We start from the raw sequence: 62,199 nt of genomic DNA on the forward strand, positions 1-62,199 counted from the left end.
GTTGGAGCTAGGTAGGATTACTGTGCCTGGAGGAGGAAATAGTGACACAGCCTGTAAGCCGAAGCTTTATTTTATAGTCAGATCACACAAAGCAAAACAAGGGGCGTGGTCAACATGTTTATAATGTTCTTATGAGTTTCAAATCTATTTCCTTACTCAAGCCTTGTTTTGGCAGCACTTGCTGCACCTCCACAGCCCATTAGCTACCTAGGAGCAAGGGAGGACTATAAGGTCAAGCTTAATTGCTCTAGAGGGCTCTGCCCGCCAAGCTGGGGCTTGTATGTGGCTCTGCCACAGGTCAGTCCGAGGCTTGACCCTATAGCCACTCCCTACTGCTACCAGCTCCAAGTGAGTTCAGGTAAGTTTGCCTTGATGCTGAGAACAGTTGAAGGAAAGTCTAAGATCAGGGTGTTCGCAGGTTTGGTTTCTTTTGAGGCCTCTCTCCTTCACTTTCAGATGGCTAAGTTCTCACCATGTCCTCACATTATTGTTCCTCAGTTGACTTTGCCAAATCTCTTTTTATAAGGACAGCAGTCATTGGATTAGGGCCCACCTATATGGCCTCATTTAATATTAATTGTCTCTTTAAGGGTCCTATCACCAAATATGGTCACTTCTGAAGTACTAAGATATCAACATATAGGATGTCAACCTATGAATTCTGGGGGACACTAGTCAGCTCATAATAACCATCTTGCTCTGCTGCCTCCTACCAATACCAACAAATCTAACAAGCTGTCAGGGCCCAGCATTATTTTGTATGTCCTTTCTCTCCCTTGCAACTGGAGTCTGGTTTAAGCTGCTCATGATTTCTCCTGTCCCCACAGGGAAGTTAACTTTTGGGGGGTAGCTGGAGCACTCATTATGGAGGGGGACACTGGAAGTTTCTTAAATGTTCCCTCCTACCTGTTTGGCTCTATGCCTGTAATTACAACATTATTTACTACAAGAGTCTCTAAACTGTGATTGGATTAGGTTCAGTGCCAACCAGCTGGCCCTGAGGGAATGGGACATGGAACTGATAGGTTTTGGTAGAGGAAGAGATGGAGGTAAGGAGTCAAAAGTTTGAAGCAGGGGAAGCCTGCCTGGAGAACCTGCTGGAGAACCTCCCTGTAAGCTCCTTAGGTTGTTCCACCAGCCAGGGAGTCAGTCAACAAGCATATTTCCCAGGTTACCTCTGTGCCAGGACCTGAGTTCTAACCAGAATGAATGAAGGACCTCCCCTGCTCAGAGGGCCCCCTATTGAGGGGGTAGAGAAAATACAAACTTCCAAAGGCTAAAGATTATCACATGACAGGGGATCTCATCCAGGGAAACCAGGGAGAGCTTCTTAGAGGAGGCAAGAAGACAAGCTTCTAATGTTCCAAGGGTGGAAGATGACATTTTAACAAGAGAGAACAGCAAGTGCAAAGGCCTGAAGAGCAGATAAAAATCAACTATTTGTATATGCACCTGGATATATAAAAATATGTGGAAAGCTGCCAAGGCTTGTGTTGGTAGGACTGCTGTCTGCTGTCCAGTGCCTCCCAATGGCCCTGTTCATCTCTCCTTCCTCCTTCCCCTGTACCCATACCTCACTTATTACCCTATTACTCCTTTTACAGTCCTTGGACTCCTTTCATTTTGACCTTAGGGCTTTTGTACTTGCCCAAGAGGCCTCTCTGTTCTTTTGAGGCCTCTCTGTTCCCTTTTCTCTGTCTGACTCCATCTCATTTCTCAGGTCCACCTCCTAACAGAGGCCAATCCTAACCACCTTTTCTAAAGGAGGCTCCCCTCCCCCCCCCAAAAAAATTATCTGAAGTCATGTCACTTTTCTCTTTTTTTTTTCTTATTTACAGCCCATCTTGCCTGCTGAACTATGACACCATGAAGGCAAATATTTTTATCTTCTTGTTCATGGATGTGTCCCTCCTAGCATACAATAGGCACCTGTTAAATATTTTTAATTAAATGAATATGACTGTACTAATATGTTACTTGAATAATTTAAAAAATATATTTTATTGATTTTTTACAGAGAGGAAGGGAGAGAGACAGAGAGCTAGAAACATCGATGAGAGAGAAACATCGATCAGCTGCCTCCTGCACATCTCCCACTGGGGATATGCCCACAACCCAGGTACACGCCCTTGACCGGAATCGAACCTGGGACCCTTCAGTCTGCAGGCCGACGCTCTATCCACTGAGCCAAACCGGTTTCGGCTTGAATAATTTTTTTTAAAGAACAGTTATATTGAGAAATTCTTGCAGAGGAGAGAGAATGAGAATCTGAAGCCATTGGATCAATGGGGATGTTAAAGGAAAGATAGGAAGGAGGGAACACTGGCCTTATTCCTGCCAGAGAGACAATGAGAAGGGGGGTTTAGGGCATGAGGTGGGGCCTAGGTCTGCAAGGTTCCCAAAAAAGAGAGTGGGGCATGGAGGCTGGTAGGAGGGTGGGTTCTCTGTGAGGGACATTTGCTCAGGGCTCACTGTGCAAAGGGGAGACTAGAAGGGGAAGGAGGTAGCAGTGTGGGGTACAGGGATAATGTTCAGGGCAGGATGGGGAGTTTACTGGCAGAAATAAGCCTTGAGGCATGTGTAAGTGTAACCAGACAACCAAGGGGTCCGGGCTGCTTATCACTACTTCAGCCAATTAAACAGAGACAGGGTGGAATCATATATGAGCATTTATTCCAGTATTTCCGGCAGTATTGGAGAGCAGCAGGTCATCCACAAAAATCTGCTCTGCACCCCACCATAAGCCAGCTGCTTATATTGGGCGGAAGGACAAAGATTACGTGGGGAAGTAGGAATTATAGGCATGGTAAAGTACAAGTCATGCAGGCTGGGTGGGTGGGTGGGGAGGTTGTGGGTGTTTGCAACCGGTGGGCACCTCTGGGTGCCCAGACCAGATTACAGGCAATAGGGGTTGGGGGTTATAAAGAGCGGGTGCTTCCAGAACTAGATTTCAGCCACGAGGTTGTAAATCTTTCCATAATGATAGCAGTTCTCAGGAAAGGAGGATGGACTGCATTCTGATATTAGCTCCCATATCCCAGGGTGTACAGCTCTCAGCCAGGTTAGAATGTACTTCCTCTAATCAGAACAGAACCATCATGGTTAACAGAGCATGCCTAATATTTATTATAATTATAGCTGGTCTCCAATACTCATTTCTGCCGCTAACATAAGCAGAGGGTCTGTAAGGCAATTTAACAGGAACAGGGGCTGGTGGTGTTCTAGGACAAATATATATATATTACTTTTAGGAGTTATACATTTACTTAGTAAATATAAGAAAATAAAAATTGTGATTTTTATGATTGCTTTGGATGAGGCTAAAATATAATGAAAATATTTAAAGACAAATCTACGGTAGCCCAGTTGGAGGCTTTGGCTCATGAGAGACATCACAATTGATGGCACCTCCCTGGTTCCCTCTCCCCCCACCCCATACACACCCCAACTCTTTCTTTTCGTCCAAGTGTACTTCTTTGAAACCACGATCACACCTTGTAATTAAATAACTTTAAAGACCTCATGCTTGTCTGCTCCTCCCACCCCTAACTCCATGGGCATGCACCGATGTGTCCTGGGGATACTGCTGTGTAAGACCCAGGTAGAGAAGCCAGCCCTCGGCAGCGGCCGTGAAGGGTCTAAGGGTCGGAGGAAGGGGCAGGAGGATCCTGTGAGATCTGCACGGGCTTTCTATGAGGCGGGGCTGGAGGTGGCGAAGCGGGTATTGGGGTTTACTGACAGAAATGGGGTCCCTGAGAGGCAGGGATGGAGGGAGGTCTGTGTGAAGAGGAAGTGGAGATGCTAAAAGGTGTGGATGGGGAGCGGGTTAGGCAATAGCCGCTGGTGAACCTCTTGAGATGACGGGGGTTAAAGGGGCTGAGATGGGAGCCACAGTGGCTTCCACTGGGCCGACAGGGCTCCCTGTGGGAGGGGATGGGAGTCTAGGACAGCGGTTCTCAACCTGTGGGTCGCCTAAGACCATCGGAAAACACATATATAATTACATATTGTCTTTGTGATTAATCACTATGCTTTAATTATGTTCAACCTGTAACAATGAAAATACATCCTGCATATCAGATATTTACATTACGATTCATAACAGTAGCAGAATTAGAGTTATGAAGTAGCAACGAAAATAATTTTATGGTTGGGGGGTCACCACAACATGAGGAACTGTATTAAAGGGTCCGGCATTAGGAAGGTTGAGAACCACTGGTCTAGGACGAGGGACGGGCTCTGTCGCACATTGGGGAGGGGTCCTGTGTTCATCGGAGGTCCCGATGACAGAACTGGGTGGCCCGGGTGAGGTGGGAAGGGGGTGCAACAGTGGGGGATACCGTGTGCAGTGGGAATAAGGTCCGTGTGGCGGAGTGGGGGGGTCTCACAAGCCACATGCCGTGGAGACGTGTATGCGACAGACTTGCAGTCAGGTCCAGTGTGGCGGCGATGGGACGGTGTGCAAAGTTGGGGGATTCAAATAAGGCGGGGATGGGGGTCCCCATGCGCCGGTGACTGGATCATCCAGGCGGAGCTGGGGCGCCCCGGAGGCTGGGGTTCCCGCGGGCCATGGCCAGGTTCCAGGACTCGGGGTTCGGCGGCGGCTCCCGGGCGCCCCCTGGCGGCCCCGACCTCGCCGCCGCCGCCGCCGCCGCGGCTCCCACAATGCTCGCGTGGCCCCGCTTGGGTTCCCGTGGCGGCGGCGGCTCCAAGATGGCGCAGACGATCTTCGAGGCCCTGGAGGGTGAGCGGCGGCGGCGGCGGCGGCGGCGTGGGAAGCGGCTGTTCCGCGGTGCGCCCCCTCCCGCCGCGCCCTCGCAGCGCGGGGCCCAGGGCGCGCGGCGGCCGCGGGGCGGAGGGCGCCGGGGCCGGAACAGCCGGGGGGAGGGGCGCGGGCGGGAAGAGCCGCGGGAGCCGGGGCCTGGGTGGGAGCCCGGACCCCGAACGGCGGCGGAGAGGAGGCTCCGTGGCGGGCGGGCGGGCCTCGGGACCGGAACAGCCGGGCAGAGAACGCCCTGGGAGGGAGCGCTGGGGCCGGAACAGCCGGGGAAGGCTGGCCCGGCGGGGAGGGGGCCTCGGGCCGGAACGGCACCTGCTGCCGCGGCCGCGGGAGGGCTCCCGGAGGGAACAGCCGGGAGGGTGGGGCCGTCCGGGCCTGGCACCGCGGGCGAGGGCGGCAGCCTCCTGCGGTCCGTGGTGTGGGAGCTTTTATGGGGCCGGAGCCGCCAAGCCGGGCGTTTGACCACGAACTAGTATTGAGCCTGGTGCTGTGACATGGTCTCCAGGAAAGGACAGCGGCCTCCTGCGTGCAAGGCCAGGACTTGGTGCTCGCAAAGCCGGCACACACCAGGCGCCTATTTTATGCACCGTCTCGGGATGCAGAGTTTTACAAATGAAGACCAAGAAAGGATGGGTGCCAGGGTTGTGCTTGGCTGGGACGTGGTGTCCCAGGCCCACACCAGCAGACACTGGGCACACACTGGTGGGCTCGTTCTCTGCAAGATCCTAACGTGGGAGTGGGCCTCGGGCACAGGGAACTGTGGGCTTTGGGGACAGCAACGCTCAGAGCCCCTGGCAATCGTGGAGGAGGCCTCAGCGCCTTCAGGGTCCCGTCATAGGGTTGATGTTGGGGGGCGGGGGGGATGCAGACCCACAAGTGTTCTTGGAGGGTGTGATAGGATGAGTACACACATAATTAGGGTGCAGACTGAAGGAAGGCCGGACTAATGGTATGTGGCTGAGGCTTTGAGTGCTGCAACTCCCCCGGAGATCTCAGCCATGTGCCTTCACTTCTTGGAGGATTGGAGTTCTCACCATGATATGGGGTGTAACCCCCCCCCTCCCCCCCATCTACTCATTGAACCAGACCGTCCCGGTCCCATAGTCCAGTGGAGAACAGATAGAAATGATACAAGGAGCAATTATAGGATTACCATACAAAAAAGACAAACAGTAAAGGAAAGTAACCTCAGCTGGCATCACTGCTATGATGGTGATGGATGTGGAGGGCCAGGGTCAGCGGTGGTTCTCTCTGGGGAGGCAGGGGGGGGGGAGGGGAATAGGATGGGGTGAGGCCTGCTTTCTCTTAGGTTCCATGGGACTTATCAGTGTTTGAATTTTTACTGCAAGAATGTGTTCATGTATTGAGTGGTGAATAAATTAAAGAAAAAATCAGTTCTTAGGACAGCGTGATGCATGCTGGGCTAGGGGGAGAGCAGCAGAGCTGTGGGCATCTAGAGATGACCTGGGCAGGGGAACTGCATTTGCAAAGCCCTGAGGCGAGAGAGGTCTTTTAGGGATTCACAGAAGTTCACATGGGTGAGCAGCTAGAGATGAGGCTTGTGAACTTTATCTTGGATTCAGAGTGGAGCTAAGAAAGGATTTTCAGCAGGGGAGCACACAATGTGATACATGTTTTATAAAGTTCACCCCGGCTGCTCTGAGAACAGACTGGAGGGGGCCAGAATAGCAGCAGGAAGGTGAATGAAATGACTGCGGTTGTCCTGCTGAGAACTGATGGTGGTGTGGGCCAAGGGACTGCTGTGGGGTTGGAGAGAAAGTGAATGTGAATGATATTTAGGAGGCAGAGTAGGCTAGATTTGCTGAAGGAATAGAAATGGGGGAAGGGGGAGGAGACAGGCTGAGGGGAAAATCAAGGGGCGCCCCGGAGGCAGTGGCTGGGTGGACAGTGGTACCCTGTTCTTGATGAAAATTACTGGAAGAGGAACAAACTGGGGGGTGGTGATGACATTTAGTTTGAGTTCAGTTTATTTTTATTTATTGACTAGAGGCCTGATGCATGAAATTCGTGCAAGGGCCTTGGCCCCAGCCCCTGCCCCTGCCAGGGGCCTCTGCTGCGGCCCCCCCACCCGCTGTGGCTTTGTCCGGAAGGAAGGACATTGATCTAATTAGCATATTACCCTTTTTTTTATAGATTTTAGAGAGAGAGCAATGAGCAAGAGAAACATCGATTTGTATTTCCACTTATTTATGCATTCATTGCTTGATTATTGTATGTGCCTTGACCAGGGATTGAGCCTGCAACCTTAACATAACAGGATGACTCTAACCAACTGCCTCTCCCTGGCCAGAGAAGTTTGAGTTTAGTTTAGATAGGCACCACTTTTTGAAAAAAGATTTTATTATTATTACTTGTTGTTGTTAATCCTTACCTGAGGATATTTTTTTTTATTGATTTTTAGAGAGAGTGGAAGGGAGGAAGGGATGGGGGGTAGAGAGAGAAACACCGATGTGAGAGAGACACATCGATTGGTTGCCTCCCACATGCGCCCTGACGGACCAGGATGGATAACTGCAACACTGGTGCGTGCCCTTGACTGGGAATCGAACCTGCGACCCTTCGGTCTTTGGGCCAATGCTCTAACCACTGAGCAAAATGGCCAGAGCTATTTTGAAATAATTTTTTTCTGAAGATTCACATGCAGTTGTAAGAAATAATACAGAGAGCCCTAGTTGGTTTTGCTCAGTGGTTAGAGCATTGGCCCGAGGACTGAAGGGTCTCGGGTTCAATTCCAGTCAAGGGCACACTCCTCGCTTGCAGGCTCGATCCCTGGCCCTAGTCAGGGCACATGTGGGAGGCAACCAATCAATGTGTTTCTCTCATGTTGCTGTTTCTCTCTCTTTCTTTCCCCCTCCTTTCTACTCTCTCTAAAAATCGATGGGGAAAAAAATATCCTCTGGTGGCGATTAACAAAAAAAAAAGGAAAAAAGAAATAATACAGAGAGAGCCCATGTACACTTTACCTAGTTTTCCCCCAATGTAATATCTTGCAAAACTATCCTATCATATACAACCAGTCAACAGCACACAGAACAGTTCCATCACTACAAGGTGTTGTCCTTTTATAGCCACACCCACCTCCTCCCCCGGCCCCCTGTCCCTGATGCCCAGCAACCACTAGTCTGTTCTCCATTTCGAAAGTGTTTTCATTTCAAGAATGTCATGAAATGGAATCACACAGTATATAGTCTTTGAGATTGGCCTTTTTTCATTTATCATAATTCCATGGAGATTTGTATACTGTTGTGTATATCAAAAGTTTTGTTCCCTTTTATTGCTGGATATACCACAGTTTTTGGTTTTTGTTTTCCCCCCAATATATTTTTATTGATTTCAGAGAGGAAGGAAGAGGGAGAGATAGAAACATCAGTGATGAGGAGAATCATTGATCAGCTGCCTCCTGCACGCAAACCGGCATGGACCCTGACTGGGAATTGAAATGTGACTTCCTGGTTCATAGGTTGATACTCAGCCACTGAGCCACACCAGCTGGGCTGTTTTGTTTGTTTGTTTTGAGTCTTTTTTTTTTTTTTAAAGCTGGGGCAGTGAAACAAGGAAGGGCTTAGGATAGAAGAAGCAGGAGAGAGACCAGGTGGGGCTGCTTTGGTTCTCTAGAAACATTATGGGAAAGAAGTGAGCCAAGGCGGGGCTGCTGTCAGCTCACTGGAGAGTCAGAGAAAGGGGGGCCTGGAGACAGGTTCAAGGGGTTAGCCCCGGAGAGCTGCCGCTGCCCATTGCTGCCCTGGTTGCAAGTCACCTGGGGACCCTTAGGGTTTCGGAGATGCATGCCTGTGTGGAAAGAGGGGAGAGGGGAAGGGAGAGCGAGCCTGGATATATCACGATTTAAACATTCACTTGTTGAAGGACATTTGAGTTTGTTCCAGTTTTTTTACTATTATAAATAAAGCTGCTATGAATGTTCATGTACAGATTTGACACAAATGCTAACATACAATTTTGCATAAAGCCGTAGAAGATTTACTGAAGCTCATTCAGGGAAGCATGACCTGTGATATTAGGGAGAAGGAGTCCGGGGGTGAGTGAGGCTGCCCAGGGGGAGTATAAGAGGGGAAGGAGAGTCCAGACAGAAGGAGCCCTTCAAAATAGAAACATTTAGGGGACAGGCGGGAGAAGCAGAGAGTAAAGGAGGCTGGGTAGGAGCGAACAGAACAGAAAGGTGGGAGGAGACCCAGGAAGGTGATGTCCTGAAGCCAAAGAAGGGAGTGCTTCAGGAGGAAATGTCTGATGCCGCCAGATGGTCTCCGGTGGTATTGGGGGGATAGTGGGTGAAGGAGGATTGGGAGGTGGAGGATGTTAGACGGCTCTCATCGGATGCTTGATGTTGAAGAAAAGAGGAGAGATGGGAACATGGGTTCGAGGAGGGGCATTCTAGAGAGACCTGTGTCCTGGCTCGTGGGAAGGAGAGGGGCTCGTTGGTAGCGAGTGGTTTCTGAGGGAGCAGGAGGGGATGGATGTAAGGGCTGGCCTCAGGAGGGACACGGCCTGCGTGGTAACAGGGGAAAGTGTGGATTCACTTTGGCTGTGGGAGCTAATGGTTATAATTGGTGTTGCAGTTAGAAGCTAGGGCAGGTGTCCAGGTAAGAGCTGAGAAGTTGGGGACAGAGCATTGGCTGTGGGGACAGAGAGAAGGAGGCACCCTCTGGGTTATTCGGGAGGAAGCGCTGTAGGTGTGACGAGGCCTGTCTTCCAGCTAGTGACATGGCTGGACAAGTTTACTACTGTGAACCTCAGCAGTGACAACTAACTGGAAAGCATGGAGATAGTCTGCTTCTCAAGAGTCCCCTGACTACAAATTAAGATTATGCTGTTTACTGAGGAACAAAAAAAGACAAGCATGCATTGGAAAACAGGGGAAGCAAGGATACCCAAGTGCAAACAGATTTGTGGGGCTTGTGGGGTGTGAATGGGGGAGACTTGGTGGTTTTCAGAGGAGCTGTATTATTTAGGATTAGATTCAGCCATGATTAAGAGAGCAGCTCAACCTGTCAGTGGCTTAAATAGGCTAGAAGTTCATTTCTCTCATATGGGAGTTAGGAGGAAGGCAGTCCTGGGCTATGAGGGTGACTGTGTTCTGCAAGATTCTCAGAGGCCCAGGATTTTCCCACTTTTTTGCCTTGCCCTGGGGCATGGCCCTTGTCCTCCTGATCTGGGATTCTTATTTTAGGAAGCAGATGGAGGGTAGGACAAATAAGGGGGTCGAATACCAGGCAGCTTTTAAGAAATTTTCCCAGAAACTGCCCTATGCATCCCATTAGCCAGAACTTAAACATTCCTTGGCTGCAGGAGTGGCTGGGCAGTGTAATCTTTATTCAGGAACCATGTTTTTTGGCCAAAGTCTTGGGTTCTATTGAAGTGGAAGTAGGAGAGCATGTATACCAGGGCACAGTCAGCTGTCTTTGCAGTGGGGGCTTTGCAGTGGGTCTGGCTTGTAAAGGTGACGTCAGAGCAGGATCCTGGGCCCACCTTCCAAAGAGGTTGCATTTACTCTTTCAGGAATGGACAATCAGACCGTCCTGGCTGTCCAGTCGTTATTGGATGGTCAAGGAGCAGTCCCTGATCCAACAGGCCAGAGTGTCAGTGCACCCCCTACTATCCAGCCACTAGGTGAGTATCTGCTCAGGTTCACCAGTGGGAAGGGTCAGTGGCTCCCCATGAAAATCAAGTGGTCCTCATGAGAGGATGTGGGAGTGGACTGCCCCTGTGGTCCCCAGGATGTGCTCTGGTGTCGAACCTTCTCCCCTTCCTCCCAGGCTGGATGCTCAGGCTAATGCCTTTTTTTGCTCAGCTCTAAGAACACCCTCTCTCAATCACTTAGTGAATGCGGGGATCATGACACCAGGAATGGCTAGGAGTCCTGATGCTTGGCAATGTTTGTCCCTTTGACCCAGAAGCTGTTTCTCAGCCTCCCCTCTGTGGAAAGAACAGAGTGCTCACGACTATCTCCAATTTACAGGCCATGCCCCGAAGACAGGGAAGTTCTTTTTCTTTTTTCAAATATGTTTTTATTGATTTTAGAGCGAGAACAAGGGAGAGGGAGAAAGAGAGAGAGAGAAACATGGATAGGCTGCCTCCTAGAGATTGAGCCCGCAACCAGGGTATGTGCTCTGACCAGGAACTGAACCAGCGACCTTTTGGTGCATGGGATGACACTCAACCAACTGAGCCACACTGGGCAGAGCAAAGAACTTTTAGAGCCCTTTGTGAGTTTGTGTGTTCAGTTATTTATTCCACAAACATATTTGGGAACCATGTTGGGAACAGAGAGATACACACCTGGGTTTGAATCCTTGTTCTTGGCTCTGTGTCTTGGGGCAAGTGAATTAACCTCTCTGTGTCCGAGTTTTCACATCTGTGAAATGGGGGTAATAGTTCTACCTCATAGGAATCTTGTGAGGATACTTGGGATACTTTTGTAGCTGTTATAAATAAGAAATGCAAGTTTCTTGTTGTTTTGTTATCTAGGAGTTTGTGTTCTTACTTCCTGATATAAAAGAATTTAGAGCAGGAACACTGATAAAAGCAAGGACAGATTTACTGAGGCTCTGCAGAACGTAAGAACATTGAGATAGGGTCCCAGGTTCTGCACACTAAATGTGGGGCGTCAGAAGTTGCAGGGGTTAACCAACCAAAGTGTAGGTTGGCTGGCTTTTTCCTTTGTAGGAATGCTGCGGTCCCACTGTAGTCAATAAAGCAAGACATTCTGGGATTGTGCAAGACTTATTATAGGATGCAGGAAGGAACTTTCCCAACCAGGTATTGAGTTTGTCTCTAGGGTTTGTGGCTTGGCTTTAAATCTGAAAAACAACTTAAAAGAAGTCACGTTAGCCCTGGCCGATGTTGCTCAGTGGTTGGAGCATTGGCACATGCACTGAAGGGTTGTAGGTTTGATTCCTGGTTGAGGACACATACCTGGGTTGCAGGTCCATTTCCCACCCCTGGTCAGGTGCGTGCAGGAGGCAATAGGTCGATGTTTCTCTCTCACATCCATGTTTCTCTCTCTCTTTCTCTCCCTCACTCCCTCCCTTTCACTCTCTGTGAAAACCTATGGAGAGAATATCCTCCGTAACAACAACAAAAAAAGAAGTCAGGTTAATTCCTGGGCCATTGTTTTATAGCTATCTATTGATAACTGCCATAGTTCTGGCTTGGCTTAACTCGATGGAGCAATTTTTGGGAACATTTTATTCTACCTGTTTTAGTTTATACAAGATTAAAGTTTATTTTTCTGTTATATGAAGTACCGATGGGCATTTGGGGTGGGTATGTTGAGACCCAGATTCCTTTCTTGAGGCTGTACTATCCTCAACATGCTGCCTAGGAGGCGTGCTCCAGCCTCTCACTTTCATTTCCACATTCCAGCCAACATGAAAGGAAGAAAGATGGAAGTGTCAGTCATACTCCTTCCTTTTAAGAAATTGCATAAACACTATACCCTATACCTCTGGTCTTGTCCTGTTGGTCAGAGTTCAGTCAGTCACATGACATGTCTAGCTGCAAAGAAGGCTTGGAAATACAGTCTTTAACTAGACAGCCATGTTTCACACTGAAAATTGTATTGACAGTGAATATTGAATGACAGTTTGACATTTCTGCCACAACATGCCAAGTGCTTAGCACAGTGAGTGACCTGTGGTAGGCCCTCAGTAATGTGTCCTGTTAAGTAGCTAATCATTTAGTTTTTAATTCATTCAGCAAACATCCACTGAGGGCCTCCTGTGTGTCCAGGAGATACTGTAGTTATGGTGAAAAGTAAGACATATTTTTCCCTTGGGGTCTCACAGGCTGGTGGTGATGGGAAAAGTGATATGAGAAGGTGCTGTGGCCACTGCTTTAGGAAAGCTTCCTAGAGGAGGTGACATCTGAGCTGAGCCTTGTAGAACGAGTTGGTCTGAGTGAGGCAGCTTGACAGATGAAAACTGGATGCAAAGCCACAGAGGAGTGTGATCATGTGGCCTACTGGGCAACTGATGAATAAATTGAGGCAGGGTAAAGATTCTGAAGTTCTCAACTTTGAAGCGAGCTCTCTTTACTATTTCCTGATGCTAATTTTTCGATACCTTCATGCACATGGCTGGATACTCCCATCGGTGCCTATGTGGTTGTGAAAGCTCCTAGGAAGCACAGAATTGGCACTTGACTCATGCACATGGAATCACAGAATGCTGTTAGGTCTGCTGTCCTCCTGGTCCAGATGCAGGTCTCCTCCCATTTCTCACTGTAATCCCTGCTCCTTTATTGCTTTTCTTTTGTTATTCTCCTGCTGCTGCTGTGTGGCGTGACCCCTAGATGATGAGGATGTCTTTCTCTGCGGGAAGTGTAAGAAGCAGTTCAACTCACTGCCGGCGTTTATGACCCACAAGCGGGAACAGTGCCAGGGGAATGCCCCGCCCCTGGCCACAGTCTCACTGGCCACCAACAGCATCTACACGCCTTCGGCAGCACCCACAGCAGTCCAGCAGGCCCCACCTCCTACGAATCGCCAGGTATTCATTCAATTGTTTATTCATCCATTCAGCAAGTTTTGTGGGGGTTTTTTGAGTACCCGCTGTGTGTCAGGCACTGCAGGCATTAGGGGTACAGTTATGGACAAACAGACCAAGTCACTGCCCTCATGGGTCTGAGTGAGGCAGACAGTACCCAGATTTGTAGAGAGATACTTTTTTCAGGATGTTAAATGCAGGGGGATAGAGGATATCATGACAAGGGTGGGAGTTTTTGCCGTTTTTGTATATGGTGCTTGGGAGAAGGCTCTGTGAAGAATTGACATTTGAGCAGAGACCTAAGAAGATGAGAGAATGAGTCTAGCAACCAATTTGGGGAAGAGTATTCCAGGATATGTGATCAGCAAGTGCAAAAGCCCTGAGGCAGTTGTGTGCTGGGTTTGTTCTAGGAACAGCAAGGAGGTGAGAGTGGCTGGATCTGAATGAGTGAGGAGGAGGGTTGGAGATGATAAGCTCAGGGAGGCAACAAGGGGATCTTGGTAGATCATGTGGGACTTGTGGACTTTTATTCTGAGAAATAGGAGCCATTGGGGGGGTTTGAGCAGAAGAGGGATAAGGTCTGATTTACACTTTAACTAGGTCACACTGGATGCTATACAGAGAACAGAGTTTGATGGCAGTCAAGAGAGAAAGCCAGGAGTCAATATCCATGACTATATTGCACTGTTGTACAATAGGAGACTGTTGTACAAATCCAGGCAGAAGGTGGTGGCTTGATCAGGGTGATAGTGGTAGAGGTCGCGAGAAGGATGAGATTGTGGAAATATTTTGAAGAGCTTGTGGATAGATTGAGTGTGAGGTGTGAGATCAAGAGAGGTCAAGGGTGGCTCCAGAGTTGGAGTTGCTAGTAAGGAACATGGGGAAATGGCTAGGAGGAGATTTGAAGGGATGTTAGGAGTCCAGCTGGACATGTTGGATTTGAGATGCCCATTAGCCTTTTAAGCGGAGGCCGCTGTGAGGATGCAGACAGATACATAACTCTGGAGGTCAGGGGAGAGGGCCCGGCTGGAGGTATCTGGAGAAGCTTCCAGAGTCCTCAGTCAGGAACACAGTTCTGGAGCAGAGACACCCAGGGTGGGGTCCCTTAAGGCAGTGGTCACCAACTGGTGATCCGTGAGGTCTGAAAGGTTGGCGACCGCTGCCTTAAAGGATTAAAGAATCTTTATAAAGGGAGCTGGGCATGTCTCAGGATCCAGGTCAAGGAGTTAAATTTCCCTGACTTCCTTCTTATTTCTTTAAAACATTATCTTCATTCATTGTAGTGGACATAATTCTTGTCATCAAAATGAAAGACTTCATGCCCAGGCCCATAAGACATGTAGATTGAAACTTTTCAAGTTGCTACAGACATCTAACACTGAACACGGTTCTTTTTCTCACTCATTGAGTTTGAGTTTTGTTATCAGAATATATTTCCCCCTCACGTTTTTTTGTTTTTGTGTGTGTGTTTTTTTTTTTCAATAAAAGGAGAGGGAAAAATTCTTCCAGTCTTAGGCGAGAAAATAACTTCAGAACACAATCGGCCCTGGCCGGGTAGCTCAGTTGGTTAGAGTGTCATTCTGATACAAAGGTTTGGTCCCCAGTCAGAGCACATACTAGAATCAGCCAATGAATGCATAGGTAAGTGAAGCAACAAATTGCTGTTTCTTTCTCTCTCCCTCAAATCAATAAATAAAAATTAGAAAAGAAAGCAACAGGTAAACAAAACAAAATACCCTGTCCATCTACTGATAGGAGCAGTCACTGGCAGTTCCTTGTCCCCAGGTAACTACTGACAGGTATCCTTCTCAACCTTTTAAGATACTTTCACATACTTATTTAAGTATTCACAGGAATTATATAATAGTATTATTTTGGATTTTTAAAAATAAGAGTACAAAAAAAATAAGAGTACATAAGGCACATGTTATTATAACATTTGATTTTTCATGCAGTACCTTTGCCTGCTGTATAGTATTCTACCCATGACTATATTGTACTTTTTAATCCATTGAATTATAAGAAACAACACTGTGCCGAATACTCTTGTTCATGAACTCCCTGTGGACATGTGTGCTTCTCTAGGGTAGATGCCAGAAGTATTATTTCTGGGTCATAGGTTATGTGCCTTACAGGGAAGTATGACTTATTACTCTAATTTGATAGATAGGAAAATGGAGGTTCAGAGAGGGAGAGTGACTTGCTCAGCGTCACACAGTAGCAGGGAGCATCAGAGGTGGAAATGGAATTTAGGTCTGTGGGACTCTGGAACCCAGATCTTTTGCATCCTGCTCTCTGCTTCTTTCCAGAGCCTCACACATGTTCATTCTTCTCTCTCTCTCTCCCTCCATCCCTCCCTCCCCCCCCAGATCTCCACGTACATCACAGTGCCCCCGTCCCCACTGATCCAGACCTTGGTGCAGGGGAACATCTTGGTGAGCGATGATGTGCTCATGTCTGCCATGTCAGCTTTCACATCCCTGGACCAACCCATGCCCCAGGGGCCCCCGCCTGTGCAGGTAAGAAGGGGGCTAACTTTTCACAGGATCTTATTCCAGGCCTGCATGTTGTCTCCTGCAGATTCAGAATCTTGCAGAAAGAAGGGGCCATGGCCCCAACTCTCCCCCATGCTGAGGAGGACAGCCAGCCTCCCCTTGCCCAGCCCTGTGGGTGGGAAGGCTGCCACATTAATGGGGACCCAGAATGTGACTTTGGAATTTCGTAGCCACAGTCCAGCTATTTTGACTCCTGTTTTTATTCTTAACAAAAGTGATCCATGTCCATTAGAAAATACACAAGAAAAGTGAAAAAAAGAAAAAGAAAAGTTTATTCATAATCTAGAAAGTAAAGTGATAATGGTAACCGACTGCAATGTGTGTTTCTTGGTTGGATCCTGGGTTGTGGGGGGGTGGAGCCATAAAGGCATTATTGGGGAAATTAGAATATGGAGGAATTTGAATATTTTACATAATAGTATTAAATTTACATCCAACTAGAGGCCCAGTGCATGAATTCTTGCACGGCTGGGGTCTCTCAGCCTTGCCAGCGATTGGGGCCAATCGGGGCCATCTCACCCAGTCCCAGTCGGGGCCGGCTGGCCCAGGGGAGGGACCACAGGAGGTTGGCCGGCCATGGGAGGTTGGCTGTGGCCTGTGTTGAGCATCTGCCCCCTGGTGGTCAGTGCGGGTCATAGTGGTCGACTGGTTATTTGGTTGACCTGTCATAAAGGTCACTTAGACTTTTATATAGATTCCTGAGTGTGATGTTTGAATTTTGGTTATATAGGAGAATATCCTTGTTTTTAGGAGATGTATCTGAGTACAGTTTTGAGGAACTAAGTGTTATGATGTATGTAGCTAATTCTCAGGTGCCTTGATGAAACAACATATATATATATGTGTGTAATAACTGAGTGAATTAAATGAAGTATGAAGAGTGTTCAATATATTCTTTTTTTTATAGAGGTTTTTTTAAAAATACTTTTTTTTATTGATTTCAGAGAGGAAGGGAGAGAGAGGGAGAGAGATAGAAACATCAACGATGAGAGAGACACATCGAGTGGTTGTCTCCTGTATGTGCCCCAACCAGGGCCGGGGATTGAGCCTGCAATTGAGGTATGTGCCCTTGACCCAAATTAAACCCTTCAATCTGTAGGCTGATGCTCTATACACGGAGCCAAATCAGAAAGGGCTCAATGTATTCTTTTTGCAATCTTTCTATAGGTTTGGAATTTTTCAACATAAAAATTGGGAAATCAATCAGTCCCTCATATTCTCTCCACTCAAATAAAACACTATCAGAATTTTGGCTTTTCTGACCTTGAATGCAAATAAAATTAGAAATAGGTTTTAAAAAACATTTATAATATACACACTTGTCTAAATGGGTCATGTTATATGCACAGTTCTGGAATTTTCTTTTCTTAACTTTGCCTTTTGTTTAACTTCATTCTCTATGCCTATAACTATACATCAATATTTCCCAAAAAGTTCATTGGAACACCGGCTCCTTGGGATTTTCCAATATATGAAGGATCTCTGGTCAAACCAACCTAAAGTGGAGGCACCCTACTTCTTCCTTTGCTTTGTCCCTGTTTTTTTCCTGCAGTAAAGAAATACTTTTGATTTTGTCATCCCAGATTTTTCCCAAAATATATTTGACTGTGGAACCCAAGGGAGAGCAATTAAAAGGAGCATCCTTTATGAAATGCTGCTCAGCATCATCGTTTTAACAGCTGTAAAGGATTCCATCATGTGATGGGTCACCCTCTACTTAGCCAGGCTTCTGTGGATGGACATGTAGGTTGTTGCCATTTTTTGCTGTCATAAAAACTGCTGGAGTAACATCCATGTGTCGATATCTTTGTCCACCTGCTTGCTTATTTTTGTAGAATAAATTCCTAGAATCCATGGCTGTGTTTCAGGGGTCCATAGCCACCTACCCATGTGGTGACTCCCTAGAAAGACTCCCAGGATTTAGGATGGTTGTACTCATGGCTGTGGTTTATTACAGCAAAAGGATGCATAGCAGGGTCAGAAGGGAAAAGGGCACATCAGATGGAGTCTAGAGGAATCCAGGTGTAGGTTTCCAAAGTTCTCCTCCTTGGAGGATGGGGAAGAGGCTGCACAAAGCACACTTACTCCTCCAGCAATGAAGAGCAACAACACATGTGCAGTGCTTCTGCCCAGGGAAGCACACCTAAGACTCTGAGACTCAGGCTTTTACTGGGATTGGTCACAGATATCCAGCCATGTTGATAAAAACTCTAGACGTCCAGATGGTAAGGAAGTGTTCACCATAAATCACATTGTTTGTGCAGACAGTCTAGGTGAGTTGATACAATATGGTCAGTGCCCCCGTTGGGCAAAAGAGCCTTATCAACATAGGGAACCTTCTACAAGGCAGGTTCTCGGATGCCAGTTAAGAGCCAGTCCTACAAGCAAGCCTTTCTAGAGACAGCAACATTAGGCCTGCTGTGTGAACTCATTCCTGCACAAACTGGGCCATTTTTGCTGACTTTTACAAAGGAAAGAAATAGCCGCACCTCGCTGATGGCGCCTCTGAATTCTCCCATAACTTCGTTTCCAAGCCCCCTCTCTGCATTGTCCTCTGAGCTGCCTTGGGAGTGGCCGTTCTTCCCACATAGCTAAGGCAAATGTCTCCTCACGGATAAACAAGACAGCTGGTGTCAAGAGACTATGACGCTTTAATTTTCTCTTCTGATTTCAGAGCAGCCTGAACATGCATTCTGCACCCAGCTACCTCACCCAGCCTCCACCCCCGCCTCAACCCCCTCCACCACTGCCCCCACCCCCACCCCCTCAACCCCCACCCCCACCACCTCAGAGCCTGGGTCCCCCCGGGCGTTCCAACCCTGGCGGGAATGGCGTGGTGGAGGTGTACAGTGCCACTGCACCCCTGGCTGGAAGTGGAACAGTGGAGATCCAGGCATTGGGAATGCAGGCCTACCCACCCTTGGAGGTGAGCAGAGGTGGGGTTTGGGGTGGAGGGGGAAAAACTGATCATGGTCATTATGGGTAACCCAGACCTTTCCTAAGCACCAAACGTGTGCCAGACACTGCTGGAGATACCATGGTGGTGGTGGTGGCGGGGGTAGGGAGTGGGGAGGGGGGCTTGCAAAACCAGATCATGTTGTATACCACATCAGGGGAGAGAGGGACTTTCATCAAGCCATCACTGCTGTAAATGTAAAATGCAAACCATGAAAAGGTAGTGTGAAATAGAGGGTGTAGCATAAATACAAGCAGCCCTCAAGGAGTGCTCAGAACAGAGAATTCCTGGTTGTTGGGGAGATTCCAAAAAGTATGTATCTGTTACTTTTTTTAAAAAACTAGCAAGATATATTAGTTAGCTATGGCTCTGTAAGAAATGTCCACAAAGCTTCAGTGGCATATAGGGAAAACTGACCACCACATCTATGGTGGTCAGTGTGGCAACTCTGCTGATCTTGGCTGGGCTCCCCATGTCTGGGGTTGGCTGGCTGTCGGCTGCTCTAGCATGGCCTGGGTGGGATGAGTGGGGTAACCCAGCTCTGCTCCACACATCTTTCATTATCCAGCAGGTTAGCCAGGCAGTGGTGGAGATGCAGTAATGCAAGCAGAAGTGCTCAAGGCTTCTTGAGGCTTAGGCTTGTAAGTAACACAGTCTCACTTCTATTGTTCAAAGCAGGGCTAAGGCCAGCTTAGATTTAAGAAATAAGGAAGTTCTGCCAGTGCGGCTCAGCGGCTATATATTGATCCATGAACCAAGAGGTCACTGGTTCAATTCCCGATCAGGCACATGTCCTATAGGGGATGTTTCTCTCTTATCCATGTTTCTATCTCTCTATTCCTCTCCCTTTCTGTCTCTTTAAAAATCAATAAAAACATATTAAAAAATAAATAAGGAAATAGATGCCATCTCTTAATGGGAAAAGCTGCCAAGTCACACTGTGAAGGGCATGGGCGAGGGAGAGGTAAAGAATTGAGGCCATATGCAATCAATACACCATGTAAACCATGCTAACGCCCTGCTGAAGAGCTCTTCTGGGCTATAAGCAGTCTACTCTCCAGGTGATAAGAGTTCAGAATCTTCCTAGACGCCAGTGCTAGGGGCATGATTATGACAAAGAGCCTGCCTGCATTTGAGGCCACATTATCCCAGTCACCTTGGAGTCATTCATCTGACATATGTTCCATGTCAGATGGCATCTGTATGTAAGGAGAACCAGATAACCTCCAAGCATGTGATGTTATGAGAGCCTACAAGAGGATTTGCTCTAGTCTGGGACTTTGTTGAATTAAAAGGAAAAGTTAAGTCAGTGAGATGTTGAGAGGATGGTGGTGGCCTGGTAGGCAGAGGGGCCAGTACAGGGGGAGCTGTCATTTTTTTTTTTTAATATATTTTATTGATTTTTTACAGAGAGGAAGGGAGAGAGATAGAGAGTTAGAAACATCGATGAGAGAGAAACATCGATCAGCTGCCTCCTGCACATCTCCTGCTGGGGATATGCCTGCAACCCAGGCACATGCCCTTGACCGGAATCGAACCCGGGACCCTTCAGTCCACAGGCCAACGCTCTATCCACTGAGCCAAACCGTTTCGGCAGGAGCTGTCATTTTTTATTTTCCATGCAGAAGAGCATGGTCTTTGAGGTTGGAGCCTGGATCTTTGATTTTGCATCCTTAGCACTTAGCAGAGTACCTGGCCTATAGTAGGTATTTGAAATAGGGCTCTCTGAGTTCAGGTTCTTCTCTAACATGGGAACTCCCCTGGCAGAGCTGTTGGGGATAATGAGAGCTAACCCAGTGGCAGTCACAAAATTGCTCGGGAGTAACTTGAATGATGGGTGAATTCATTCATGTGACAACTATTTATTGAGTGTAGTATTGGCCAGGAAAATAGAAACCACTCTAGGTGTTTCTGGCAGAAGGATTAAATGCAAGAAGTTAGGTGCTTACAAAGTTGATGGAAGGGCTAGAGAAGCAAAAGTCAGGGCTGCATAACTGGTTTTCAGATTCACTGTTGTTGCTTGTGGTGTGGTGGAGGGCCAGGGCACAGCTGCTGCACAGAGGTGAGGGAACTGTAGGATGCCACTGTGGTTGTCCCAGTTGCCCTGCCGTCCTTGGGGCTGGTTGTCAGGAAGGAGATGTAGAGTTCAGTCAGCTACTGCAAAGCTCATGACTAAATCCACCTATCTCAACGCAGTTGCTGGAGAGTGGTTTCTACCTCCCTTCTGCCTTCCACATGTCATGCTTCTTGTGAGCAGAACCTAATCTGTGTTCAGAACTGTGCTGGCAAGATAGTCTAGGACTGTGGTTCCAAGCTTCCCACAATGCGTTAGTGTCATGATGTTAGTTTAGTGTTAACTAAGTTTGAATGGCTCAATTAATTTGCTAATTTCTTGTGGTTTCAATGTCAATTCTTAGTTGAGGGATGCCTGCTGGTGTGGTGTCCAGCAGGGTTACTTAAAAAGTGGAGTAGCAGCCCTAGCTGGTTTGGTTCAGTGGATAGAGCGTCGGCCAGCAGACTGAAGGGTCATGGATTAGATTCTAGTCCAGGGCACATACCTCAGTTGCAGGGAAGCAACCAATTGATGTGTCTCTCATATCAGTGTTTCTCTCTCTGTCTCTCCCCTTCCCTTCCACTCTAAAAATCAATGGGAAAATGTCCTCGGGTGAGGATTAACAAAAAATAAGAAGTAGAGTAGCTGGTAGGGGCCCACACCTTTCTGACTTCCTGGTTCTTCTGTGCAAGCAAGCTACAATAATAATAATACTGGCAGTAACAATAGGTAAAGTTTATTGAGTACTTACTATATTTTAGGCACTATTCTAAGTTCTTATTAGTTCATTGAATCCACACAACAGCCCAATGAGAGGGGAACTGTGATTAGCCGCATTTTACAGATGTGAGAACTGAGACAGAGAAGTGTAAAGACTTGCCCAAGATCTCTTAGGTTTTGTTTTTCAATCAATGTTAGAGTCAGGATTTGAACCCAAGCAACCTGGCTCCAAAGCTGCTTCTAACCTTCTGACTTCATGAAGTTCAAAGGGGTTTTGGGAGTGGCTGGAGTGACTGAGCTAGGTGGGGGAATTAGGATGGTGCTGTAGGTGGGGAGTGGCTGAGATCAGCCAGGGCCACTGTGAGGGTCCTCCAGGCTGGGGTGGTTTTCCCTGTTCCATCTCAGAGCTCTCTCCCTGACTCTGCTGTCCTTCTAGGTGCCAAACCAGTGTGTGGAGGCTCCAGTATACCCCACCCCCCCAGTGTACAGCCCCGGCAAACAGGGATTCAAACCAAAAGGACCCAACCCCACTGCCCCCATGACCAGCACCACTGGGGGCACCGTGGCCACCTTTGACTCCCCACCAACGCTGAAGACCCGACGGGCCAAAGGTGCCAGTGGACTCCCAGAAGGTGGGCTCACAGCCTGAGCATCTTTCCTCAGCATCGGCCTGTCCACAGGCTGCTTCGTTCTAGTCTTCCCTTTTATGATGATTAGGATTAAGTTTGTTTGCATGTAATGAAAAACCCAAAACAAGAGTGACTTCAAAATGATAGAATTTTTTCTCCTGTGCCAAACAAGGCCAGAGGTAGGCAATCAGGAGATCGTGTGCCTGTATGGCCACCAGGAACCCACATATCCTCTATCTCTCTGCTCTGCCACCCCTGGTGTGTGGCTTCTGCTATCAGGGTGCCTCATTGTGTAAGATGGTTACTAGAGCTCCAATCATTAATTTCATATTCTAGGCAATAAGAAGGAAAAAAGGGGCATCTGCCAGCTTCTAGCAGTTCTCCATGATGCTTTTGCTTACATCTCATTGGTCAGAACTTAGTCACATGAGCATATCTAGCAGCAAAGGAAGCTGGGAAATGTTCCCCTTAGGTAGAGCACCTGTGAGGAAAGAAGAAGGGGAGAATGGATATTAGGCAGGCAAGAAACAATGTCTGCCACTGGTATGGGTTGGAAGCAGAGTCAGAAAATGCTGGCGGGTGAGAAGGGCAGAGAAATTGAGAAATTTTCAGGGCCTTCCAGTCACCTACTTCCACACTGCCTTTCTTTCACAAATATATGTTGAGTTTGGTGTCAGGCACTGGGGATCTAGCATCTTTTTCCAGTATTTCCCTATCCTCAGTTATCACAGTTTAATGGAAAAGACAGGGAATAAATAAGTACTTATGGGTTACTCTAGGAAGGAGCTAAATGGGGTACTATGATTGAGAATAATGCTACTTATCCATCTGGGAATGAGACGGAAACAGCCTTGTGGCTATCTGAAGGACAAGGATGCCAGATAAGGGGAATAGCAGGTTCAAAGGTCCTGAGGTGGGGTCATGTTTGAGGTCTTTCAAGGTTAGCAGGGAGTCTGCTGTAGCTAGATGGAGTGAATAATGAGGTTGGCAGGAAGCAGAGAATGCAGAGCCCTGTAGGCCACAGCAGAGTGGTCGGATTTTATCCTAAGGCAGAGGGGAGCCTCTGAGGGGTTTGTCCTGCTCACCCAGGCAGAGCAGGACCTAGGTTTTCCTCCCCCAGCATCTGGAGAGACTCACCCGTGCCTCTTCCCCTGCTTGTCCTTGAGTAGATCTCCCAGGGTCTGGGATTTCTGGCCCTAGGCCCCGGGAGTAGAGTGGCTGGAGGCTGCCCTTGGCACCCATAGTTTTACCCCCAGCCTCACCATCTCACTCCTCCCACTTTGTCTTTCAGCTGCAGGGAAGCCAAAGGCTCAGAAACTCAAGTGCTCATACTGTGACAAGTCATTCACCAAAAACTTCGACCTGCAGCAGCACATCCGAAGGTACCCAGGCATGGTGGGGCAGGTGGCTCCCAGGCAGCCCTGGCTGGAAGCAAGGGTCCCTTCCCAGATGGGTGGTGTCCAAGGCCCCATCTGTCCTGTCATGGTTCTCAGAACTTCAGTCCAGGTCAGGATGATTTTCCCTCTTCTCTTCCAGGAGTAATGGGAGGGCCTGTGAAAGCTGCGGGGCCTGCCCACTATGATGGGGAAGGTCCAAATGGGGTGAGGTAGGGGGAGAAGTGGACCTGAACCGATAGGGGCTTTGCAGGCATGAGGAGTGGTACCCAGTCCTTACCTCTGCAGAAGGGGCTGGCCTCAAGGACTGCCATGCTCTGCGTATGTGACTCTGACTGCTCACTCAGGACTAACCACAATACCTCTTGTTCCAAGTACATACAGGGAACCCCTCTGGTCCTCAGGTCTTTCTTCTATGAAGTAGAGGGGTGGACTTGTTCAGTGTTTCTCAGAGTGGGGTAATTGGTACATGAGATGATTTTAGGTGGTTCTTGGACATGGTTGCAAAAAGTTCTGAAAGACAGTGAAAAAATTATTCTCTTCAATTTCTTTCAGTTCTTGGAGAGTCAAAGGAGAAAGCCTCAATTTGATGCTAGTCTCTCCTAATGCCTCTCACATGCTAGGTCATGTGTTATGAGGAAGATAAAGAGAGAGAGAGAGACAGAGGCAATGAATGAGCGCACATGTCACAGATTCCAAACATGGCAGGCAGAATCTTCCCTTTAGAACAGGGTTTCTCTGCCTTGGCACTGTTGACATTTTCTATCACATCATTCCTTTCTGTGGAGGTCTGACCTTGCCTGGTAGAATGTTTGGCAGCATTCCTAACCTCTAACTATTAAATGCCAGTAGCATTCCTCACTTCTCCGCTGTGACAAACAAAAGAGTCTCCAAATATTGCCAAATGTTCCCTGGAGGGCAAACTCAATCGCATTTGAGAGTCACTGGTCTACACTGGTGCTGTCCAGCAGAACTTTCTCATGGAAATGCCCAGAACGGCGCTGTCTGATAGGGTACCACTAACCATAAATGGCTGTTGAGCACTTGAAATGTGGCTAGTATGATTAAGAAATTGAAATTTTTATTTTAATGAATTTAAATTTAAATAGTCCATGTGGTTTATGTCTACCTTATTGGGCAATGCAGCTCTAGATCATTTTATAAATTATTGCATTTTGGTTACTTCATATTTATGACAAGTGGTTTTCTGTATACAATAACAAGTGGAAGCTTCATTTTAAAATATTTTAAGTTTTAAAACATAGAATTGGCCCTGGCCGGTATGGCTCAGTTGTTTGAGCATTGTCTTGTGCACCAAAAATTCGCCAGTTCAATTCCTGGTCAGGGCATGCCCAGGTTGCAGGTTCAAACCTTGGTCGGGTGCATACAGGAGTCAACTGATCGATATTTCTCACATCAATGTTTCTCTCTCTCTCTCTTCTCCTTTCTCTAAAATCAGTAAAAACATATTTTAAAAAAACATGTAGAATTTATTTGAAAGAAAATAGTAAATAATGATACAAGTGCTGTGCTGTGATAGCTAGGATATTTTCTCCTTCAAATAACAGAAATCCCTATTTATTTTTATTTATTTATTTTTTAAAATATATTTTATTGATTTTTTACAGAGAGGAAGGGAGAGGGATAGAGAGTTAGAAACATTGATGAGAGAGAAACATCAATCAGCTGCCTCCTGCACACTCCCTACTGGGGATGTGCCCGCAACCAAGGTACATGCCCTTGACCGGAATCGAACCTGGGACCCTTGAGTCGGCAGGCTGACGCTCTATCCATTGAGCCAAACCGGTTAGGGCCAGAAATCTCTATTTAAATGGGCTTAAATTGTTAGGAAATGTTTCATCTCACAGTATAAGATGGTCATGGAGAAAGTTAGCTCCAGGGTGGTTGATTCAGCAGCTCAGTAATGCCACCAAGAGCACAGGGTTTTTCTGTCTCTGGTCTGCCTGCCTCAGTAAGTGGGCTTGTCCTTATGGTGTCAGAATGGTTGCCAGCAACATCTAGCTGTTCTGTCTGGGCTTCCTGGTGGCCATGAGCTCCTGGGTTGAGGTCACATCTCCATTCCTACAAGGGTGCTGACAAGCCTTGTTTCCTGCAGCCACACTGGTGAGAAACCCTTCCAGTGCATTGCGTGTGGCCGTGCCTTTGCCCAGAAGTCTAATGTCAAGAAGCACATGCAGACTCACAAGGTGTGGCCTCCAGGGCGCAGTGGTGGCACCATCTCTCGCAACTCTGTGACTGTGCAGGTCATGGCCCTGAACCCCAGCAGGCAGGAGGATGAGGAAAGCACAGGTGGGTTGAAAGGGGGAACCTCACTCTCCCTATACCTCTCCTCTGCAGCTTCATGGGTTTTGTTTCTGTTTGGCTTTGGGCAACCTCCTTGACCTCTTTGGGCTTCAGTTTACTTCAGTGATAAAGTGGGGCATAGATGAGAGGAGGGATGACAAATATACGATTTGTGTGGTGTCACTCTAATGCTGTAGCCATGGCAACCATCACTAATCAATCACCTATCATTTTTGCTGAGTTTGGATACCACCTCAGAATCTGTTTTCAATAGATGGCTCTAGAGGCAGTCACTCTCAGTTTATCTGAAATTGAAGTCTATTTGGCCTCTATGGGCAGGTGATCTCCGAAGTGCTTTATAGTTTGTAAAATTGTCGTCAAAGCCATCACTTGTTTCTGAACTAATGACCTTTTCCTTAATATTGGTTTAATTAGAGTAACACTGTCCAGGAAAAATATAATATGAGCAACATATGCCATTTAAAATTTTCTAATAGCTACATAAAAACAATATAAAAAGCCCATCTCCCTGGGCGCTTCGCCATGGCTGCCTTCAGTGGTGCCAGCGAGAGCTTCCGCCATGCTGAGTACTCCCTGCCCTCGACCAAATGGCCTGACGCGGACATCGACCAGGGCCTGGCAAGAAGCTTGATAGCTGTAGCACTGGGTGTTGCAGCTTTTGCATTTGCAGGTCGCTATGTATTTCAGATCCGGAAACCTCTGGAACAAATAATCACAGAAACTGCAAAGAAGATTTCAACTCCTAGCCTTTCATCCTACTATAAAGGAGGATTTGAACAGAAAATGAGTAGACGAGAAGCTAGTCTTATTTTGGGTGTAAACCCATCTGCTGGCAAGGCCAGGATTAGAATAGCTCACAGGAGAATCATGATTTTGAATCACCCAGATAAAGGTGGATCTCTGTACTTAGCAACCAAAATAAATGAAGTAAAGGACTTGCTGGAAGAAACCACCAAACATTGATTGATGCTCAAGGACTATTCTGAAGGAAAAAAAGGGGTGCTTAAAAAACAAAGTCCTGTGTATTTAATGTAAACCACCACTGACCATCATAATTCCCATACATGTGCATGTGCTAACTCTAAATAACTTATTCCACTGTTAGGTGGTATAATAATAAAATATTAATAATCTGTTTTTTTAAAAAAACATAAAAAGAAGGTGACATTAATGTTAATCATGTTTTATTTAGCCTAATATATTAATACTAGAGGCCCGGTGCACAAAAATTTGTGCACTGGGGGGGGCGCAGGGGGGGGTCCCTCAGCCCGGCCTGTGCCCTCTCACAGTCTGGGACCCCTTGGGAGATAACGACTTGCTGGCTTAGGCCTGCTCCCAGGTGGCAGAGGGCAGGCCCAATCCCTAGGTGCAGCCCCTGGTTGGGCTCAGAGCAGGGCCGACTGGGGAGTTGGGGCGCCGCCCCCTGTCATGCACAGAGCAGGGCGGATTGGGAGGTTGCGATGCTACCCTCAGTCACGCTCAGGGTAGGGCCGATTGGGGGGTTGGGGCACCGCCCCCTGTCACACACAAGGCAGAGTCGATGGGGAGGTTGTGGTGCCACCCCCTGTCACGCACAGAGCAGGGCCAATCGGGGTTGGGGAGCTCCCCCCTGTCACTCACAGAGTAGGGCCGATAGGGGAGTTGGCGTACCGCCCCCTGTCACACACAGAGCAGGGCGGATCAGGGGGTTGGGGCGCCGCCCTCTATCACCCACAGAGCAGGGCGGATCAGGGGGTTGGGATACCGCCACTGTCACACTCAGGGCAGGGCTGATGGGGAGGTTATGGCTCTACGCCATCACACACAGAGCAGGGCCCGTGGGGTGAGGGGGTTGGGGCGCCGCACCCTGTCACACACAGAGCCGCAGGGTGATCATGGGTTGGGGAACTCCCCCCTATCAGGCACAGAGCAGGGCCGATCAGGGGGTTGGGGCGCCTTCACCTGTCATGAACAGAGCAGGGCCAATAGGGAGGTTGTGGCCCCGCCCCCTGTCACACACAGAGCCGCAGGGCGATCAGGGGGTTTGGGCAGGGTGGTCAGGGGGTTTGGGCGCTGCCCCCGTCACACTGATCCCGGTGCCGGGAGGCCTCTCAGCTCCGCTGATCCCAGTGCTGGGAGGCATATTACTCTTTTACTATATAGAATAGAGGCCTGGTGCATGGGTGGGGGCTGGCTGGTTTGCCCTGAAGGGTGTCCCGGATCAGGGTGGGGGTCCCCACTGGGGTGCCTGGCCAGTCTGGCTGAGAGGCTGAGGGCTGTTTTCAGGCTGGGACTGAAGCTCCCAACTGCTCCTTTTTTTCTTTTTTTTTAATTCTGGGCCAGCTTTAGCTCTGAGGCTCCAGCTCTTAGGCCTCTGCTCCTGAAAGCAGGTATCTGGTTTGTTTTGGTTCTATAATCGAAACTCTGTATCAACTCCAGCTCTGAGATCCCAGCCGGCTGAAAGCTGGTTTCTGGGGTTTTGTTTAGCGTCTATATTTGTTACAATGTTTGAAACTGCAGGCTCAGAGGCCTGCAGCTGCAGGCGGGGAACGTTGGAGTCCTCCGTCACTGAAGCAAGCAAGCCTCATGTTAGTTTCAAGCTGCCTGGCTGCCTGCCGCCATCTTGGCTGACAGTTAATTTGCATATCTCACTGATTAGCCAATGGGAAGGGTAGCGGTCGTACGCCAATTACCATGTTTCTTTTTTATTAGATAGGATTGTCATTTTAGCATGTAATATAAAGAAATTATTAATGAGATATTTTATATTCTTTTTTTTTATGCTAAGTTTCCAAAATCCATTTGCATTTATTAGCACATCTGGATTTGGATGAGCCAAATTTTGAGTTCTCAGTTGCCACATGTGGCTCTTTGCCACTGTATTGGACAATGTAAGGCTGGGGCTTTCCTGTGCAGCCCCATAGGTGAGCAACACCTGCCACATGCCAGCCAATGAAGGGGTGTGTTGCTGTGCAAAAAACACATGGCCACTTTATAGCATCTCCCTGTTGGATCCAGCCCTGCTGTGTATTTAGCCATTCTATGTGTGCACTTTGAGTCTTTGTGAGTTCCTTGGAGAAGAAACCATTTTTTCTATTTCTTTTAAACTCCTAAAGTGCCTAGCACCAAGGGTTCAGTCATTTAGCAAACATTTATGGAGGCCTACTCTGTGCCAGGCCCCTGTCCTCAGAGAATGTGAGGGAAGGGCAACCAAACAAATGAGTGTAATTAGAACAAGGAGCTGGGGAGGCATGATGAGTACAGCTAGGAGCTGTGTTCAGGATTTTTAACAACCATGGAGAGAGGTCTTGAGTGTCCGAGGGGGAGGTCAGGGACGGGAGACTTGAGGTAATAGCTGTTCATCAATTGGAATGTACGTATCTCAGTATTTTAGCACCAGGAAGTGTGGTATGAGTGCACACCAACTGCATGTGAGTGCAGGGCCTTGAGAGCAGTGTCCAGCACCAAGCACGTGGTGGGTGCGGGGGTGTACGCAGAGGAGCGCGGAGGAGATGTTCCGTGATCCTTCCTGAGTGGTCTCTCTGCCCTGGTGCTTCCTCTGCCCTTCTCAGCGACTTCTCTTCCTGGCTTTCTCCATAGGGTTGGGCCAGACACTGTCGAGTGCCCCACAGCCCCAGGCCTTGCCCACAGCAGGTGAGGATGAAGGGGAGAAGCTGGAGGGCAAGCAGGTGGTCCTCATCGATAGCTCCTACCTATGTCAGTTCTGCCCCAGCAAGTTCAGCACTTACTTCCAGCTCAAGTCCCACATGACCCAGCATAAGAATGAGCAGGTAGGTGGGGAGTGGGCAGCGGGGGGGTTGGGGGGTACTTCCATCCTAGTCATGAGCCTTGGCTGATGCTGGGGTCTTGAACATGGCCTAGAAAGGGGACGGGGGTGGGCCTCATTTAGTCTGAGCTACTGTCTAACCCAGCCGTGGGCAAACTACGGCCCGCGGGCCGGGTCTGGCCCATTTGAAATGAATAAAACTAAAAAAAAAAAAAAAGACCGTACCCTTTTATGTAATGATGTTTACTTTGAATTTATATTAGTTCACACAAACACTCCATCCATGCTTTTGTTCCGGCCCTCCGGTCCAGTTTAAGAACCCATTGTGGCCCTCGAGTCAGAAAGTTTGCCCACCCCTGGGACTCTAACCATTCAGGATGGGGCCAAACTTTCCCCTGTATTCTGCCTTGTTGGGGCCAACTTACTGGGCCATTATGGTGCGGAGGGAGGAAGCCCACCTCTCAAGGGTCATATAATGAAGGAATCAGAGACAGGAAACATTCTTAATACCCTGAAAAAATCAAATGTCTGTGGGGATTTAGGACTACAGTCTTTTTTCCCTTTTAATTGAGATATAATTCACATACCATAAAATTCACCCTTTTAAAAGTGTACAGTTCAGTCGTTTTTAATATATTCATAGGTTGTACAGCCATCAACACTAATTCCAGAATATTTTCATCACCTCAAACAGAAACCCTGTACCCATTAGCAATCACCCTCTGCCCCCAGTCCCTGGTAATCACTCCTCTCGTTTCTGTCTGCATGGATTTGCCTGTACTGGACATTTAATATAAATGGAATCGTGTAGTATGTGGCCTTTTGAGATACTGTTTTTAAGGCTTATCCATGTTGTAGCATGTACCAGTACTTTATTTCTCTTTATGGTAGAATAAATATACCAGACTGGTCGTTACAGCGTTCCATTCACTGGCTTTTTATATAGAGAGATATGTTTTCAGTTCGCTTGGGTATAAGCCTAGAAGTGAAATTTCTGGGTTACTTGATAATTCTATTCTAGTGTTTATTTATTTTTTTCATATGTTTTTATTTATTTCAGAGAAAGGAAGGGAGAGGGAGAGAGAGTCATTGATTGGTTGCCTTCTACATGCCCCCTACTGGGGATCAAGCCCGCAACCTGGGCATGTGCCTTGACCGGGGATCAAACTGTGTTCATAAGTCAACTACTGAGCCACGTTGCTGGGCAGTACAGAGCTATTTTACCCTACAGAGCTCTCCCTTGTGTTGCCCCTTATTAGACATCCTTCTCCTCCCCAACCTACTTAGCCTCCGGAAGCCACTGATCAGTTCTCTCTCTCTCTCTCTCTATAAGTTTGTCCGTTTGAGAATGTTGTATAAATAGAGTCATCCAGTGTGTGACCTTTTGAGATTGGCTTTTTTTTGACTCAGCATAAATTCTCTTGAGAATTGTGCTATTTTTTTAACCTAATTTTACATTTGAGTATTTTCTCATATCACCATTATTTTTTTGAAGGACAATTTTTATTACTTTTATGTAAAGAAAACCCAACAGTGTACATGTAGCCAGTTTGGTGGCCAGTGTTTTTAGCCTTTGCCATTTCCAGCTTGGCAATGGTAGCCTCTGACTTGGACCCAGGACGTTGCCTCCCCAAGTGATGGGTCTCAGCATATCTGTTGTTGTAATTAGAACAGATAGCTCCCACCAGCTTAGCCAGAGCTCCTTTTTCTTCCGAGTTTACCTGTGTGAAGGCAACAGTGGTGCAGGTCGTCCTGTGGACGAGACACCCAGCCTGGCCTTCCCCTTGCTCATGCAGTAGGGAACCTCCATCTGCCAGCACAGGCAGGGCAGGAAGACCACCAGCTGCATGGGATCCACGTTGTGTGTAGTCACGACCAGCCGAGTCGTCTTGTTCTCTCACTGCAGGGTGGTGACAGTGTTAGCCCCTGCTCAAAGGACAGGTGGCCTCTTGGTGGGGACATCCCCTTTGCCGGCAGCTTTTTTCTCAGCCTGAGCCACCAACCTCTGCTGCTTCTCTTGCTTTGTCTCTGGCCTGTACTTGTGGGCCAGCTTCAGCAGTTGAGTAGCCGTTTGGTGATCCAGGGCCTGGGTGAGCTGGTTAATGGCACGTTCAGACACGTATAGAGAATAGCCCTTTGCTGCTGTAGCCGAATGTAGGTAGCGGGGCCATTTGACAAAGCAGGTGAGGTCCCTTTTGGGCTGGATGTCCTGTCCAATGCCAGAATTCCTGGGCCTTTTCTCAAACGGGATTTACCTTCTTGGCCTCCTGCTTCTTCATGACAGCAGGGCGGAGCCGCCTTCCTTCTTCCCCTTGGCCCTCTTTTCTTTCTGCACTGTGGGCTACAGGAAAGGAAAGAAAGAAAAGGAAATTGTGGAAAATACGTAGCTCACATCACTATTTTTAAACACATGAATTTAATGGCTACATTTTTAAAGTTCTATAGTTAAACTGTTACTTCCAGAGTTTTGCTATTATAAACAAAACCATGGTGGGGTCCTTGTAATCAAATATTTGTTCACATCTCTGATTTTTTTCTCTTATGAGAGATTCCTAGTGGGGGTGGGGGTTGATGGAAGTTAGTTAGGGTATCTTTGGTGACAAATCACAAAAAAACTTCGATTCAAACTGGCTTAAACAATTCGGAAGTTTGTCATCTCATTTAACAAGAAAACCCGAAGTACCGCAGTTCCAGGCCTGAAACAGTCAGTTGACTGCACCCAGCATCAAGGACCCTGTGTTTTTCAGCTCATCTCCACCATCTCTACCATGTGGCCTTGTTCTCTACTGATGGCTCCCTGTGGTCCTGGGATAGTGGCCATTCTTTCTAGGTCCAGTTACAGTCTTACCTATGAGCAAAAAGGGGCTATCTTTTTCTGTGTCCTTTAAAAAAGTGTTTTTATTGATTTCAGAGAAAGGGAAAGAGATGTAGAAACATCAATGATGAGAAAGAATCATTGATTAGCTGCCTTCTGCACGCCCCGCACTGGGAATCAAGCCCGCAACCCAGGCATATGCCCTGACTGGGAATCGAATTTTGACCTCCTGGTTCATAGGTCAATGCTCCACCATGGAGCCCCGCCTGCCAGGCTTTTCTGTGGTTTTTTAGAAGCAAGGAAACCTTTCCTGGAAGATCTCTTGTTGGTCATAGTAAGTGCATGTGCTCTGTCATTTAGGAATGCATTATTCTGCTGCAAATAATAGAAAACTGGCTTACTACTCAGGGTTTTATTTCTCTCACATCAGAAGTCCTTAAGTAGGCAGTGTTGGGCTTGTATAGCAGATCAGATATGTCATCATGGACGCAGGCTTTTTCTGGCTTTCTGTTCTGCTATCCTTAGCATGTGGCTTTCATTCTCAAGATTGCAGGATGTCTACTATGATATATCTCCAGCCATCACATTTGTATTCCAGTCAGGACAAATGCAAAAGGCAGAGGGGATTTTCCTAGGAAGTTTTTTTGCCTTTTTGTTCTGGAAATGATGCCTTCCCTAAAGACTACTACATATCATTGGTAAGAAAGGAGTCATATGGCTGACACTAGATCAGGGGTGGGCAAACTTTTTGACTCGAGGGCCACAATGGGTTCTTAAACTGGACCGGAGGGCCGGAACAAAAGCATGGGTGGAGTGTTTGTGTGAACTAATATAAATTCAAAGTAAACATCATTACATAAAAGGGTACGGTCTTTTTTTTTTTTAGTTTTATTCATTTCAAACGGGCCGGATCCGGCCCACGGGCTGTAGTTTGCCCACGGCTGCACTAGATGCAAGGGAGACAGGGATATGGAATCAAATGGTTTTTGTTTTTTAAGAGAGAGGAAGGGCGCCCTACCTGGTTTGGCTCAGTGGATAGAGTGTTGGCCTGGGCACTGAAGGGTCCCAGGTTCAATTCCGGTCAAGGACACATGCCTAGGTTTCAGGCTCGATCCCCAGTAGGGGGTGTGCAGGAAGCAGCTGATGAATGATTCTCTCATCATTAATGTTTCTATCTCTCTCTCCCTCTCTGAAATCAATAAAAATATATTTAAAAAAGAGAGAGGAAGGGGGAAAGAGAGAGAAACATCGGTTGGTTGCCTCCCACATGTGTCCCAACCTGGGATCGAATCCACAACCTGGATATGTGCCCTGACTGGGAATCTAACTCACCAACTTTTGGTGTACACAGGATGACACTCTAGCCAACTGAGCCACACTAGCCTTTAACTGAGCATGTTACCACCCTGAGAAAATCATGGTTCACTTTGTTAGGAAGAAGGAGCTTGTGTGCCTGGCCAGTGTGGTTCAGTGGTTGAAGGTTGACCCATGAACCAGGAGGCCATGGTTTGATTCTCGATCAGGTTGCTGGCTGATCCCTGGTAGGGAACATGTGAGAGGTAGCCAATCAATTATTCTCTCTCATCATTGATGTTTTTCTATTCCTCTCTCTCTTTCTCTTCCTTTCTCTGAAATCAATAAAAACATATTTTTTAAAAAATTAAAAGAAAGACAAAAGCTTGTGGAATTGTTTAGGCAACCAGGAGCGTGTACCACTTGTCAAAGTATAATTTTCAAAATGTTAAAAACACGATTCTCATGTAAATAACATAATGAATATGAGTCGGAATTTTATGTAACTCATTAATGAGGGAACTGGAAGGATGAGAAAGTTCAAAAGAAGATATGAGACACTAATATTTATACCTATATAATACTATCAGGGGGAAAAAGAATACTGAAATGAGATTGCTAAGTTAGTATCTTAGAAATATACACCTGAAACCTATATGATCCTATTAGCCAATATCACCCCAATTTAATTTTTTTAAAAAGGATTGCTAAGATAGATACAAATCTGGTTAATGTCCTACCGACAACAAAACCTATAAGGTTTGGGGTTATCCTTTCTACCTGACAGAAGTCATTTATATCAGATCAGTTTTGTAAAAGTTAATATGTAGTTTTAGAGTCTGGATTCTAATCAGTGGTAAGAAGTCAAAACAATGCACATTCCCCCAGAGATGACCCCAGGTAGGCTTGCTAGATAGCAGTTCTCAAAGTGAGGTCCCTGGTCCAGCATCACCTGGGTACTTGTTAGGATGCGCATGTTCAGGCCACCAGACCTGCCCAATCAGATACGCTGGGGGTGGCGCCCAGCAATCTGTCACTGTCATATGCGCTCAAGTTGGGGAGCCACTACTCCAGTATGAGATTGGAAGGCCACAGTGTCATCTTTTTACTGTATTTCCAGAGCCTGAGGAAAGGGTAGTGTGGTCATTATGGCTGGCTGAGAGGAGAGGACCCTCCAATCAAAGTAAAAGCAGGGGAGCAGGTCCATTCACCAGCAGTGTTCCAGGCGGATGCCACAGGGCAGGGGGCAGCAGTGAAGGCAGCTCTCCTGCCTCCCCTTTAACCTGCTCCATGTCTACCATCAAGGTGTACAAGTGTGTGGTCAAAAGCTGCGCCCAGACGTTTCCGAAGCTCGACACTTTTCTGGAGCACATCAAGAGCCACCAGGAGGAGCTGAGCTACCGCTGCCACCTCTGCAGCAAGGACTTCCCCTCACTGTATGACCTGGGCGTGCACCAGTACTCCCACAGCCTCCTGCCGCAGCACAGCCCCAAGAAGGACAGCACGGTCTACAAGTACGTGTCTTCCACTTCCCCTCCCACAGGACTGTCAGACACCTCAGAGGGGAAACTGAGTCTCTGGGCTGGCAGAGTGGGTTCTGAGCCTTAGCACCGGTGGGGGAAAAGATGCTGGCCCTCCTCATAGCATTCTTTAACTTGGCAGATATTCATCCTTAAAAAAAGGGGGGGGGGGCAGTCTTTCCTTGTTACAGTAGAAAAAATTTTTTTATTTTTTTATACTAAAAATATGAAAATATTTTGTCTTATAATCTACAGAACTTAGGTTACAGTGGGAATGGTACACGGATTCTTAGAATGAATAAACAAATTAACAAGCCCATTTGAAAGCAAAAATCATAAAAATAAGATTCTATTTTTTTTTATAATATGTAAAATTTAAGTTAAAGTTGAAGCTATATGCTGATTCTTAGAATGAACAAGGAATGCTTCAAGTGTAGATTTGATTTGGGGTTATTTTTCTTTTTTCTTTTCTTTTTTTTTAATATATTTTATTAATTTTTTTACAGAGAGGAAGGGAGAGAGATAAAGAGTTAGAAACATCGATGAGAGAGAAACATCGATCAGCTGCCTCCTGCACATCTCCTACTGGGGATGTGCCCGCAACCCAGGTACATGCCCTTGACCGGAATCGAACCTGGGACCTTTCAGTCCACAGGCCGACGCTCTATCCACTGAGCCAAACCGGTTTCGGCTTGGGGTTATTTTTCTGACTGTCCTTTACGTCACCTTAGTTTTCTGTTGCAGTCATAAAGAGGGTCCCTTTGGCAGAAATGATGGAAGGCTCCCTCAGTCTTGCCACATGCTTTTAATCCTTAGATCCTCAAATCATTCTCTTTGGAGCTATCATTCCTTGATCAGCCTTTGAGTTTCTCTTCCTCAATTGTTTTCTGGCTCTTCCTCTAGACTCTCCTTTGTTGGTGGGGTTATTTGCAGATATCCAGTAGCTCTTTTCTAATTGTGAAATACTGCGTTTTTGCCCTGCAGTTATTTTGCTATGCATTTGCCCTGTGTTGCTGTCTCACAATGCTCAGCAAATATGTAGGGATAGATCTTAGTGAAAACAAGGACTTGTTTGAGGACTCATTCTAGTCGTTGGTGAATATTTTCATGTTAAATGACTTTTGCTTCTTTGTACAAAATTGTACCTGCAAGGCCCTGCCCAGTTTTGCTCAGTGGTTAGAGTGTTGGCCCAAGGACCAAAGAGTCGTGGGTTCGATTCCCAGTCAAGGGCATGTACCTTGATTATAGGTTCCCGAGCCCTGGTAGGGGCACATGCGGGAGGCAACCAATCAATGTGTCTCCCTCACGTTAATGGTTCTTTCTTTCAGAGTCTCTCTCCCTCTTCCACTCTCTCTAGAAATCAGTGGAACTGCAGGGACTTGGCTGATGACCTCTGTTAGGGGGCCCTACTGTAATTCCTGGGTGAACTTCTGAGGTTCAGAGACAAGTAAATATAGACCTTGAGTTTAGAATGCATGTGCTGCTTAGGGAGACAAATATATAAATATTTTTACCATATATTGTGATAAAATGCTATTTTATATATATAAAGTAGAAGCCCGGTACACGAATTCATGCACGAGTGGGGTCCAGCTGGCCGCCCCAGCTCAGGGCAATGGGCCGGGTGGGCGCGGGGAGGAGAAGGGGCCTCAGGTGGTTGGCCTGCCCCACCCCCAGGGGGGATGAACTCCTTTAGCCTTTTCTTGTCTGTGAAGCTCTTTATCTGGCCTTCAATTCTGAATGAGCTTTGCTGGGTAGAGAAGGGTGTGGCAAGAAATATTCAAAGTGATGAAGAGCAAGGACCTGCAGGCAGGGTGACCTTCCTTTTGAAAGGAAGCGGCTGCTCTGGGGCGAGGGTTCGATCGTCTCGTGAAACCCTGGTCAGTCTTTGCATCTGGCAAGTGGAATCACTGAGGCCTATTTGAGAGTCGCCAAGGCTGGGAGCATGATGTCAGAGCAGTTTCCACATTCCTGAAGGGATGTTATGGGTCCTCGCGCATCAAAAAGCCTGTGTGTCTGTGTACACCAACAGGGTTGCTTTAACATTGAAGCCTCCATCCGCAAGCCCACCTGCCTCCAGGAGCTGGTGGAAGGTTGAAAGTGGCTGCGTAGATGAGGCCGGTGCCAGGCCACCTGCCAGGTATCAGCGGCTCAGCTGTCTGAGCCCCAGGGAGGGGATTGGGGGGGGGGGGGGGGGCTCTGACATCACCACTGTGCCGAGGATTTGACCGCATGGGCAGCGGCAGCCTTTGCAGCCTCCTCGGCCATGAGTACGCCTTGGATCTGGGTTCTCACGCAGCTGGACAGAGTCCTGCTTAGAAACGGGTGGGTCTTGCATTATTTGTGCTATTACCGACAACGAGGGTTTTAGATTCTGGTACGTAAATATGTTTCCTGCTTATCCACAAGGGCAGGAGGCCGAGCGCAGCCACAGGCACAGCCACAGTTCTTCACTCCTTCACAGGCCTCCATCCAAGGGTGGCGAGGCAGGCGCTTCACACACAGAGGGGGCCAGGGAGCAGGGTCTGGCAGCAAATGCAGAACACAGCCATCCACGGCCCTGCTTTTCCCAGACCTTCTGTCTCAGTCCGGATCTTCCCGCTCTGGGTCAGTAGCGGATTCAGACGCCTGCGGGACATGATGTTGATCACATGCTGTTTCTCCGTGTGGGTGGTCAGCACGGGGTTCCTGAATCAGCCTGCCTTCGGCATTGTGGTGGTGGTGGGGTGACAGCATAAAGGTGGGAACACAACCCGTGTGGACTCCTCACTGAGCACCTTCTGTATACCTGGCTGGCTTCTCCCCTCAGAAGGGTGCTGACAGCTCAGTCGTATGCTCCCTGTGTCCCTGACCAGCATGTGCGGAGGTTGGGGGCGGGGGCATTTGGGGGCTGGGCGGTTAGCTGCCACAGTGCGGGTCATAGCCACCGGTTGTTCCGGTGGTTCTGCTGTAATGGTCGCTGGGCATAGATATAGATATATAGATATAATCTGAAATACCACAGTGGGAAGGTATCCAAAGCAGTGGTATCTGAACTGGATTTTGAAGGATGAGTAGGAGTTTGCCAGGTTGGCAGTGGGTCGGGTGGAGTGCATTCCTAGCAGGAAGATGAACAAGTGTAGAGATATGAAAAAATTAGCAAGTGGTTTGGTATGACTGTTGCATAGAGTATAAGTGGAAGGAGATATTTACATGAAGGCTGGGGGAGGAAGTGGTGCCAGGGCCTGGGAGCCTTATAGAAATCACGAGATTTGAGAAGTTGGCAGGGCGACTGTGACTCATGAAATGGGGTACAGAGCAGCTGGCCCTGCGGGAGATTGGGAAATGGAGCCAGAGAGACAGGAAAGCCAGATGAGGCTTTTACCAGCCAAGGGGATGGAAATTTGTAATCGGAGGACATTTGCTTTTGCTCTTCCAGACTGTGGATTATCTATAAATTCCTTTGGTTATGTGGCCCTCTGGACTGAGATGCCAAGTAAAAGGAAGGGAGCACCTACTATGTGCTGAGCGCTGACTCTGTGATATTGATCCCTACAATCCTGGGAGGTAGGTTGTGTTAGTCAGCTCAGGCTGCTATAACAAAATACTATAGACATATGAGAGAGGGGGTGGGTGCCTTATCTCTCTGGTCTTTTTTTATAAGGGCGCTAATCTCATCATGAGGACCCCACACTCAGGATGTCATCTAATCTTTAACCACCTCCCAAAGGCCCGTCTCCAGATACTATTACATTAAGGTCCAGGGCTTCGACATATGAATTTTGGAGGGACACAGTTCGGTCCATAATGGTATCCTCCCCATTTTGAACATGAGGACACAGACTCAGACAGGAGAGGTGACCTGCCCACAACATCAGCAGGGATTCAAACCTTGTCCGGGACCCTGGAAGCTTCATAGCTCTGGTCTGGGAGTTTGCAGGCTGAGGGTTGAGCTCAATGCTGACGGCCCCGTGTGTGCAGTCAATCACTTCTATTGTGTTGGAGCTGATGGCTCAAAAGTAAGAGTAGGTGCAGGGAGGCAGGCCACTGTCTGGATGGCCTAAGGGCGAAATGGCGTCATGGTACTGACAAGGGCTGTGGAGCCACCTGCTTGTGCTCACATCTCAGCTTACTACAAACCCGATGGAAGTCCTTGGCAAGGCATTCAACCACTCTAAGCCCCAGTCTTCTCATCTGTGAAATGAGGATGCGATAGTGCCTACCCTATTGGATTATTTATTAGGATCAAGTAAGATGAGTATGAGGCACTTAAACATGGTGCCTGCAACATAATAGGTGCTCAATAAATACTATTGCTATAATTTTTTATTTGTTTAATTTAGATATAGGTTTGGTTACTTGCAATAGAGACAAAAATAACAGTGGCTTAAACAAGATGAGAGTTTATTTCTCTCTCATGGTAATGTTTGAGCAGATGTGGTGGCTTCATTCCATTTTCAGGGGCCCAGGCCCCATCGGTCTAGCTGCTCTGCTTTGGGCCACATTACCTTGACCTGCTTATGGTGCCTGCCCAAACCCCTCAAGTAAAATTCATGCTACATATTTACTTTTTCCTCTTAAAAATAAGATTTATTGATTTCTTTTCTAATTACAAAATTCATGTTCAATGCAGAGAAAAAGATCTTTTAAAAACCCACACAGAAACAAAAAATAAAACCCTGTCACCCAAGATAACCCCTATTAACCTCTTGGTACATGCCTTTTGGTATATATCTGTAACAAGCATGTCTATACGTATGGATATAGATATAAATATCACAGCTATGTTTAAGTCAGTCATCCCAAACACAGTCACCAAATTTGATATAAATGTATCACACCATCTTCCTATTGCACAACTTCTCACAGATAGACTAAAACTTAAGAGGATCTCTCTGGCCCAACTGGCGTGGCTCAGTGGTTGAGCATCGACTTATGAACCAGGAAATCATGGTTTGATTCCGATCAGGGCACATGCCTAGGTTTCGGGCTTGATCCCCAGTGGGGGGTGTGCAGGAGATAGCCAATTAACAATTCTCTCACATCATTGATGTTTCTCTCTCTCCCTATCCCTTCTTTCTCTGAAAAAAAAAAAAAATTACAAACAAACAAATAAATATAAAAATAAAAACTACAAAAAATCGTAGAGGAATTTCCCTTCCACCTTGACCCACCCCATCCCACATACGGTCGCTTTCAGGAAGTGTCCTTTTTCAACTTATTTTGACATAATTTCAGACTTCCAGAGAAATTATATGACTAGTGCAAAGAATTCCCACAGATACTCTTCACCCAGACTTCCCAGATGTTCTTTTTATTTGCTTTATCCTATTCTGAGCCATTTGAGAACAATTTGCCAACATGATACTCCCTTACCCTTTCTTTTTAGTGTGTATTTTCTAAAAACAAGGGTAACCTCTTATATAGACATGGTGTAGTTATCAATTAGGAAGTTAAATCAATACACTTCTGTTATCTAATCTATAGACCTCACTCAAAAATTTCCAATTGTCCCAATGCATCCTTTTAGACAGAGAAAAAGAAAAGAAGTTTTTCTGGCGCAGGATCCAATCCAGGACCACACACATTTAATTCAGTTGTCATCTCTCTCTTTTTTAAAATAACTTTTTACTTATTGATTTTAGAGAGAGAGAAAGAGAGAAGGAGGGAGAGAAATATCAGTTTGTTGTTCCACTTATTTATGCATTCATTGGTTGATTATTGTATGTGCCCTGACCAGGGATTGAACCTGCAATCTTGGTGTATTGGAACTACACTTTAACCAACTGAGCTACCTGGCCAGGACAGTTGTCATGTCTCTTTACTTTCCAAGTCTTCAGTCTGTCTTTGTCTTTCATGACCTTGATATTTTTTTATATGTTTTTAAAATATATATATATGTTTTTATGGTGTGTTTTTTAAAAAATATATTTCATTGATTTTTCACAGAGAGGAAGGTAGAGGGACAGAGAGTTAGAAACATCGATGAGAGAGAAACATCCATCAGCTGCCTCCTGCACACCCCCTACTGGGGATGTGCCCGCAACCAAGGTACATGCCCTTGACTGGAATCGAACCTGGGACCTTTCAGTCCGCAGGCCGACGCTCTATCCACTGAGCCAAACCGGTTACGGCAGTTTTTATGGTTTTTAGAGAGACGAAGGGAGAGGGATAGAGAGATAGAAACATCAATTAGAGAGAAACATCATTGATGGGCTGCCTCCTGCATGCCCCTTCCTGGGGGTTGAGCCCACAACCTGGCCATGTGGCCTGACTGGGAATTGAACTGTGACTTCATGGTTCATAGTTCAGCATTCAACCACTGGCTGGGTGATGACCTTGATATTTCTAAAGAGTGTAGGCCAGTTATTTTGTAGAGTGTCCTTAGTTTAGATTTGTCTAGATCCAAATTCGTACTTTTGGCAGAAATATCACAAGGTGATGCTGTGTCCTTCTCAATGCATTATATCAGGAGTTACATGATGTTGGTTTACCCCGTTGCTGGGGATGTTACCTTGGATGACTTAATTAGGGTGGTTTTTCTTTCAGGGCGTTTTAATTTTAGGGGTTATTGCTAAACTATTTCCCACACAAACCTGTGTCTCCTCACTGCTGGAGCTGGTGCAGTTCTTAACCTCTTCCTCACACCAGCTTGTGAGCTTTCTGCCCTCCTGGTAGCTCTCTTCCCACCCCCACCCCCTCCTCTTTCTTTCTTGCTGTGGAAGCATTTCATTGTGTGGTTTGAGGGGGGTCCCCTGCGCCCTCCACAGGTGCACCTGCCTGCTGCTTTCTCATGGTGGCCCTGGCATATAGTTGTCAGGGCCCTTGTTTTTGTTTTTGGCATGAATTGCCTACTTACCTTTGGCATTCCTCGCTGGTACGGCATCGTAATTGGTTTTATTTGCTGGCAAATGTTTTCATGGTGGGGAGACAATGGGATCTTCTTCAGGTTTGTGCCCTGAAGCTGCTATTTTTAAGGCATGTCAGCCACAGTGATATAAAGACTGTTTACACTAAAGACATGTCTGTGTATAGTGCTTTGCGGTTTATGAACGATTTAGCACAGTTGTGTCCTTTGACTCTCATGACAATCTTAAAAATGAGCAAGGGGCATGTCCATTTGGGATTCCCACCCCATTTTATGGATGAGGAAACTGAGGGTCAGAGATGGGGAAGAACCAGGCCGGAATCCTTGTCTCTCTGACTCTCATATAACAGATTGCTACTGCTCAGAGCAGTTTGTGAAAAGGACAGATACGGTTCCTGTCTCCAGAGCCCATTTACTGGTGGAGGAGATAGATAATAATCAAGTAAGCAAACAAATGAAATAACTCTAGGTAATGAGTGCTGAGGAGAAGATAAACCTGGGTAACATAGAAAGAGTTGGGGGTGGACAGAGGGAGAAACTTAAGACAGGGTGGTCAGGGAGGGCCTCTCTGAGGAGCTGAGACACGAAGGATGAGAAGATGCTGCCTAGGGGAGACTTGGGGAAGAGTGTTCCCGATGATAGAAACAGCAAGTACAAAGGCCCTCAAGTGGAATCAGACTTGGTGTGTTTGAGGTACATTAAGGAGGCCAAAGTAGCTGGAGCAGCGTGAGTGAGCTGGGCAGTGAAGAAAGATGAAGTTTGGGAGTAGCAGTAGATCAGGCCAGTAGGGCCTTTAGAGTAAGGTGGGGATTTTTTAAAAAATATATTTTTATTGATTTCAGAGAGGAAGGGAGAGGAAGAGAGAGAGATAGAAACATCAATGAGAGGGAATCATTGGTTGGCTGCCTCCTGCACGCCCCCTACTGGGGACTGAGCCCACAACCCGGCATGTGCCCTGGACTGGAATCGAACCCAGGACCCTTGAGTCCATAGGCCGACACTCTATACACTGAGCCAAACCAGCTAGGGCTAAGGTGGGGACTTTTAAGCAAGGGTGTGACATGATCTGATTTTTATTTTATTTTTTTTTTAATATATTTTATTGGTTTTTTACAGAAAGGAAGGAGAGGGATAGAGAGTTAGAAACATCGATGAGAGAGAAACATCGATCAGCTGCCTCCTGCACACCCCCTACTGGAGATGTGCGCGCAACCAAGGTACATGCCCTTGACTGGAACCGAACCCGGGACCCCCTCTATCCACTGAGCCAAACCGGTTAGGCTGATTTTGATTTTTAAAGGCACTTCTGGCTCCCCTAATGGGTAATGGGCAGGGGTGGGCAAACTTTTTGACTCCAGGGCCACAATGGGTTCTTAAACTGGACCGGAGGGCTGGAACAAAAGCATGGATGGAGTGTTTGTGTGAACTAATATAAATTCAAAGTAAACATCATTACATAAAAGGGTACGGTCTTTTTTTTCAATAGTTTTATTCATTTCAAACGGGCTGGATCCGGCCCGCGGGCCATAGTTTGCCCACGGCTGTTATAGAGGGTAGGGTAGGGCAGCGGGGGCGGGGGGCGGGGGGCAGTGAGGAGGCTACTGCACATGTCCCAGTGAGAGAGAACGACAGCTTGGACTAGGATGGAGACAGTGGCTAACGAGAAGAGCACGCTGATTTGAGAATGAATTAAATGTAGGATTTTGCCTCCTAATGTTGGCCCTGGGGGAGTGGAGAAGCTGATTCTTGGACCTGCTGGGTGAGTCCAGCCCCCCCACATTACTCTCACTTCTGCTCCTTCCTATTTAGATGTGTCAAATGTGTGAACAAATACTCTACCCCTGAGGCCCTGGAGCACCACCTACAGACCGCCACCCACAACTTTCCCTGCCCACACTGCCAAAAGGTGGGTATCCCTGCGCCAACAGGGCAACCGGTGGTGGAGTGAAAACCGCACTGTTTCCTTCTCCCCCTCTCCCCTCCTAACCCCATGGAGGCAAAGCTTGGAGTTGTCTCCACAGATGACACTTCATCTTTGAAGAGTAAGAGCTCTGCCCGGCCTCTCACCCATCAGATGCCACACATGGCCATCCGGTGCTGCCGCTGGGCCCAGGCCCCGTGTCTGAACAGCGGCCACCAATTTCCTGATGTGTTATTAACCTTGTTATTTATTTATTTAAATATATTTTATTGATTTTTTACAGAGAGGAAGGGAGAGGGATAGAGAGTTAGAAACATCGATGAGAGAGAAACATTGTCCAGCTGCCTCCTGCACATCTCCTACTGGGGATGTGCCCGCAACCCAGGTATATGCCATTGACCGGAATCGAACCTGGGACCTTTCAGTCTGCAGGCCGATGCTCTATCCACTGAGCCAAACCGGTTTTGGCTATTTTTAATTTAAAAAAATATATTTGTATTGGTATCAGAGAGGAAGGGAGAGAGAGAGATAGAAACATCAATAATGAGAGAGAATCTTTCATCAGCTGCCTCCTGTATTCCCTCTACTGGTAATGTAACCCACAACCTAGGCATGTGCCCTGACCAGGAATCAAACAGTGACCTCCTGGTTCATAGGTCTACACTCAACTACTGAGCCACGCCCGCTGGGCTATCCTTGTTATTTCTTTTTAGCAAATCTGAAAAGTCTCATTGAAACCTATCCCTTAATCCTATCAAATATCCAGGCCGTGTTCCAGTTGTATCAAAAACATCATAATTTTTGTAAAGTGTGTTTGTTTGTATCAGGTCTACATATTGCAATTGGTTGATATGACCAAAGTTTCTTTTAATATAGAGGTTTCCCACACCATTGTTCCTTTTATTTCCCTTTCAATTTATTTGTTGAAGAAACTAGGCAATTGGTCCTATGGAGTTTCCCGAAGTCTGGATTTTGCTGATTGTATCCCCTTGGTGTGTTTAACTTGTTTCTCTGTTCTACTCATTTTCTTACAACCTGACATGGCAGATTTTCCAGGACAGCTCTGGTTTCATTTCAGCCTCATTGTAGATGTTTCTAATTATATAGTCTAATTTTGAGCTTTGGAATTTGTCGTTCAAGTAATAGATATGAATCAAGCAAGAACCATGTGCCAGATACTGTTCTGAACATTTTATCTGAATTGACTCATTTAACCCTAGGAGGTAGGCACAGAAAGGTCACCCAACTAGGAAATGGCAGGGCTAATAAGTAGTGGGCAGTTGGGTCTGTGCCCCTTCACCACTTTTCTATATCAAATGAAAGAAAAAAAATGAATGAATGCCTACCCTATATCTGGGAGGAAGGAGATTTGGGCTTCTATGTTTTCTGGCTTTTTATTATCTTTCCATTAATTTCATTAGTTATTTGTTCATTTTATTCATTTATTCTTTTACTTGTCAGCCAGTTGACTCAGGCCCTATGCTGGGGAATGTAAGCCCCTTTCTGTTCTTGGAGATCCCATATAAGCAAAGGGCTGTAATTCAGTGGGTTAAGTGCGACTTTAAAAATGTAGGTGTATATTCAAGGGCGGAATTTGCTTTGCCTGGTGTGGCAAGGTGGAGTCAGAGAGGGCTTCAAGAAGCAGTGACACCTGAGTTGGGCCTTGAAGGATGAATAGGCGTTTGTCAGGGTAGGAGAGAAAGGCCCTCTGGGTAGGAAAAAAAACACAGCCTGAGCAGAAGCTCAGAGCAGGCATGTTTTGACTGGACTTACGGGTAAGTAGTGGGAACCATGATGTTCTAAGGGCTTTGCCTGACATTGTGGGCTCTGACCCCAGGTAAGCAGAAAAGGAGTTGTTTCCATAAAGAAATGTTGGAAATGTGGGGGAGCTGAGAAGGTGGCAAGGGCTAGTGAGTCAGACTTGAAACTGATTTATTTCTTCTGTCAGGTGTTTCCTTGTGAACGCTACCTGCGGCGTCACCTGCCCACACATGGCAGCGGGGGCAGGTTCAAGTGCCAGGTGTGTAAGAAGTTCTTCCGGCGGGAGCACTACCTCAAGCTGCATGCTCACATCCACTCAGGTGGGTCCCGAGCTCCCCTCCAGCTCCTGCCTACTTCATCGCCTCCACCCCCAACCCCCTCTTTGTTCCCCTTCCCATCCCTATCTGGCTTTCCTCCTCATCTCCCTTTAGCTCTCTTCTGTATCTGCCTTCTGCCCCCTTTCCCTCCTGTCTCCTTCTTGGCCCCGTCCCCACCTGCCCACCAGCACTAGAGCAGAGGTCAGCCACTCAGGTGGAAGCTGGGGGTGTTCTTTTGGCTCTGCCCCTTGAGAGTCAGTCCCCACAGACCATTGTGAGCCCTGGGGGGTGGGGACGCTTTTCTCATCATAAAATTATCACTGGAACCTGGACAAAAGCCCCTCTCCTTGGTTCCCCGTGGAAACACATTGGCTTTTTTTTTAATTATTAAAATTTTTATTAGTTGGAAAATTCTGGGGTTTTTTTATTGAAGAGGATCAAAAGATTGAGAAAACCTTAGGAAAAAGTCCTCGACAATACAAAAGCATATAAATGAAAATGAACTCCCCTCTCACCTCAGATGGACAATTCAAATGTTTCTCAATTCTTTTTTTTTTGCTATGACCTATGGCAAAATATACATTTTTTTATTGCAACTCAGAAAACACATCTATATACATAGAATATATTGAAACAAAAGTTTCACAAAGCATTATTTTCTCTTCTATTCTGTTTAATTTTAGTTGTTAAAATAACCACCAACAGCTTGTGACTCCCAGTTTGCAGTTTGAAAAATACTCCTACCAAAAGCAACACTCTCCCCCAAAGACAACAGCTAAGCTATTAGTGGCATGCCTGCATCATTCTAGCTTTATTTTACATCTATATAAGGTACTTGCTTACTTTTCTACAAAGGAGCACATACTATAATTCTATTATGTACCTTTTTTCTTCACTTATCATTATACCTTGAAGATGTTCCTTAATACCACCTTTTTCTCAGCTTCATAGTATTTTTCTGCATTTACCGTCTTTTAGTTAACCAGTTTCCTATGGATAGACACTTAAATTATTTTTCAGCTGTTGGTTCGCATACACAATGCTGTGTGGCTCCCTTAGCAAGCTTTTGGTAGTATAGCTATAGTGTATATTCCTAAAGAGGAAGTGCGAGGTTAAAATGTATATGCAGCACAAAGCTTCAGTTTGGAATGCTGAAAATGTTCAGGAGATGGATGATGAAGATTATTGTACAACAGTGTGAATGCCACTGAACTGTATACTTAAAAGATAGTTATGTTAGGTATATTTTACAGTAAAAGAAGAAACAAGATAGGTATGTGCATTAGTAGTTTTGATAAGTATTACCAAATCAGTCTCTTTATGATTTTTAAATTTTCATTATTCAGCCCTGGCTGGTGTGGCTCAGTTGGTTGGATGTCATCCCATACACTGAAGAGTCACAGGTTCAGTTCCTCATCAGGGCACAAACCCAGGTTGTGGGTTCCATCCCCGGTTGGGGTGCATATGTGAGGCAACCAATCAATGTTTCTCCCTCTTCCTCCCTCCCTCTCCCTTCCTCTCTTTCTAAGATAAATAAAAACATATCCTCGGGTGAGGATTAAAAGTATTATTATTCAAAAGTAATACATGCTTACTTATATGCATGCATATAAGCATAACCAATGGACACAGACAATAGGGGGGTGAGGGCGTGTGCTGGGAGGCGGGAGCAGTTGGGAGAGGTCAATGGGGGAAAAAGGAGACATGTAATACTTTCAACAATAAAGAATTTTAAAAAAAGTAATACATGCTTGTTGTAAATATGGAGGTAGTACAGAAGTGCATAAAATCAAATGTTAAATTCCTCCTTCAAATCCTAATTGCTACAGATTGTACCCTCCCCCACTGTTCTTCCTGCTTATTCTGTGTATGTACAAACTCATATAGCTTGGGCTTTTTTTTGAGTGTGAGGATTGTATTTTTTTCTTACAAAAATGGGACTATATTAAGCTATTCAATCGCTTTCTTTTCCCCCTTAGTAATATATCTAGGAGATCTTTCCAGATCAAGAAACACAGGTGTAACTTAATCTTTTTAATAACTGCAGAGCATTCCATTGTAAGGACCAGAATTTCCTTAATCACTGGGTGGGGGGATGGCATTTTTCAAAAGTAATTTACTCATTCCAGAGGGAGAATAGAGAGGAAATAATGGCAGGAAATTAAAACAGCCCAGTAGCAGTCCTTTCCTAAGGGCATGTTGTGAGCTGTCAGGTAAGAGCTGTTCCCAACCCCTCTCCCCCCAGTGTTTCTGCGGCAGGGCAGTCGGGCTACACTGAAGTGGACTCTGGATCCTACTGCTGGGCTAGAATCTTAGCTCCCTCAACCACTAGGTATAGACCATAAACTTCAGTTTTCTCATCTATAAAAAGGGATAATGATAGTACTTATCTCATGGTTTGGTGTTGCAAGGACCCAATTGGATAAGATGTAATTCCCACCTCCCCCACAGTATACCTCATTTCAGTAAATGCCAGGATCACACACCCTGTCACTTGACTCACCTTTGTCTCATTCTAGACTCTCCCCTTCTTACACCCCACAACCAGTCTATTGGCAAGGGCTGCCAATTCTGCATTCCAGCATAGCCTGTACATGACCTCTTCCCATTTCTTGTACCAGCCTCCTTCCTTTCTCCTCCCTTAGCCCTAGTCTCTTCTCTACATGCAACCAGAGGGGCCTGAGAAACCCTGGTCAGACCCTGCCCCTCCTCTGCTCAGCCCCTGTGGCCTCTCATCAGGTTAAGAGCAAAAGCCAAAGTCCTTGTTTGGCCTTCTAGGCCCTCCCTGTTGGGCCAGGAAGCCTCATTGACCTCATCTTCTGCCTCATTCTCCATCCCCTACTCAGTGCCAGCCACACTGGCATCCTTGTTGTTCCTCAAACATCCCCCTCCTTCCCTTCTGTCTGGGACCCTTACTCCCAGATTTCCACATGGCTCGCTCCCTTACTACCTCAGGTCTCACCTCCACTGTTGCCCGTCAGAGAGGCCTTTCCTGGCCACTCTGTCAAAAATGGCTCCCTCTTGGCAAAACCAAGTCACTAGGAATGGGAATGGCTGTTTTCTCCCAGGCCACCTTCCTAGAGGAGCTGCTGCCCTCTAGTGGGGAGCTCTCCCCACCCATGGCTCATGCTCAGACTCTGTCTCATGGGATCCTCATCCCCTGTGTCTGCTTCTCCTGCAGGTGAGAAGCCCTACAAATGCTCAGTGTGTGAGTCCGCATTCAACCGCAAAGACAAACTGAAGAGACACATGTTGATCCATGAGCCATTCAAGAAGTACAAATGCCCCTTCTCGTGAGTAGAGTCTGGCATGGCGGGGGCATGGGTTTACCCACTAGTGGGACAGGAAGATGTCAGGTCTGAGGACTGGAGGCCCTCCCTCCTTTTATGCTGTCCGGGGCCCCACCTGCTGGCTTCACTCCCCGCCCTGCTTCTTTGCCCAGCCATGAGGATGGACAAGAGTGTCCTCATGCTCAGGGTTAGCAGAGGGCCCAGCAAGAGGGTTCTGAACTTGGTAAGCACCCCCTGACCAGTGCCTTTGGGTTCTAGGACACACACAGGCTGCAGTAAGGAGTTCAACCGGCCAGATAAGCTGAAGGCTCATATCCTCTCCCACTCTGGTAAGTGGCCTTGGACCTGCCGGGAGGGTCCGGTTCAGCTAAGCCCCCTGGGCCGACTCCCAGGCACATCCCATGAGACTTGTTATTCCTGTCTGGTACACGCCAGCCAACAAACGGTTGCTCATGTGAGCCATGAGCCAGGCTTGTGTTAGGGTCCTTGGGGTGCACAGAGGCGAGTCAGACACAGTCCCCCAGGCTGAGGGAGAAGCCGAGCTGAGAAGAGATAACTATAAATCGGAGAGGCTCTCAGTGTGACCGAGGTGTGGATCAGATGTAGAGGGAGATCATATTCTGACTGGGCCCAAGATAAGGACAGGAAGTTTCTTTGTCCCCTCGGCAGAGCAGGGGTCTCCACAGCACTCCTTGGTTTTCTGGGGTTTCACAGAGCTTCCCCTAAACTATATTCTTTAGTCTAGAATGGGTTTCTCAACCTTGGCACTATTTATTATTTGGGGCCAGATAATTCGTTGTTGTAGGGGCTATGCTGTGCACTATAGGATGTTTAGTAGCATCCCTGGCCTCTACCCAATAGGTGTCAGTGGCATCTCTCCATGTTTTTGGCAACCAGAAATGTCTCCAGGGGACAAGCCAAACGTCTCCTGGGGGCTAAAATCACCCCTGGTTAAGAACCTCTGGTTTACAGGAAGGATTTAATGGCTAAAGAAAGTTTGAAAACAGAATAAATCAGGACTTAGAGGCAGATGGCTTGGGTTTGAGCTTTGGCACCGCCACTTGCCTCAGGCAAGTCACTGCCCCTCTGTAAGCCAGGGAGGTTGAGGGGGCTATGGCTCAGGCTGAGTGTGGGCTGGAGTGACTGCATATGTACGTGGAGGCACCAGTGACTTGTTCAGTGAGTGACTATTGAGAACCTACCATGTGTGAGCACTGAGGGAATCAGGAAGAACCCCACCCCACCCTCCTGGGGAAGCTTCGATTTAGTAGTGGAGATGGAAAATGAACAGCAGACAAATTAGTATGTGCTGCAAAGTATGCTGAGTGTAAAGATGGAGATAAACAGGGTAATGGGGCAGAGAATGAAGAAAGGAGCTGACATGAAAAGAGCCAGGAAATGGCTTCCAGGGTGAGGGAGCAGCAGACGCAAAGCCTTGAGGTAGGGAAGGGACTGGGGGTGTTTGAGACAAGGAAAGGCGAGAGGGAGGTCTGGAGCTCAGAGAACAAGGTGTGGGGGGGGGGGAAGCTACTGAGGGGTGAAGGAGTAGTCAGACTGTATGGGGCTTTGTGGGAAATTTGGGGAATCATGAAAGGGTTTGGAGCAGGAAATATCATGATCCTTTATGTGTTTTCCGAAGATGTCACTAGCTGCCCTGTAGGAAATGGTCTTAGGGGGCCGCGTGAGGCAAGCACAGCAGAGAGGAGATAGATGATGGACCTTGGAAAATTCGGGGGCTGGACGCATTGCTCCGGGCAGAGGGAACAGCAAGTGCAGAGGCCCAGAAGCAGGAACCGGCTTGATGCCGTTGAGGAGAGCAAGTGTGGTCGGCACAGTGGCTGGGAGAAGGTGAGAGATGAGACTGGTGGTAGGAGAGCCCAGATCACACAGATGCTTTTAGACAAGCCGAGAGACTGGGTTTTCTTCCAAGTTCAGGGGCACTGTTGCAGGGTAAAGGGTCTGGGTGCCTCTCACTGACTTCCCCTCCCCACCAGGCATGAAGCTCCACAAGTGTGCCCTGTGCAGCAAGTCCTTCAGCCGCCGCGCCCATCTCGCTGAGCACCAGCGCGCCCACACAGGCAACTACAAGTTCCGCTGTGCTGGCTGCGCCAAGGGCTTTTCCCGCCACAAATACCTCAAGGATCACCGTTGCCGCCTCGGACCCCAAAAGGATAAGGACCTGCAAGCCCGGCGGCCCCCCCGGAGGAGGGCAGCCCCCCGCAGTGGCAGCAGTGGTGGACACAAGGTGGTGACCCCCCTGCCTGACCCACTGGGGCTGGAGGAGTTGAAGGACCCAGGGACTGGGCAGGTGCCCGAGGCTGCCCCAGGCAAGCCACCCTTCTCAGAGCCGGATGCCGTGCTGTCCATCGTAGTAGGTGGCACGGTGGGCAGTGAACCTGAGCTGGTAGTGCCTGGGCATGCCGAGGGCCTGGGCCCCAACCTGGCACTGGCAGAGCTACAGGCAGGGGCTGATGGCCCGTGTGCCATGCTTGCTGTGCCTGTCTACATCCAGGCCTCTGAGTGATGGACCCATGGTGTTTGCTCCCATAGCCCAGCCTGATGCTCATCTTTGGGTCCACAGCCTCTGGAGACAGATAAGATCCTTCCCAGTGGAAGCGAGCTGTCAGCAGAGATGGCCTGTGACTGCCCTGCCGTGTCTCCCTATCCTTCTGGAAAGCCCTGTAGCGTTCTGGAACCTGGGGCAGGGCTGCTTATGGCTTCCAGGCAGGAGTGATAGCAAGAGAGATGGCTGAATCTGAGTGGCCCAGGGTTTGGCTGGTGCAGGCTTGTAGTTGGGGTGCCTAAACAGAAAAGACAGGGTGGCCCTGCCCACCCCGCTCTGGGCTGCCTTAGGGCTGGCCTGCAGTCAGGTTGCTCTTTGAGCAGCCTGACATGGTCAGAGCCCTTTTCTGCTATACCTTTTTCATATGGTTCCTCACAGCATCTTCAGATGACTCTGATGTAGGCACTTAGGAGGCACTTGAGTGCTGTGGTTAGAGTGCAGCTATCAGCCAGATCTGGCTTCAAATTCAAGTGCTGCTACTCACTGCTGTGTGACCTTGGGTAAGTCACTTCACCTCTCTGAGCCCTGTGTTCCTCATCTGTACAATGTGGGTAATGACAGCACTACCTCTAGGGCTGCCATGGGGATCTGGTATGATGAAATGTGCAAAGGGTTCACATAGTGCCCGGCACTTGGAAAGTGCTCAGTAAATGTTTCTGTCAACATGTGTGTCCACATGGCTTGGACCCTAGCTTTGGCAGTTTCCTTCTTAGTCTCTATGTGGCAACATTCTCCCCTCCAAAGTGTTTGGGGGCTGAGGGGGTCTTGGTCCCTCATAGGACTGTCTGCCCCATTAGCCTTGGAGAAGTTTTGTGCCCCCAGAATGGCTGTTTCAGAACATAGCCCTTGGAAACACCCAGAAGGAAGAGTTTCTACTCTCTTTTGAAAATGCAGGCTCCTGGGCCTTGCCCCCAAACCCTTTGGAATCAGAAACTCTGACTAGAGCCAGTGGTCCACCTTGAGCAGGTCTCTGGATGGCCATAGATGCCCCTGCATCCAGCATCCCCTTCCCCATCACCAGCTAGTCCAGGGGTAAGTAAAAAAACCAGGCTCGTTGGGAGGCTGGGAGAGAGAAAAGGGGCCTTGGCTGAGTTTCCTAGTTTATTTTCACTACCACCCTGCCGGGCCACATTGCCTCAGTTACAGACGAAACTGAGGCTCAGGAGGGGACAGGGCAGGACGTGGCAGAACTGTTGGACTCAGTTTGATAACCGAGTTTCCTTGAAGGCTAGCACATCCCTCAGACATTTGTGCTGGGGCCCAGAACTGGAGCTCAGAGCAAGCCTGGCTTCCTCACACCCTCAGGAAGGGTAGGAAGCAATGGGAGGGACAGATGAGTCCGCTGAGGGGGTGAGAGCTTTAAGTGTACCCAGCCCTCATGAAAGCCAAGAGAAGGGCTGGTGGAGATGGGAAGTCTCTTTGAAGGACATGACATTTGAGCTGGGCCTTGATACAGAGTAGGTTTATGTGTGTTTGTGTGTGTTTGTGTGTGTTGTTGTTTCTTTTGTTAATCTTTGCGTGAGGATATTTTCTCCATTGGTTTTTAGAGAGAGTGGACGGGGGGGGGGGGGGGGCAGAAAGAGAGAGAATAACACCAATTGGTTGCCTCCCACTTGCGCACCTGACCAGGGTGGGGATCGAACCTGCAACCCACATACATGTCCTTGACTCAAACCCAAGACCTTTTGGTGCATGGGCTGATGCTCTAACCATAGAGCAACACCAACCAAGGCGATCAGACTGTTGGATAATTAGGGGAAAGCAAGGTATAAGTAAAGACTTCCAGGTATGACAGTGCAAGGCCTGTTGCATTCTGGTGCCAGTGAATGGTCCAGGGTGACCAGAGATTTAGAGGCAGTGGGTAGAGCATGATAATCGCTATGTTCAAGCCTCTACATGAACATATTATGGACACACTGCTCAGCCTTTTATTTCATATCACTCAGCCCAATTAGGTGAAAATTGTTACTTTCCTTATTTTATAGATGAGGAAGCAGAGGCACAGAGAGGCAAACTTCCTTGCCCAAGCTCATAGAGCTAGTAAGTCACAGAGCAGGTATTCAGGCTGAGAAGGCCTGTCTCCTTGTGCTGTTAGCCACTTTGCTCTATTGAAATATGGATTAATATTGAATCAGAGACCCTTGGATATGGGGTTAAGGAATTTGGACTTTATTCTCTATATAATAGACAAGTCATGGGAGGCATTAAACATTATTAATTGTGACATTAAGGAAATGTTAAAAGCCATATTTTTATCCTAATACAACTATTTAAGTTACATTTCTGCCTCTTCCTGTCAGTGCACACATGCATGCACATTTACCAGAGGATTAATGTTTCCTGGGTAGGCACTTATACTGTGCTTGGCATGTCCTGAGCTCTTCTAGGTAGGTGCTGTGTTTAATCCCATTTTACAGCTGAGATGAGGCAACAGGCACATTGAGGTTAAATAACCCCAAGTCAAATAGCAGTAAGTGGCAGAGCCAAGTCACAGAACATATCAAGATCAGGTCTAATATTTAATAGCTGCAGAGTTGGACTACAGGGGAGGAAGCTGGGTCAATATTGGGGTTCCCATAGCTGAACCCCTCCTAGGTTGGCAGATGGAGATACTACGGCCCAAGAGGAAGGCCCTTAGTCAAGGGTCACTCAGGACACCAGGACTCCTTATAGAGCCCCAAGATACTGGACAGAATACAGTGTAAAATGGCTGTCCTGGGCATCCACGGTCCCACCGATTTTGGCATCAGGAAGAGTTGGGTTTGAATCCTGTCCCTGCCCCTTCCCAGCTGTATGACTGTGGCAAGTAATTTCACCTCTCCGAACTTCCCTGTCTTCATATGTCAAATGGGGAGACTAAGTACCCAAGGAAGTTGTCACAATTCAGACAGAGAATTCAGGTAAAGTAAATATCACAAATTGGCAGCCCATAGCTTGATTCCAGCCTACAGAGAAACTTGGTTTAGCTTGAAAAAGTAAGCCAATATTTAAAAATAATGAAATTTAGCCCTAGCTGGTTTGGCTCAGTGGATAGAGCATCGGCCTGCAGACTGAAGGGTCCTGGGTTTGATTCCAGTGAAGGGCACGTACCTTGGTTGCAGGCTCAATCCCCAACCCTGGTTGAGGCGCATGCGGGAGGCAACCAATCAATGTGACTCGATGTTTCTCTATCTTTCCTTCCCTTCTGCTCTCTAAAAGTCAATGGAAAAATATCCTCTTTAAAATATATAGATACGAAATTTAAAACCTGGAATGCTAAAAAGTGAGATGCGTTTCCTCTGTGTTAGGAACAAGACAAGGATGCCTTCTATTATTACATCACCATTATATTGGAGGCCTAACCAAAGCAATAAGGCAAAAAAAAGAAATAAATGGTATAAGGAGAGGGTGAAATAGTAGCAAGATCAATATACTGTGTTCCCATATCCAGAAGCACTTAGAAAATTCAATTAAAATTGGAAGATTTGCCCAGCCAGTGTTGTTCAATGGTTGAGCTTCGACCTATGAATCAGGAGGTCACAGTTCCATTCCCAGTCAGGACACATGCCTGGGTTGCGGGCTTGATCCCCAGTGGGGGTGTGCAGGAGGCAGCCAATCAATGATTCTCATCATTGATGTTTCTATCTCTCTATTCCTCTTCCTCTCTGAAATCAATAAAAATATATTTAAAAAATAAATAAAATTGGGAGATTTCACCGAAAAATCTGGATTTCTGTCTTCTAAAATTAAAATTGGGATATCTCACAGTGGGGAGCAGTCAGATGAAGCTGCTAGCCAGTCCCTTTCCGTGGGCACATGCATTCCATACGGCCATAGTTACCATTCTTCACTGTTGTCTCCCTGACATTGCAGCTGAATATTGATTGCTACTTACTGTACTTACGTTGATTTATCTAAAAGTAGAGAAATATTTCTAATTTCCCATGTCTCTCAAAAGTGGGGAAACAAGATGACTACAGAGAACCACATGATTTTTCATGCTCCTAGACCACTTTACTCATCCATCTTACTGTCTGGACTCTGTGGGTATATGACTTGAGAAACTCCTGCAAGTCCTGCTTCCTTTTCTCCCTTCCCCTTCCTCTGTCTGCCTCTAAGCTAGCTGGCCTCTGTTTCTCTAGCAATAAATGTGGGGATTTGAGTTGTTGCTAACTTTACTGTCTAGTACGTGCTAAGCCCTGTGCACTGTGCTTTATTTACTTGTCACTGAGTCCTCAAGACACCCCTGGAAACAAGCTGCCATCATTCTGTTTACAGACGGGGAAACCAAGGCTCAGAGAGGTGGAGCAACCTGCCTAAGGACCCAAAGCTAGAATGTGTAAATCTGGGCTTCAGACCTAGGACTCCAAAGTTCCTGCCTGGTCTTAGGATTTCTAAAGCTCTCACCTGCTCGGATAAGCCAGGGTTTTATTTGGAACCACTTCTTTGAGGTTCCAACCCCTGTTCATCTCCTCGGTCACCACTGTCCTGTCCAGGCTGCCAGCCTCTTCTGCATGAGTGACTGCATCAGTCTCTCTTTGGTGTCCCTATTTTCCCCCACCCTGCCATAATCCATTTTCTTGACAGCAGTCTGAGGGATCTTTCTAGAGACTGAATCAGATTATGTCACTTTCCTGTTTAAAACCCTCTAGTGGCTTTTGATCTCTTCCAGAATGAAATATAAAGTTTTCCTTGTAGATCTCAAGGTTCTACATGGCACAGCCCTGGTCTCCTACCATCTTTTCTTCTTTCACTCCAGCCACACCTGCCCTCTTGTTGCCCCTCCATCATATAAGCTAGTTCCTGCCTTAGGGCCTTTGCACTTGCTGCTCCTTCTGTCTAGAATGTCTTTCCCCTTAGATTTTCACATGGCAGGCTCACACTCCATTCACTTTTGTCCAAAAGTCATTCCCTCTGAGCGGCCTTCTCTGGACAGTCTGTCTAAAATAGCTCCCACCCCACCACCATCATACTCTAGTATTCATCATCCTTGACATTATATTAGACATTTCTTTATTGTCTGTTTCCCTCATTAAAAAATAAAAGGTCCACAAGCACAAGGTCTTTTGTCTGTTTTATTCACTGATATTTATGTAGTGCCTAGAACTGTCCAGGATTTGCCCAATCAATATTTCTTGAATGAATGAACAACGGCACTTTGAGAGAACAAGACTCATTCTACCTATCTCCTTCTCTTGTCCCACAGAGGTCAAGGGTGAGTTTTTCCCAGTAAGATCTGCCATGTAGGCTGAGAAATGCTGACCCAAAACTCTGGAAGTTAATGTCTGATATAAAGGACACTTTCATTTTCAGAGGGAGCTAAAAATATCTGGGACAAATGACAGGTGGTGGCTTGAAAGTCTCAGTTGACAGAGCAGGTATCCTGTGTGGCCCAGGAGAACTGGTTGGACCAGTTTTGTCTCCCCTGGGGAAGAAGGAATAGAGGTGGCAACTACAGGTGCTCCCAAACCCCAGGGCTGCCAGCAAGTAACCCTCAGGGATTCTCAAGGACTTGAAGGGTGGTAGCTGCACCCCCACTCCCTTCCAGGTTAGCAGATTCCATCTGAGTTGGGAGTGACCCCCTACTCACCAAGGATGGCTGATGCATGTTCAGGCACAGAACTCTGAGGCAGGAGGCAGAGTTCCAACTTCAGGGTCTTGAGCCCTTTGTAGAATCAGAATAAACAGACCCAGAAAAGGAAAGGGTCTTGCCCAAGGTCTCATTATGGCAAGAACGAGTCCAGACCCAGTTCTCCTGCCGCCAAGTCACTTCTACCTCAGTCTATTCATTTATTCATTTGACAAATATTTATTGAACACCTACTAAATGCTAGGTATAGTTCTGGCATTGATGATACATTTTAAAGCAAACTATGATCTGTGGAGATCCCCTGTTGAAGAAGAAGTACATAAAAAACAAAGTAAATAAGCAAGTTATATGATATGTTAGAAGGTGATGAGTATTGTAGAAAAAGAAAAAAGAGAGGAGAGTAGAGGTCTTGGGAATGTAGGTGGGGAGAAGTTGCAGAATTATATGGGTTGGCCTGGAAAGCCTCACTGAGAAGGAAGCATTTGGCTCTAGGGCACTGTGCCTGCTGTGTGGCCTGCACATGCTCTAAGGAATGGGTATGGAGTAGGCTGTGTAACCCCCCATTAGCTCAGGTACAGGGGTCCCTCCAGTGTATACTCTTCTCCCACTCCACACATGCTCCTCTCGGGTTCTGCCAGGTCCCTCCTACCCCTTTTCCTCAGGGAGGTCATGCATGCTCCCAGGTCCATCACACTTCATTTATTTATGGGCTTTTGTGTGTGTACCTATTTATTACTATACACGGGACCTGGCTCTGAGCAGGTCTGCCTAGGACTAGCCAGTAGTATGTGGGCTCTTGACTTTGTGTAGGAAAGATTTCACAACACGAGTCCAGGTGACTTTGAGAGTACACTTATTAAAGCTGGGCACAATGAAACGAGGAAGGGCTTAACATAGAAGAAGCAATAGGAGCGCCTCGGTGGGACTGCATTAGCTCTCTGGGAAGTCAGAGAAAAGGGGGCCTTGGAGACAGATTCAGCAGGTTGGTTCAGGGGTTAGCCCAGGACAAGCTGCCACTGCTCATTGCTCACCTGGTTGCAAGTCTTGTGGGGTCCTTAGATATTCCCTGTGAGGGAAGAGGACGAGGGAGGGAATGACGTGGGGCGTGCTCCCCAGAGGGAGAGCACACCCTGGGCCCTTTGTCTTTTGTCCTTTTTTTCAATATGTTTTTATTGACTTCAGAGAGAGAGATAGAAACATTAATGATGAGAGAGAATCACTGATGGGCTGCCTCCTGCCCACCCCCTACTGGGGATCGAATGGTGACCTCCTGGTTCATGGGTTGATGCTCAACCACTGAGCCACACTGGCCATGTGGGGCCCTTTGTCTTGAGGGTTTTATCTCTCTCTTGCAGGTGGGGAGATGTCAGAGGAAGATTTCAGCAAAATATTTATTAGTTTTCTGGGTGTGCCCTTTCAGGGTCGTGGTCTCTACTGATTGGTCAGCACCAGAGCAGGGTTCATTGACCATTGCAGTTGGTCTTGGTGTCACCCACCTGGTTTTGCTGCTTTTCTGGACCTGGAGCTGAAATACCACTGAGGCCTAGATGTTATCTCTAGGGAGGTGACCTATATCTGGCTGTAAATTGCTTGGCCAGTTTATTCAGATATTTCAGCTTCCCCATTCTATTTGCTAAGGAATTTTCCTAGCTTCTTTCTATCCTGCCTCATAATCATTCATTCATTTGGATGTAGGCAATATAGCATAGGGCTAAGCAGTTTGTCTTTACAGTAAGAATTCAGCTCTGCCCTTACAAGTATGACCTTGGGCAAGCTGTTTAACTTCTCTGTTTCTCCAGCACCTACTCTATAAAACCAAGACAATAATAATGCCCACTTAATGCAGTTGCTTTGCAGGCTAAAAGAGCATGTAAATGCACAGCTCAGTGTCTTGCTTACCATGAAGTGCTCAATAAAGATTAAAAAAAAATTTTTTTTTTTAAATTTGAGGGAGAGAGTGAGAGAAACATGGATGTGAGAGAGAAACATTGATCAGTTGCCTCTCTGAGGCACCTGACCAGGGATGAACCTGCAACCTGGGTATGCCCGGACCAGGAATGGAACCTGCGACCTTTTGGTGCATGGGATGCTGCCCAACCAACTGAGCCACACTGGCCAGGGCCCTCTTGACATGTTTTTAAAGAAAGTTACAAATATATGGCTTTAACCATGTGACCTTGGCAATTCCTACTTCTGTGGGCCTCAGTTTCCTCAACTGTAAAATGAAGATGGTATAGTGATGCTTATTTCATGGGTTGTGCGTGAATGGAGATAAGATGGGATTTTTGTATGCAAAGGTACTTTGCAAACAAAAAAAAAAGTGTTTCTTTTGCTGCTCTTATGAGAGAAAATTTTTAAATTGTGATATAACATGTATTTAGTAAAGTACACAAGGTATATAAAGGGCAGTGATCTTAAGTATAAAGACAGATAAATTTGTATATACCTATGTGAACACCACTGGATCATAATATAGAACCTATCTAGCACCTCACAAGGGCCATTCTGCCTGGGCTACACCACCCTCAGAGGTGACCACTAATCTGATTCCTATCACCATAGATTTGTCTTGCCTGGTTTTGAATTTTGTATTAATGGAATCGTACAGGCTTTTGTGTGTGATTTCTTTCACTCAGCATATCTGTGAGTCATCCAAATTGTTGCATGCAATGGTCATTCTTTTTTTTTTTTTTTAAGTATATTTTATTGATTTTTTACAGAGAGGAAGGGAGAGAGATAGAGAGTTAGACACATCGATGAGAGAGAAACATCGATCAGCTGCCTCCTGCACATCTCCTACTGGGGATATGCCCGCAACCCAGGTACATGCCCTTGACCGGAATCGAACCTGAGACCTTTCAGTCCGCAGGCCGACGCTCTATCCACTGAGCCAAACCGGTTTCAGCAATGGTCCTTCTTTTCACATACTTTTAAATTAGCTAATACCTGTCGGTCACAGTTTGAAAAGGTTGTGTATTTGCCCAAGAGACCAGAAAAATAAAACCCAGGGCTCTGCAGTATGGAGTCATTTCATCCTGTGAATCTCTACTAAGGCAGCTGGATCCTCAGCCAGGATGGCAGTTACCTTGCCCAAATGCCACCACTTCCAATCCCACACTGTAGGCAGACATCACAAATCTATCTCAGCACATTATTACAAGGAATCCTGATGCAGCCTCAAAATTCTCAACCTAGCAATCCAAGTGATTCACACCAATTGATTTGGGTTGATAATTAAGATAAAATGAGTATTGCCTGACGTGTGTGGCTCAGTGGTTGAGCATTGACCTATGAACCAGGAGGTCACAGGTTCAATTCCCAGTAAGGGCACATGCCTGGGTTGCAGGCTCGATCCTCAGTGTGGGGTGTGCAGGAGTCAGCCAAAGATGATTCTCTCTCATCATGGATGTTTCTGTCTCTCCCTCTCACTTCCTCTGTGGGGGGGGGGGGGGGGGGAGATAAAATGAGTGTTCTGCTATCATATCTTTAAGATGTTTTTCTGGGCTCCCAAAGTTATGACAAGGGGCTCCACTATCATCCTCATTTACTCCCCAGCAATATAAGACTGATGGTGATAAGGCCTACAGGATGTGCCTATTTTTAAAAAGGATGTTTTTATTGATATTTTGAGAGAGCGAGAGCGAGCGAGAGAGAGAGAGAGAGAGAGAGAGAGAGAGAGAGAGAGAGAGAGAAATATACACATACCCTCTAATGGGGATTGAGCCCCAACTCTGACTAGGAATCGAACTGGCAACCTCTTGGTACATGGGACGATGCTCAACTAACTGAATCTCAACTAACTGAATCACACCAGCCAGAGCAGGGTCTTCCTATTCATATATTCTTTGGCTCATGGTTCAAGCCCAACAAGTGTTTTGCTACCTGTATGCCTGGTTGCGGCATGACTTAGATAAGAGGGGAGGAGGCCCTGGCCAGGTGGCTCAGTTGGTAGGCGCGTCCTCCCATTGCTTATTCAATTCCCAGTCAGGGCACATACCTAGGTTGCAGGTTCAATCCCTGGTCCCTGTGTGTATGGGAGGCAACCAATCCATGTTACTCTCTCATATTGATGTTTCTCTTCCCCCAGCCCCCTTCCTCTCCAAGCATATCCTTCAGTGAGGATTAAAAAAAAAAAAAAAAAAAAAGAGGATGAGAGGACAGATTGCTTGGATATGGAAGGGTGATTATATCCATAAGATGGCTTGATTGAAGTCTCTTTGTTTTTATTTTTTATTTTGATAAAAACACTGCAATGTCTCAATTACAAAACAAACACAAGTGTGACATATTTTACAATTTATGCTGCTGTGAATTCTTGATAGTTCTAGCTTGTCTCTCACATTTGAAAAATGTCTTCCATCCTGGAAAGAAATTCTCCCATTCTCTGAGAATGGGTACCTATATATGCAAGCTGGGATTGTGGCAGATTAAACAAGAACATCTGAGAGGTGTTTTTATTCACATCTAGATCATAGTCTGTGGGGTGGGGGAAGACAAGACTCATATGTGAAATAATAGAGAAAAGTTCAGTTAAGCTGTCATCTATAATAATAAAAGGGTAATATGGTAATTAGACCGGACAGCTGAACGACCTTCCGGATGT

General features: G+C 47.0%; 2 protein-coding genes and 1 pseudogene across 5 annotated transcripts; 2 read left to right on the top strand and 1 right to left on the bottom strand.

The window, feature by feature from the left end:
• The first annotated feature begins 4,635 nt into the window (after window positions 1-4,635).
• Window positions 4,636-55,464, top strand: ZNF341 (zinc finger protein 341). 4 transcript variants are annotated; one of them, XM_059705898.1, is made up of 16 exons: window positions 4,642-4,744; window positions 10,316-10,426; window positions 13,109-13,305; window positions 15,672-15,821; window positions 18,532-18,783; window positions 22,023-22,218; window positions 23,507-23,597; window positions 25,726-25,919; window positions 29,514-29,704; window positions 35,114-35,322; window positions 43,985-44,081; window positions 46,045-46,177; window positions 49,356-49,467; window positions 49,723-49,793; window positions 51,459-51,709; window positions 52,406-55,464. In XM_059705898.1, the coding sequence occupies exons 1-16, from the start codon at window positions 4,666-4,668 to the stop codon at window positions 52,427-52,429; spliced, it is 2,358 nt and encodes a 785-aa protein (XP_059561881.1). In that variant the 5' UTR covers window positions 4,642-4,665; the 3' UTR covers window positions 52,430-55,464. The 4 variants fall into 4 exon arrangements, with proteins under 4 accessions (XP_059561882.1, XP_059561881.1, XP_059561880.1 ...); XM_059705897.1 differs by having other exon boundaries at window positions 51,459-55,464; XM_059705899.1 differs by lacking the exon at window positions 13,109-13,305 and having other exon boundaries at window positions 4,636-4,744; window positions 51,459-55,464.
• On the top strand, window positions 26,442-27,062 carry LOC132240284 (dnaJ homolog subfamily C member 15-like). Its single transcript, XM_059707579.1, has one exon. The coding sequence runs from the start codon at window positions 26,457-26,459 to the stop codon at window positions 26,895-26,897; it is 441 nt and encodes a 146-aa protein (XP_059563562.1). The 5' UTR covers window positions 26,442-26,456; the 3' UTR covers window positions 26,898-27,062.
• Window positions 29,750-34,851, bottom strand: LOC132240098 (large ribosomal subunit protein eL8-like; annotated as a pseudogene).
• Window positions 55,465-62,199: the final 6,735 nt, after the last annotated feature.

Source organism: Myotis daubentonii, chromosome 8 (genome assembly GCF_963259705.1).
Source record: "Myotis daubentonii chromosome 8, mMyoDau2.1, whole genome shotgun sequence".
Taxonomy (NCBI): Eukaryota; Metazoa; Chordata; class Mammalia; order Chiroptera; family Vespertilionidae; genus Myotis; species Myotis daubentonii.

Coding starts and splice junctions, on each gene's coding strand:
- ZNF341 (XM_059705897.1), top strand. CDS start 4,666: ATGCTCGCGTGGCCCCGCTTGGGTTCCCGTGGCGGCGGCGGCTCCAAG. Junction 25,920..29,513: donor GGAGGATGAGGAAAGCACAG/GTGGGTTGAAAG, acceptor CTTTCTCCATAG/GGTTGGGCCAGACACTGTCG. Junction 35,323..43,984: donor AAGGACAGCACGGTCTACAA/GTACGTGTCTTC, acceptor CTTCCTATTTAG/ATGTGTCAAATGTGTGAACA.
- LOC132240284 (XM_059707579.1), top strand. CDS start 26,457: ATGGCTGCCTTCAGTGGTGCCAGCGAGAGCTTCCGCCATGCTGAGTAC.